The 71,268-nt window shown below is 46.0% G+C and overlaps 1 protein-coding gene across 2 annotated transcripts; it reads left to right on the top strand.

Moving 5' to 3' along the window:
* Positions 1-18,301: 18,301 nt before the first annotated feature.
* EDARADD (EDAR associated via death domain) lies at positions 18,302-71,025 on the top strand. Of its 2 annotated transcripts, XM_081299906.1 has the most exons (6): positions 18,317-18,948; positions 30,780-30,838; positions 34,258-34,297; positions 39,069-39,127; positions 58,149-58,194; positions 68,333-71,023. In XM_081299906.1, the coding sequence occupies exons 1-6, from the start codon at positions 18,918-18,920 to the stop codon at positions 68,713-68,715; spliced, it is 618 nt and encodes a 205-aa protein (XP_081156032.1). In that variant the 5' UTR covers positions 18,317-18,917; the 3' UTR covers positions 68,716-71,023. The 2 variants fall into 2 exon arrangements, with proteins under 2 accessions (XP_081156033.1, XP_081156032.1); XM_081299907.1 differs by lacking the exons at positions 34,258-34,297; positions 39,069-39,127 and having other exon boundaries at positions 18,302-18,948; positions 68,333-71,025.
* Positions 71,026-71,268: the final 243 nt, after the last annotated feature.

The raw sequence follows: 71,268 nt of genomic DNA, 5'->3' as shown, positions 1-71,268 counted from the left end.
TTCTGTGGGGGCTGGAAGTATGTTGAAGGTTGCTTCAGGGAGAAGCAAGAGGACCTGAGGGAGCACAACACCCTGCAAGAGGCCCAGGGCACAGCTGCCATTCCCATGCAGCAAGGCCATTGGGCTGAACTGGTGAGACTCACTCTGGGGGAAAAGACAGGAGCCATGTTTAGCAGGGCCAGGATCTCACCAGCTGAACCATGCAGCACGACCTGTGCTTCCCTCTCCAGGGAGCCCAGCTCCTTGGATCTCCCACTGCAGTTCTCTGAACCCAGGCCTGCAGCCCAGCATCCGCAGACCCTTTACAATCATATTGAATTTCTAAAAATCACAGAAAAATCTCATCAGAAAAAAGGTAAATACTGTCTATTTCTTTTATTCAAAAATCGAGTGTGTTCTCTTTCTGTCTCAGTCACAAAATCAAAGACTGTGACAAAACAACCTCTGCTCCACGGGGTTGCTCTCCACTGTATCCAGTCACCTGCTGTGATGGGAACAGAACCAGAGGAGGCACCTGCTCCCCAGCCCCAGTCTCCTATCAGCAACCCCCACACTCCTGCCTCCAGGCGCAGGGACTTGCAGGGGTCCCCGTACTGGGAAGTGTTCCACCCTCCTCAAGAGGAAATGAAAAGCATTCACTCCTCACCATTGGTTCTCCTGTGCCTCACGTTTTTATGATGGTCCGCCCAGCTAACAGACTGGAAGCCCAAAGGACTTGGTTCTCATTATGGTCAAATAAATGTGGGGCTTGGAACACATGCCACCATCACCAGGTGGCAGAACTTAGGTGGCTTAGGAACTGCCCAAGGTCTCACATCTGGTTAGCAACAGCAAAAAGAAGAGACTCCAGATCTCCCAACTCCCAGGACAGCACTCTCATTCACGTCACAGCGCCAGACATCGCAGGCTTTGGGAGCTGCCCCTTTGCAACCCCAATTCTGGATTCTGTGTAATACTTGAGGCCCTGATAGATCTTCATTTCAGAATCTCCACTGACTGGAAGTAATGATGTGGAAATAACGACAGCCATATAGTTTTGGCAGAAGACTCCCAAATATCTTTCCTTTGGGGTAGTCCCATTCTCAAACTTGAAGCTAAGGAGATGTAGGATCTTCCCTCTCTAGCACTGATGTCCTACGTGCACTCCAGAGGTAACTTTTTTATACCCACATCACTACATGGCACCTCTAGAGTTTACACCATGGTTTCTCCCACACAGATTATTAGGGACTATATTGTATCCCCCAATGTGACTGTATTTGGAATTAGGGTCTATAGGTAGGTAATAAAGGTTAAATGAAGTCTTAGGATGGGTCTCTAATCCATTGGGACTAGTGTTCTTAAAGAGGAAGAGATGCTAGAGGGCTGCCCCCCTTCCTCCCTCACCCCTCAGAATATTCACACGGAAGAGGCCATGTGAAGACTTAGAAAGAAGGCAGACCGCTACAAGACTGGAAGAGACGTCTCACAGGAAACCATCCAAGCTAGCCCCTTGATTCTAGACCTCTAGACTCTGGAACTGTGATGGAGTACATTTCTGTTGTTGCAGCCACTCAGTCCCTGGTACTTTGTTACAGCAGCCCGAGTAAACTAATACACTGATAAAGCCTTCTCCGAAGACTTATTGGAATCTCCTGTTTTCTACTCACTGTGCTCCCTGCTTTGGGGATGTACCCTCAATAGAAGTCACAGATACAAGAATGCTGGGCTTGGATAATATGTCACTAAGCGCCCAACTGGGGATCCTCAACTATGAAGAACTTATAAGAAGTCAGCCCCAGAGAAAACACTCCCACATGTGCACACTCAGAGCTACAAGCGTGATCATTCAGCTGGGGTTACACTGATGGTTTCTTAATTCCAGACCCAAATGCCAGCTTCTTCTTGGAGTTGTCACTTGACACCTCCCAACAGCCTACCTCAACTGCCAAACCTGCGACAAAACCCATGGTCCCATTCATTACGTCCTAACTCGGAATCCCACACTCATCTTCTTTCTAAACAAAGGAGAAAGAAAGAGAAAAAGAGAGAGAAAGGAAGGAAGAAAGAAAGAAAGGGGGGAGAGGAAAGAAGGAAGAAAAGAAAAACCACCACTTCCTGGGGACCTTCCAGATGTTTCTCATCCATAATCCATCAGTGCAGACTTGTCTCCCTACAGTCTCTGCTCCCTATTTTAAAGGATCAGGGCCATTCTCTCAATGGCCTCTGAAGTCCACTACCTGCAACCATCTGCAGAGGGTTGGAGGCAGGTTTGATCAGTCCATTATGCAAATGTTTGAGACAGCCAGCCACCTGCCTAGTGAGGTGTGCACCACCCCCTGGCTGTGATGTTCCTTCTGTACACACGGTCCTTCTGAACAGTCACTCCGTCCCAAGGGAGAGGATGCCCACCCTGAATCAATGCATAGCCCTGAAAGTTGGGCTGGCTTGTGCAGCAGCTGTAGGTCTCCTGGTCTTGCCTGTCCAGGGACAAAGCCTCCTACTTTAGAAACACAGCCACTTCCTCTCTGAAGTCTAGCTGATCAATGCAGGCAAATGAGTAACATTGCACCCAGAAGTCCAAGTTTTGGCTAGTGTCCAAAACAGGTCCCAGAAGCTTCTCCTGTGGCAGTCCAGGAAATGTTTGGTTTTCATCAGATATTAATAAAGGGTGGGCAAGTCCTGTGGAAGAAGGGCAACAAGGAAGGGGTCGCAGTGATGGTAGTAAAAAGAGTGAATTTGTGAGGTCTTTGTCACAATGCTCTTCACACACCCCTGTGATATTCTGGGCTTTGTATCTCTGTTACCAAATGTTAAAGTGGGCCTTACTACCCACCATGGTGGCCCCACACCTGTAAGCCCATCAACTCAGGAGGCTGAGGGAGGCGGATGGCAAGTTTGAGGCCAGCCTCAGCAACTTTGTGAGACCCCTTATTTAATAATAATAATAATAATAATGATAATAATAATAATAATAGTGCTGGGGATATAGCTCAGTGGTAAAAGCACTCCTGGGTTCAATCTCCAGTTTAAAAAAAAAAAAAAAGCCTGGAAAGGAGGCAGTCCAGTCAGAACCTGGGTTATCTCTGCCCCCCCCCCCCAGACCTGGTATTCAGCTCTGCAGAGCCACACTGTGTCCTTGGGCAAGCTCTTCCCCTCCTGGCCTCCCTTATCCCATCTCAATCTGCACGGCTGTGCCAATGGCAGTAAGAACCACTCTAGTTCTGAGCTTGTGGATGACTGAGCCATCTGTGGGCATGGGGACACTCGCTGACACAAAGAGACGTTGGATTTGGGGCGTGGGATTCGGTGGGTGTTAAAACGTGAAGTGACTTAATCTGTGGCGGTATTTCAGGCTTGTTAAAGGAAGAGGTGCCTCTTCACCCCTTGGCTTTTCTGCCTTTTACCTGAAGCAGGCACCCAGTGGTTGCTCTTGCGTTGCCCAGCACAACCACAGGCTCATGAAGCTCTCCTGCAGCTGGGGACATTTTCTCTTTTGTGCTCTCTGGGTTGCGAGGTTTAGAGATTCTAAGATACTAAATTCTGCCTTTGTAATCCTGTTTTATAAGCCTGTCATTCTCTTCTTTGAAGACTCGCCTTCAGTCACCTAGGTACTTCAAAGCCTAAACACCGCCCAATTTATTCATAAAGCACTGACCTCAGATGCCAAGTAGGTATCTCAGCACCTATCCAGGAAATGAATCCTGGATGGGGTACAAATGACGCACATGTATTAAAGGACCAGGATTAACTCAGGGGTTTTTAAGAGAAAAATATCAGAATGAGAGAAAAGACTAGACTTTAGGAGGTCAGAAACACTTGGGCTCCAATCCCAGCACACTCACTTTTGGGCTGTATGACCTTTGACAAATTAATTAATCTCTCTGAGCTTCGGTTTCCCCTTCTGTAAAATTAAAACAACACTTTCCGGAATTGTTATAAGGACTAAGTGAAAAATAATACAAGATGGCATACATTTAGTGTATCTGAACTTAGTGAAACAGCCCATGATGACTGCTGGCAGCTGTTACAGAGGTGGGTTAAGGTCTGGGCACACTTGGGTATAAATTTCTTACATAATAAAGCACTTAAGTTGTTTTCCAGGAAAAGCTTCCAAAACCCAGTCAAGGACAGTTTGAAACTGGCTTTCCGTGAGTGGACATGCCCGGGAAGAGCTTGTCCTGGCAGTAACCTCTGTTGTCACAAGCTCAAAGTCCCCCAAGCAGAACGCAACTTCTCAAAAAGAAACCCGCCACCACAAGGGGCATGAGGAGCACAAGGACCCTCTGTGCCTGTGCAGGACAACCCCAAACCACCCTTCTCACGCCAATCCCCTTCCTAGAAGTCCCAGCTGCTTACTGACCTGGGAGGTGGATTTGAACCAGATCTCATTTCCCCCCAGCCTGGCTGTGTGATCAAGCTCCTCCTTTTTGCAAAGCCCAGTGCCACAGTGGCTTCCACGAGCATGGGCAGCAAGACCCTGCTGGGTACCATCACTACTATTAATGTTATCAACTTGTGTGTTTTTCAAACCACTGTCACTTATTCTATCACTTCTTCTCCTCTCTACCACTCTCTTATTCTAGATTAAGACATGCTCACACCATGGCTAGCCTCAAGCATGTAGACATGCATGTATTAGACTGTAAGCGCTCTCCAGTCCCTAAAGCATCCAGCACGTCCCCTGCGCCTGCTCTACACCTCCCATTCACTTAGCCTCTGGCCTTCATGTGGCTTCGGCCTTCATCACAGAAAACCCACAGCAGAGTTCTAAGGCTCCCCTGATCTGTGCTAGGCTGACTCTTACACACAGCGGGTTTCTTTTATGCTGATTAAAAACTCATCCATGCCAGGTGCAGTGGTGCACACCTGTAATCCCAGTGGCTCAGGAGGCTGAGGCAGGAGGATCACAAGTTCAAAACCAGCCTCAGCAATTTAGCAAGGCCCTAAGCAACTTATAGAGACTATTTCTCTAAATAAAATGTAAAAAGGGCTGGGGATGTGGCTCAGTGGTTAAGTGCTCCTGGGTTTAATCCCCAGCACCAAACAAACAAACAAACAAACAAACAAAAAACCCTCATCCATGCCCACAGAGCATCACTGGACTCCTGAGCCCTGCTTCCAGATTCTCCACAATTTGAGTAATTCTGGAAATAGTACAGGTTCTGTATGGCAACCAAAGGCTCCTCAGAGAGGATGTGCTGGTTCAAGAGCAGGACAGCCATTTATTTATCTATCTATCTATTTATCTATTTATTTATTTATTTATTTTAAAGGGGGGGGGAGAGAGAATTTTTAAATATTTTTAATATTTATTTTTTAGTTTTCGGTGGACACAACATCTTTATTTTATTTTTATGTGGTGCTGAGGATCGCTCACGCATGCCAGGCGATCGTGCTACCGCTTGAGCCACATCCCCAGCCCCAGAACAACCATTTATGCCCCAGCCTGGAGACCCTGTTTACTAAGTATTTCGGCCTCATCCTGAAACCTACAATAGCGACTCTCAAAGTGTGCTCTCTGGACCCCTGGGGTGGGGCCCAGGCCTGTGAGGTCAAAACCTTTTTCATAATATACCAAGATATTATTTATCATTTGTCTTTTTAACTGTGTTGACATTTGTACTATGGTGCAAAAGCAAGAATGGGGGTGGAAAAAATTTCTCCTTTGCTTTCAGAAGGTTTGCTGATATTAACTGAGAATAGACAGATTAATGGGAGAAAAAGATATGTAGATTTATTAATTAGGCACACATCATGAGAGCCACATGAAATATGAAACTCAAAGAAAGGGAGAGGTGGTTGAGACTTAAGTACCCTTTCTTTAGGAGAGACTGAAATGTGGGGACTGTAGCAGTTTTAGAGGAGTAGTAAATAATTTTTAGTTTCTACTAAGTGCAAGGCACTAACGCATCAGAGAATGTGAGCTGAGGGGGAAAGTAATGTTTTCCATCTTCAATAACCATATGTGTTTCTTTATTACTCAGGAAAAAAACATATTATATGAACTTTTAAAGACCATAAAGGTGAATTCAATATCAGCTTGTCAATATCCACAAAATAAATGGCTGGAAGTCTGATTGAGGTTGCATTGAATCTACAAATCAACTTGGAATAAATGTAATCTTGACAATATTGAGTCTTCCTGTTCATGAGCACAGAACACTTCTCTACTTATTTAGTTATTTGATCCTTTTCCTCTTTTATAGTTCTTGCACATATTTTGTTAGAATGCACCTAAGTATTTCATTTTGGGATGCCTGGATAAATAGCACCATGCTTTTAATTTGAAACTCCACTGGTTCATTGCCGGTGCACGGGAAGGTGGTTGATTTCACACATTAACATTACATCCTGCAACCTTGCCAGTATCATTTTATTCCATTTTTTTGTTTTTGTTATTTGGTCTTTCAGATTTTCTACATAGAAATCATATTATCTGCAAAGACAGTTTTATTTATTTCTTCTCAGTAAAAATACTTTTATTTCCAATTGTCTTATTGCTTGGCTAGGACTTCCAGTATGAAGTTGAAAAGGACAGGTGAGAGAGGATACCCTTGACCTCCTCCTGATCTTGTCAGGAAGGCTTCGGATTTCTCACTGTTAATCATGATATTAGTCAAAAGATTTTGTAGATGCTCTTTATCAAGTTGAGGAAAGTTCTCATTTATTCCTACTTTGCTGGGAGTTTTTATGATGAATGAATGTGAATTTTGTGAAAGCTTTTTCTGCAACTATTGATATTATTAGGGATGTTTCTTCTTTAACTTGTTAGTGTGATCAAATTCATTACTGATTTTTGAAAACTGAATCAGCCTAGTATACCTTAATTAACTCCCATTTGGTTGTGGTGTGTAATTCTTTTTATACATCATCAAATTTGATTTGCTAGTATTTTATTATTTTTGAATCTGTGTTCATGACAGAGAAACTGTCCTGTAGTTTTCTTGCGATATCTTTGGTTTTGATAATAGGCTAATGCTGACCTCATAGACTGAGTTAGGAAGGATTCCCTCTGCTTCTATCTTCTCTAAGATTGTAGAGATGTGGTATGATTTCCTTCCTTAAATATTTGGTAGAAAAAAACCCGTCTGGGCCTGCTGCTATCTGTTTTGGAAGGTTATTAATTATTGATTCAATTTCTTTGGTAGGTTCAGTCTTATTCAAATTGTCTATTTTTTCTGTCTTTAAAGAAATTGGTCCATTTAATCTAGATTACCAAGTTTGTTGATGTAGATAATATTCCTCTTTTATCCTTTTACTGTCCAGGGAATTGGCAGTGATGTCCCCTTTTTCATTTCTGACATTAGTGATTCATGTCTTCTTTTTATTTCTTGGTTAGCCTGGCTAGATACTTACTGATTTTATTGATCTCTTCAATGAACCAGCTTTTGGTTTTATTCATTTTTTTCTATGGATTTCTTATTTCCAGTTTCATTGATGTTGGCTTTAATTTTTATTATTTCTTTTCTTTTGTTTTCTTGGAATTTAATTTTCTCTTTTCCCTAGTGTCCTAAGTTAGACATTGAATGATTGACTTTAAACTTTTCTCTTTTCATAATATATGCATTCTATATATAATATATCTATTATATATAAGTATATTACATATTTATATACTATAAATTTCTCTCTATTGCTTTTTCTGCATCCTACAAGTTTTGATAAATTGTATCTTCATTTAGTTCAAAATATGTTTTAAATTTCTCCTGATATTTTTTCTTGACTCATATGTTGCTTAACCTCCAAGCATTTTGGAATTTTCCAGATATGTTTTTCTTATTGCCTTCAAGTTTATTTCCACTGTGGTCTGACAGCAGACACTCAATGATTTATATTCTTTTTACATGTGCTGTGGGGTGTTTTATGACCTAGAATGTTGTCTATTTTGGTGAATGTCCCATGTGATCTTGGGAAGAATGTATATGCTGCTGTTGATGGACGTCAGTGGATGTCAATACATCAGGCTCATTGGTGACATTTTATTTTATCTTTTAGTTTTCACAATATAGTGCTTCTGGACTTTTGTAAATGTTCTTGATTTACTGATTTTCAGAGTAATGACAACACTTAGCCTTCTTCTTGGGATGGAAAACTTGCTTGGAAATCACTTCCCCTCTTTCTTCATAGGGAATGCTTTTTTTTTTTTTTTTTTTTTTTGAGTGGACATTCTGGCAATACCAGGTGATGCTGTTGAATTCAACTCGTAACTCATGTTATGCCTGCTAGGCCACTTCTGAGAGGGGCATTGAAGTCTCCAACGATAGTAGGGAATTGATCTATGTTTCTTCCCGGTTCTGACAGATCGATCAATTGATCTATCTATCTAACGGTACTGGGGACAGAACTCAGGGGTACTCAACCATTAAGCCCCATCCCCCGCCGTATTTTGTATTTTATTTAGAGACAGGGCTTAGCATCTCTTTGTTGCTGAGGCTGGCTTTGAACTTGTGATCCTCCTGCCTCAGCCTCCTAAGCCGCTGGGATTACAGGCATACACCACATTGCACCTGGCTGATTCTGTCAGTTTTGCCTCCCATCTTGATGCTCTGTTGTTGGACTGTGCTTTCTTGGAGAGCTAACCACTTTTTCATTGTGCAATGCCCACCTTTAGCTATGATCACTCTCCTTGCTAAGAAGCCTCCTCTTTCAGAAGTCAGTATAGCTATTCTCACTCTTTCAATTAGTGCTAGCATGGTATGTATCTCTCCATGCTTTTGCACTTAATGAGTATGTCTTTTTATTTCTTGTGGGTTTCTTGTAGATGATATGTATGTGAATTTTGACTTGTGATCTACTCAATGTCTTTCTTTTTTAAAAACAAGGATAGTTTTTATTTAAAATTATTTTTGTAAGAGCATTATAGAGTAATCTCTATATTTTCTTTGTATATTTAGACCAATGAAGTTTAAAGTGATTATTGATAAACTGGATTTCTATCTACCATATTTGTTACTATTTTCTGGTCAGTGCCTGTACTCTTTGTTCCTATTTTTGTCTTCCACTATGCTTTTTGTGACTCAAATACTATATGATTCCATCTGCTCTCCTTTCCTAGAAATCAATTTTTAAAGTTTTTAAACTTTTCAAAACATTTTTAGTGATTGTTTTAGAACTTGCAATATACATTTATAGCTGATACAAGTCCACTTTCTAAAAGCTCATACCACACATGGTTAGTGCTGTTACTTATATTAACACATGATCCTAATTTTCCCCTCCTATTCCTTCTCTTTATTTTTTTTAAATTTACCATCTTGACCATTTTTTAAAATATCTTTATTTTTGTTTTTATATGGTGCTGAGAATCGAACCCAGTGCCTCATGCATGCCAGGCAAGCGTGCCACCACTTGAGCCACATCCCCAGCCCCTATTCCTTCTCTTTAGAAGGAAGATTTTGCAGGGTATAAAATTCTAGGTTAGTAGCCCCCCGCCCCACCCCCCGCATTTAAAAAATTTCACTGCACTCTTTTATTGTTTACATGGCTTCTAAGAGAAGCTGGATATAATTCTTACCTTTCCCCTCTGTAGGCAATGTGTTTTTCCTGTCTTCTTTCAAGATTTTTTTCTTTGTCTTTCCTTCCCTGCAGTTTGAGTATGATATGCTCAGGTGTCACTTTTTGTCATCTTCTCTGCTTGGTGATCTTTGAGTTTCCTGGATCTGTGGTTTGGTATCTGACGTTAATTTGGAGAAACTCTCAGTCATGATTTCTTCAAATATTCCTTCTATTCATTTATTTCTTTCACTTCTGTCTTTCTTTTTTCTTCTCCTATTTTTTAAATTTTTTTTTTAATTTATGTATGGCAGCAGAATGCATTACAATCCTTATTACACATATAGAGCACAATTTTTCATATTTCTGGTTGTATACAAAGAATATTCACACCAATTCGTGTCTTCATATGTATACTTTGGATAATAATGTCCATCACATTCCACCATTTGTAAATGCTAAACTTTTTATAGTTGTTCCCACAGTTTTTGGAACTCATGCCAGGTTTCTAAGTCACTTTTCCCTTGTGATTCTGATTTGGTTATTTCTAGTGAAAGCCTCAAACTCAGGGATTGTCCTCAGCCATGTCTCTCCAGCTGTTGAGCTGATGAAAGTCAGTCTCCATTTCTTTTTAAAAAAAATTTTTTTAGTTGTTAATGGACCTTTATTTATTTATATTGGTGCTGAAACTCGAACCCAGTGCCTCACACATACTAGGCAAGTGCTCTACCACTGAGCCCCAGCCCCAGCCCTCAGTCTCCACTTCTGCTATAGTATTTTTCCTGTTGTTTTTACTCACCACTACACAAAGGAGGATGTTACATTATTTTTGTTTCTATCACTTTCTTTGGTTCTTTCTTAGAATTTCCTTCTCTCTGCTTACGTTATCCATCCACTGTTGCGTGCTGTCCATCCATGAGAGCCCGTAGCGTAGTTACCATAGTTGGCTAATCTCCCATCTGATGACTCCATCATCTCTCCCATATTTGAATCTGGTTCATATCTTGATTCTGTCTCTTCAAACTGTGTGTGCATTGTGTTTTGTTTTCCTTTCTGTGTGTCTTGTCACTTCTTAAATAGCTGGACAAGACACCTGGGTACAGAAAATAAGGTCAACGGGCTGTCACTAATGTGGTGTTAAGGTGTGGGGCAGGGGAGCCTTACTGTGCTGGGTCAGGTCTCAGTCTTTCTGTGAGCCTGAGCCTCTCAACTGTGAACTGCACATGTGTTCTCAGTTTTTCCTCCCTTGGGTGAGTCAGGATGGCCGGGTTTGGAGTTGGGTATTTCCCTTCCCCATGTGGAAGGTCAGAGCTGGGTATTCCCCTTCTTCCCAGTCAGTCAGGCACTAATAAAACCACAAGTTTAGGCTGTGGTAGAACAGATTCTACCACAGATTCAACGGCAAGGCTGACCTTGTTAAGAGCAGAGTACTCCGGTGTATTTCACAGTGGTTCTTTCCCCTTCCCTCCTGCAGAAACACAAGGGGACTTTTCTCCAATGTTCATTGGGTGAACCTGATCAAGCTCCTGGAGGTCAGACTCACAGAGTGTAGGGGATTTTTATCTCTCACTGAGCCTCTGGCAACTGAGCAGCTTAACTACAGGTCAGGTGTTCCTGACCCCGAGATGGTTCCCAGGAGGTTTGTACTTTTTGTTAGAACAAACATGACTTCCAAGCTCCCTACATGCTCACCATTATAAAGTTTTAAGTATTTGAGAAGAAAATAATTCAAAAGAAAAATAATTTTAAAGACATAAAGATGATCATTTGGCTGAGGTATAAATAAGAAATAGATAAGGAAAAAGTGGTATGTCTCTAATTTATAATGGTGAGCATGCAGGGAGCTTGAAAAGCATGACTGTCCTAACAAGTACAATTTCATCAAACTGATAAAGCAACAGTTCCTAGATTCATCCTGTGAGCCAGGTCACAGGGCCAGCTGCTGCCCTCAAAGTGGAAACACAGACAGGTGAATACACAGAACCACCATTGTGGGAGCACAAACCTCCTGGGAACCAACTCGGGGTCAGGAACACCTGACCTGTAGTTAAGCTGGGGAAGAGATGGGGCTTCTTCCCACTGCAAGGCTTTGCACTGATTGAAACTTTCTGAGAACAACTCAGCAACTGGAAGATGCCTGTTTAAACAACTGAAATCACAATCTCTTTCCTCTACAAATAAACAAGTCATCCTTCGACTGATAGAGCTTCTGCTGAAACACTGCTATCGTGCATTTCTAAAATGTAAGTTCTTAAAGGTCACGAAGCAAAGGCCAATTCATATCTGTTAACCTTTGAGAAATTATATTCAACAACATGCAACCTAAACTTTCCTTCCGTTTGAACGTAACTCTCGGCCAAAAGCACCAGAATAACATGCTAATGAACTGTGAATCCCCATCCCCCCCCCCCAAAAAAAAAAAAAAAAACCCAAACAAAACAAAACTACTCTACAGACCTTGGCAACTGCGCGGCCTGGCAGGGCGAGGCCCTCCTCTCTGCTGCTTGCCTCTGGCGCCCCCTACCTTCCCTCTCGGCACTTCCACCTCCTCCTTCCCTTCCCTCATTATGCTCCCCTGTTTCCTAAGGAAAACCAGGTTAGATCCAAATTATGAATATTAGCATAAGATTATTTGCATTTTAAGAAGAATCAAAGTGGGGCTACACAAAGGATTGAAATTCTAAAAGTGTAAGCTCAACTCACTCCAAATATGCTACCCATTGCTTTTTCTGTAAAATGGATAAAAAGTCAATTATTACTTTGTCATTTCCATTTGGAAAAACACTGGCTGGAAAATGAGAGGAACAAAGGAAAAACCTTCAGGTGATTACTCTTGGCAAACAGATCACTGTGAAACTTCGTGTGTAGTGGGGAGCAGGGCAGGTCAAGTCTGATTTTTTAAAAAATATTTTTAGTTGTAGATAGAGATAATAACTTTACGTATTTTTTGCTGATGATCCAACCCAGTACCTCACACTGCTATTCAGGCGCTCTCCCACTGAGCCAAAACCCCAGCCCTAGTTTGTATTTTATTTAGAGACAGGGACTCATTGAGTTGCTTAGCACCTTGCCATTGCTGAGGCTGGCTTTGAACTTGTGATCCTCCTGGCTCAGTCTCCAGAGATGCTGGGATTACAGGTGTGTGCTACCATGCCTGGGGCAGTTAACTTTTTAATTAAATAAAATATACATAAATAAATAACCAGGGGCTGGGGTTATGGCTCAGCGGTGGGGCACTCACCTCGCACGTGCAAGGCCCTGGGTTCCATCCTCAGCACCACTAAAAACAAATAAATAAAGTTATACAAAAAATTTTTAAAAATAAAAAATAAACTTAAATAAAATTAGAACATTAGAGGCAAAATTTAAAATTTTAATAACAAAGTTATAAACGATTTCCACATAGGTTTCTGGTAAGGCAAGTCTGCTGGAGACAACTCTCAACTTCTGTGTGGCTGAAAAAGTACCTGATTTTTATTTCTAAAAGATATTTCCAGTGGGTGTACAACTCTGGATCGGCAGACTTTTCTTTCCATTTTCTAGAGATACTGCTCCATAGTTTCCCGCCTTGCAGGATTTCTGAAGGAGGCTCCGCCATCACCTTGCTTCTGTCCCTCTGTAAGATGCCTCTCTTGCTGTTCTCAATTTTTATCTTCAACCATGGCTTTGAGCAATGTGATTATGTTGTGCTTTGGTGGTTTCGTTGGTTGCTCTGTTTTCCCTGTGTTTCTTATGCTTGGGGTTCATTGAGCTTTCTTGATCTGTGGGCTTAAATTTTCATCAAACTTGGGGAAAACTTTTGCCTGTCATTTCTTCAAACCCATGCTTTCCTTTTCTAGGACTCAAATTACAGGAATAATAGGATTTCTCACAGTCCTTTCATTTTCTAAAATTAGCTCTTCTGAGTTTCATTTTTAATACCTTGAATTGCCATGTTTTCAAGTCATTATTCTTTTCTTCTGTGATTTTTTTTTCTGTCATTAATTCCCTCCAGTATATTTTCCTTTCGGGTATTGTGGAACCACGATGCAAAGAAAAGACCACCAACTCCAATTTTAAATAAAATTAAAGCAAGCTTATATTGTGTACACACAGAAAGCTGATCAGCGACTGTCTCTCCCAAAACTGGGCTAGAGATCAGCCCAGCTCTCAGGGAAGAAAAGGTTTATATAGCACAAAAAGTTACAAAGGGGGGTGTCTTGGGAACTTACAGCTAACAGTGTTCTGACAAATGTAATACAAGAGCAGATGGCATATTAATGATCTACCTGGCATGATATTTCAAGGTAGGGAATAAATTCAGATCCCAACATTAGAATTTATGAGGCGCCACTAAAGTTTTAGGGAGGGATGTTATCTGGTCAGGGGGAGCCAGGCACGGGTGAGTTCAGAGCACAAGCAGGAATTCCAAACAAGTTTAGAAATCTCAGTATTTTATAGTAAAACAGAAATTAACTTTACATGACTTTGTGACGAGATGGCTCCCAATCTTAAAATGGAATTAGGCTAGGTTCATCAGTCTATTGTTTTAATATCTAAAAGTTCTATTGTCTAATGACTGATGACGTCACTCCTGAATCACCCACCTGAGTTCTGTGTTCTGCATCCTGTGGGTACAAAGCACAGGAAACGAAGCCCTCCTGCAAGACCACAGTCACTGACAACACTGGATTTTCTTTCTGGTTGCCTTTTCCTCTAACCATATAACAAAAGCAAATGCAAAATAAAAACTCCCCTAGCTGACTTGGGTTGATTGGTTTTCAGTGGTTTTGTTGTTGTTTTGTGGTGGTGCTGGGGATCCAACTCAAGGCCTCACACATTAGATAAATGCTCTGCCACTAAGCTGCACCCCCAGCCCCTTGGGCTTTAATATATAAAGTTTACTTCTTTGAACATGTTTTTCCTCTCAAAATCTGGACCAAAACTATAATACCATGTCCAGAGGCAATTCACTAAGAAGCACGTGGAAATCATTCAAGGATAGGATTACCTGCCAGGTGGTGTTGGGGCTTCTGGGCAGCCAGAAGGACAGATAGCATAGAGGTGTCCCCCTTACCCCCACTGAGCCACTGCCCATTTTCTCCCCATCCCTGCTCTTCTCTCCCCTCTCCACCCCAGGGCATTCTAGAGTGTTCAGCAAGACTGTATTGGGAATCACCCTCACTCAGTCATTCTCTTTGTGGGAAATCAAATAGTTCATACCTCTGATGGGTAAGCAATTCAAGGTGGGCAAGAGAGTAGGCAAGAGAGATTTAATCTCATATATGTGTGTGGGGAATGCATAAGCAAGGACAGGGGCCTTTACTAATTATTCATGCTTAAATGCATGCATGGAATATTGTGCCTCTGAAATCAAACCAGTGAAACAGGCAATATTTTACTTATTTAAGATTCAGTTCTTCTGTTAACATTTTGGAATACACCTCTCCACATCACTTAATGCCTACATGCAAATCAACAAGGCAGTGGACTGGAGTGTAACCATGAACTTTAAAAGGCAACAAAACATTTACATTTTTCCAATGTGAGTTTCATGCACATTTGGACAAAAATGTCAATTCACTCTAACAAAGCACAGTGTATAGTAAAGTCTCCCATCCTGCATTCTCTCCTTGTTTTGTTCCTTCCTACACACAGCTGCCAGACTAATCTTCCCAAAACACCAATTTTCTCCTGCCAATTTTCAAAACCTACTTCCTGTTGTCTAAAAACTAGTTTCCAATGCTCTTGCCTGGCATTCAAGGCTTCTGTAGCCAAGGCTCTCCCCTTTTACTTCTCCTCTCTCCCACACCGATGGTGTGCTCTTGTGCTAGTTATTTAAGGACCCACCCTACATGTCCCTGCAAAGGTCCCTTGCATCTCCCTGGCTCATCATTCACTGTGGCAACACTCTGAAAGGCCATGACTGAGTAATATGTCACCTCCTAGAGTCAGGGGTTGGGGGATGTGGCCCACCACCTACTCTCCTAGGCTGAGTGGAACCCTGATTCTCCAGAAGAAAACTTGGCCACTGCTTTGAGACATAATAAGATGGCACCCTGGATAAGATTTAACAAACATCTGTTCCAAAAATGAGGAGGCACGTGAGCTTGGTAACTATCCTTGGGGGATCCTCCATTGTACCACATGGCTGCCTATCCTGTGGCTTAGGGAATCATCTATGTTCCTGGACTCAAAGATTACCATTTGCAATTCTAGCCTCTTTCTTTCGAACCAGACCCCGTGGGACAGCCAAGCTCAGTATGCTGGACTCATCTACACACAATGTACAAAATCCTTTGAAATAAGGAGATATGTGATTCTATAATGAGAGTTTTTATTTTAGAGAGCAGAAATTTGACAATTATCCAAAATGGTGTGAAATGAATAAAGTAACATTCTACAGTGAATTAAATAGAACGTATTTTAAGTCGCCCTTCTCTAGGCTGAGAGATAACTTTTCTGATAGTTGTCAGTATTTATGAAAAAACACAAGATACGGGGCTGGGTTGTGGCTCAGCGGTAGAGCACTCATCTAACACAGGTGAGGCCCTGGGTTCAATCCCCAACACCACATAAAAATAAATAAATAAAGATATTATGTCCAACTACAACTAAAAAATAAATATTTAAAAAAAAAAAACACACAAGACGGATTTCCTACCCCTCAGGCTATAGCCATATAGCCATGAATGACCGCCTCAGAACTTGCCTGAGATGCCGCTGCTCAGGGCGGGTCTGAGGTGGTCACCACCCAGCCACATGGCCTCCACAGTTCTCCCAGGCCTTCCCACAACACATTCCCTTCTGGTTTGAATGTTTCTTTCTCAATTCTATCACCAAGCAATATTTGCAAATCCCTCTGGATCACAAGCCTAAGAGAAGGGACTTCCCATTTTGGTTTCACCAGGGCTTGGAGTTTTGTTATGGGGATGGGGTGGGGTTAAAAACATTGTAGTAACAATGTCACCAGTCAATGCCCTGGTTCATGCTCTATGTGAGCACAGTAGTAAATACTGTAACATTTCTTGTAACAAAGGTAATAAGAGTTTCTCCCAGTAGACTGAACTCCAAGGAAATAATGAAACTGGTTTGTCTGTACCTACTATGTGACAGGCACTGGTTTAGATCTTTTAAAAGATACATTATTTCAGCCGGTTTTCACAATCTTGCAAGTCTCTTCAGACTCAGAGTTTGGATTTCTTACTAAAGCTAACACAGATGTGAAGTGACAGGTCTGAGTCAAATCTGGCAGTATGACACCAGGACTACCAGGTCTGATTGTCCCATTTGCTAGAAAAGGAAAATTGGAAGTTCCTCAAATATCAAGGAAGCAATGGAAATATGAAACTTAACACAGGACTCCAAGATTTGTGAGTTTAGGGATGCTATTAGGAAATGTCAAAAATGTCTATTTTCAAGATGGTGTTTAAAAACACTTTTTGGGCAGTGACAGAAGTAGAAGCCAAAGGCCATAATGTGACAGCAAATGGATTATAAGGGAACTCTTTGGGAAGTTTAGCGAAGGACAGTTATTTTTAAGTTACTTTTTTGGTAAACTGCAAAAAATAATAGTTCTCATTTGCATTGCACTTCATTGTTTACAAAGCACATGGTAAAACCTGGGGCTAAGAAGCACAAAAGGTGGCACACACCTGTAATTCCAGCAGCTCCAAGGCTGAGGCAGGGGATCGTGAATTCAAAGCCAGCCTCAGTAACTCAGTGAGACCCTGTCTCAAAATTTAAAAAATAAAATAAAATAAAGAGGGCTGGGGATGTGGTTGAGTAGTTAAGCACCCCTTCCTGTAATTCCCACTACCAAAAAAAAAAAAAAAGGGAAGGTGGCACAAGGGAATGATAAGTGACATACCCAATTAATCCTCCTCTAAAACATTAGCATGTAGATGCATTTCTATACCATCTTCTATCTGCTGTGATGAAAAATGGTGTGATAAAAAGATAATTTCTAGTGCAGAGTTTTGAAAAGCAAGACAGCATTAGAGTCACACTTGAAGTCGGGCCAACAAGACTGCCTAACTTGATATGTGGTTCCTGACTATCAAACCACAAAAATAATTCCGACTTCATGTGAAGTACAGAAAGAACCACAAACCAAACCTCAAAGTGGATTCCCAGAGAAAATGCCCTTTTAAAAAATTTCCCTTCCTGTCAGAAGGCAAAGCAAGAGGAAGTTTATCATCCCACCAGCAAATTTCCCCGAAAGGTTTCATTAACTCGGGTGGACACACAGCCAGCAATCCTCTTCTCCGAAGCTCTTCCATGGCGTACTCCGGAGAATAAGGAGCCATGGGCCTCAGGACGACGAAACAAATGGGGAGAGGCACAAAGCAACCTCCTGGTCACAAGGGTAGGTATGTTCACCTGCAGTTCTGCAGTTTTCAGAGCTAAGGTTTTAGACAGAGTCGCTTATCTGTGTTAATTTGCCTATGACATTGTAAACTAAAAAACTCTTATCGCTTTTAAACCATTTTTTGTGCTTCTGATCTTATTTATGAAGGCAGACCTAGATTATTTAATACCTTTCAGCGATTCCTATTAAATTTAAATTGCCTGTAACCTTGCTGGAATGGACTTGATAAGTGTGGTTAAAATAGAGTAATTTTAAACGCTCCCAATTTGGGATCACTTAATGATACAATCATTTAAAGTAAACCCTAATTTTTAAAGAGATCGATTAATTTAGCGTTTCTAAGAGAACCGGAAGCGCTTTTACTTTATTTTATTTTTTACCAGAGAGGCCAGGGGAGCGCGTGTCTGGCGTTTTCCTCCAGCTCCTTTGTGCAGCACTAACCCAGGAGGTCAGGCAAAAACTAATGCCAAAGAAAAACATCAGGACAGAAAGCGCTGGCAAGTGCCATCTTGCAGCGGCAGAGTCGGCCTGAAGATTAGGAAACTGTTTAAATATCTGATCGCCAGCAGGCGTCTCAGTACGGGCCTGTGAGCGGAGCGTTCTGCTGTCCCAGCTGAGGGCGCGATAAGAGGGCCAAGAAAGCCACCCGCGCGCCACTGCCGCCGACTTTCAAGACCAGCGGTTCCCTCGCAGTCCGTCCGGTGCTGCGATCGCTCGAGCCCGGCAGCGGGACCGTCCGGGAGTCGTCAACGCAGCACCGAGCGCACCCCTCGCGCCGAGGCCCCTCCCCGCGCCTCAGCCGGCGGCCCGGCTCCCGCCCCGCGCCTCTGCTGGAGGGCGGGAGACGCGCGGGAAAGGGGCTTTGCTAATTGCCAGAGCAGGAAGTGAGCACGAGGAAGAAGCCGCGGAGACCCGGGAGGAGAAGCAGTGGAGGAGGAGCAGGAGGAGCGGGAGCGGGGCGCGCACAGCTGTGGAGGTCCTCTCCCGGCGCGTCGGAACCGCAGGACGTCCAGTCCCCACAGCGTCGCTCTCCTCCGGGTCCCGGAGGCCACCCGACCCTGCTGGGGCGCTTGTCTGCCCTCTCGCTGCTCCCATGTCTTCTCCGAACGACCCTCTGCGCGCAGGTAAACTGACACCGCGCCGCCGCGCCCTCACCTGGAGCAGGGACTGCGGGCCGGGAAATGAGGAGGCGACCCTCAGGGCGCCTCGGTACCTTGGGACCCAGGCCGCGCGAGGCTGGCGGGGACCGCGGCGGTGCCCCTGGCCACCCTTGAGAGCCGCTGCTGCCTGGGTGCAGAGCGCTCGCCTCCCGCGCACCCCGCGCACCGAGGACTCGCGTCCCTCCCCACGCTGTGGCCCCGGCCGCTTTTGTTCTGGGCCGGGACGCCAGGTTGAACCAAGCCCCGCAAACCTCGGGCAAAAGAGAGGGGAAGAGGTGGATCTCTCATGTACTCCTCCCGACTCCCTTTCAACCCACTCATGCCGTCTTGCTCCTCTTCCTCGCTCCTCATTACGCTTTTATGAAACGGTTTTGCTTTTTCTACTTATTGGCCCCGCAGCTACTTCATCAACCAGTACCGGCAGAATCTAAGAGGGATCCCATCCCCATCCGGGCAGGACTTTGATTAGAATGGCCTCAGTCCTGTCCTGTTTTAAAACATTGCACATTTGTACCTAGGGCCCGCATCTAGATTTTTCTTTAATGTCTCACCTGGGTTTAATTCCCCTTCCAGAAATTCCCTCTCCCTGGTCCACTACAACCTAGGCGGCAAACGCCACGGTGTTTGCAATCACACGGACCAGATCACAGGGACCACTGCATGCCTCGGGTGCGGGTTCGTGGGGCCTTGTCTGGTTTCTGTAAGCTGGAAGCGCTGGGGAGAGCCACACAGAACCGGATGCGACTGCTCGGATAGATTGAATTTTTTGAGCTTGGGCAGGGACAAAGCTGGACTTTTCCAGCAGTGCTGATTTGTGGCTTCCGCAGTCAGGAGGATACAGAATGTGTCTAGAGGTGTTCAGAAGATTGCACCCAACAGTTAAAGTTGAGATTGTAAGGTGCTAGTTTAGAGGGATTTTCCCCGTGAGACTTCAAAGAAAGGTTTGGATTCTTCAGGTGGGGAGTGGCAAACATTTCATTGATTGGAGATGGAAAATAAATAGTCCCGCTATCCTTCCCCTCTCCCCAAACCCCTTGTTTGGAAAACTGAAGGGGAAATAAAGGAGGAAAAATCTTCCCACTCCCACCCACATCCACCTAATTGACAAGGTGCCACTGGATGTTTCTGGCTACTTTTCAGTAATAATGGCCTTGGATGTCACTAAATGATGCAGGTGGAGAATTTAAAAAGATCTTGAGAAGGATTCACTAAATGGGGATTACATATAAAATCTGCTTGGGCCCCCCAAAATCAACAGCAGTTAAGAAGATGGGGGGCTGGGGATGTGGCTCAAGCGGTAGCGCCGCTCGCCTGGTATGCGTGCGACCCGGTTCGATCCTCAGCACCACATACCAACAAAGTTGTGTCCGCTGAGAACTAAAAAAAATATATTAAAAATTCTCTCTCTCTCTCTCTCTCTCTCTCTCTCTCTCTCTCTCTCTCTCCTCTCTCACTCTCTCTCTCTCCTCTCTTTTAAAAAAATATAAATAAATAAAGTCTTTCTTATCCAGGAATATCCCCCCTTTTTAAAAAAAAAAAAAAAAGAAGATGGGGCTAGGAACCAGCTCTGAAGTGACATAGGTGATATAAAGGCTCAGTGTGACAGTAGTATGGTGAGACCAGTGTGATGTTAGGGCCAGCAATAGTATGCAGGATGTGGAATTCCACGGGTGGTACCTGGACTCAGCTTGGCCCAGCCAAAACGGGGTGCACACAGCCTGGAACAAAGGGACTTGGGAACCCCGGCATCTGTGGGGTATTGAGAGAACATGGCATATGGGGATCTGTCTTCAACTCCAAGAGGTAGAACCTGAACCTGCAGTTGAAATATGTAAGGAGAGATGGACATGGGTTCCCTGCAAAGTGGAGGCAGGCCTCTGGAGGTTGATATCTCTCTGCCACCTGGCAGAGAATGTTGAAGAAAGTCATTGGGCCTCTGAAAGATGATCCGGATGCCCCTTCCCACGTGGGATTCTTTCCATCAAATCAAATCACGGTTCCTCGGTTTAGACACACACACCCTTTCCCCTTTTGAACATTTCATTCAGTTTTGCAACCCACAGGACACACCCACCTTTCCCTTCCTTTTCTGTAATGAAACCACAAGTGGTGCCAACATGTGGAACTAGATACAGAATTTTAACCTCACCTCCCACAACTATGTTACCAGACTTCACCGAGTTTCCTACACTCATCTCCCAACTGGCATTCACACTCACTCTTACCCTCTGCCCACCCATTCTCCAAAAGGTGATCACAGTGATCTCCTAAAAGCAAGTCAGTTCCTGCTGCCCTTCCTCTCCTTAGAGCCACTTCCCAACAAATCCCCAGTCTTCCAGTGTTTTTTTTTTTTTTTAAATTTCTGTACTGTTGATTCCTGCCTCTCTTAACCACCTTACATATAACCTTGTGTGGGCCCTGCTGCCACACTGCCTGCCTTCATTGCCTCTAAAGGCATCACACTCTTGTGGCCCAGGACCTTTGCAGAGGTTATTTCTGCTGCCTAGACACTCCACCTCCCTTCTGCACTTTACCTCCTAGATCTCCAGACTTTAGCTCAAAGTTGACTCAGCCTGGGCCCCATGTGGTACACACTCAGCACTCCCCATGCTTTCCATCCTGGAACTGCCTGCTGTATGTTGTTTGGCCAATGTCACTTTCTCCCATTGTAGTGTAAACTCCTGGATAAAGTCCATGTTTCACGGAGCTTGTCTCTAATACCTGGAACAGTATGTAGCACATAGTTACTCTGTACAAAATCTTATTTCAGTGAGGGTCAGTTTAATTAAATATGCTTCAAACCATGGGCAAAGAGTGCTCTTCCCAGCTCGGCACAGTGGGTGGTGCACACCTGTAATCCCAGCAGCTCAGAAGGCTGAAACAGAAGGATGGCAAGTTTAAAGCCAGCCTCAGCAACTTAGTGAGGCCCTAAGCAACTCAGTGAGACCCTGTCTGTAAATAAAATATGAAAAAAGGGATGAGGATGTGGCTCAGTGGTTAAGTGCCCCTGGTACCAATCCCTGGTACCAAAAGAAAAAAAGGAAGTGCTTTTTCCATATTGATATATTAGGAACTTATTCATCAGTTTAGTGTAACTAAATTTACCTTGTAAAGCTTAAAAAGAAAATAGATGTGTGTATTTCTACATGTATATAATAAAGGCATATATATATATATATATATATATATATATATATAAACTTATAATGAAGTTAGCTTAAAAAGCAACTTTTACACACAAAAAATTACAAGACTATTGAAGTCACAGGGAAGGGAAATGGTTAGCTATTTACAGAGCAGTGGTCACTCTCTCTCTCTACCACTATTAACAATCCAGCACTGGCTGAACCAGAACTGTCAGTCAAGGATGTTAAATGCAGAACAGAGGAGGAGGCTTGAGGTCTGGCTGAGGATGTGCAGACTTTGGTGCTCTGTTGTGGTGAGCTGAGCACCCATTTCACAAAGCATGGCAGCAGCTCTCCCTTTGTTCTGGGGTCCTGTGTGTACCACACAGCATGGCTGCTCCCTGGAGCCCAGCCCCCAGCTCAGGACAACCTTTTGAAGGTACCTCACCTGCCATTGGCCCTTCCCAGCCCTCCTGTGGGTGCATGTGGGTCCAAGATGGCACAGAGGGCAGTACCCACGATTGATAGGTGAACCCCTCAGAAGCACCCACATTCACAATGCTGGACCAGCCTGTTCTTCTAAAGCCAGGAGGAGAGGGGCTCCTCTCTTCTCTCCTTCCTTCCTCCTTGCTTCGCCTCTCCTGTTCCCTGCCCTGTGGGTTTGCCCAATTTTTCTTCATTTCCTACCCTTGCTTTCCTGTGGCACCTTGGCTTCCTAAGTTTTCTTCACTAGCAGGAACCTCCTTACGCCCCTTTGCTTCATCTCTTCCCCCTCCTCCCCTGCCCTGCCCTTCCACAGTCTGGTCCTAGTCACTGGGCAAGGCCACTCTAGTTGTCCCTGTAGAAATGTGTTTGCTTGGCCCCCGCTCCTTCCACACCTGTCCAGCCCTGTGGCCAGGGAAGAGGCCATCAGCAGTACCGCAGCCTTCCCTGGCTCCAAGAGCTTGTGTGGCACAGGACTCCAGGCTTCTTGAGAGCCATTCACGAAAACAGTCCTGGGTTGGAAGAAAGCTATGGCACTAAAAAAAAAAAAAAAAAAAAAAAAAAAAAAGTCTCTGGTTCAAAGAGCTGCATTTAATTCTAGAAAGCACAAAGGGCCTCACTCTTGTGGCTCAGAAAGCCGGAACCTTTGACAAGCTTCCCTCTTTGTTTTCTTAAAGGACATTTTTGGAGAAGATGTTTGAGCTTCCTGTGAGTAGCTGCTTCTAGCAGCTGGCCCCTCTTTAGTGTGTGGCAAACAAAGGGAGACTTCTCCTGGGGGCAGGTAGCCCCTCTCACTCACCCACCCTACCACCCTCCCTCCCAGGCTGCTGGTTTGGGTCTTGAGGTGGAGGAGGTGTTGGATTTAGAGCTAATGCTGGAATGACTGAGGCTTTGGGGGAGGTCCTGATGGTGCATGCAATCTGCCTGTGGTGAGTATGTGACTTTGAGGACACAGGGTAGACTGTTACAGGTTTGGATTGTGTTCCCCTGAAATGCTTTGCAGGGCCCTGGATGTACCTCAGAATAAAGTGTCACTGAGGTAATTGAGTTAAAGTAGGGTCATCAGAGTGGGTTCTAAGCCAGCATGGCTGCGTCCCTATGGGAACGGTCAGTGTGAATGGTGGTACACCAGTGCCTGAGCTGCTCTAGGCACTGTCACACTGCAGCAGTCCACTCAGAAGGCTTCTGTGACCTCAGAAGTGTTGAGTTTGTTACCATCATCAAGCAAGCAAGCCCCAGCTGGGTGTCCTCTCACCCTGCCTTTAGACAGCATTAGGTCCCACAGGTTGAGATGTGGACTCTGTCCCTGGACGGCACCTTCAGAACACCAGTTGCAAACCCCAGATCGCTTTACCCCTGCTTATGACTGAGCAGCTGGAAGAGATGCAGGGGTCCAAGGGGCTCAAAGCTTCTGTGCCCTCTCTGGGCACTGCTCTCCGGGAACCTGCATTTGGTGTGGTCAACCATCCAGAAGCTCCTTGAACCCCGTCCTTTGGGTTGTTGTGGCAACTTCACTGTTGTAGGCATAACTGTGCCTACTGTCTCTAAGTGTGGTCAAACAAGGAGGGTTTGAGTTATGGTTTAGAGATGAGGTGTCCCCCAGAAGCTCATGTGTGAGACAATGCAAGAAAGTTCAGAGGCGAAATGATCAAGTGAAATGAGAGCTTTAACCTAATCGATGGATTAATCCACTAACATGGATTAACTTGGTGATAACTATAGGTAGGGAGGATGTGACTGGAAGAAGTAGATCACTGGGGTGTGATTTGGGGGGTTTATGTTTTGCCTCTGGTGAGCAGAGTGCTCTGCTTCCTGATTGTCATGTCCTGAGCCCTTTCCACTGCCAAGCCCTTCCACCATGATGTTCTGCCTGACGTAGGATCAGAGCAAAAGTCCACCTTTGGACTGAGACCTCTGAAACAGCCAAATAAACTTCCCCCCCCTCTACATTATTCTCATCAGGTCTTTTGGTCCCAGCAACAAAAAACCTCACTAAAACAGTATGTTAGTTTTTCCTCACCATGTCAAAATACATGAGTGAATCAACTTAAAGAAAGAAATGTTGGCTGGGCATGGTGGTGGACACCTGTAATTCCAGCAGCTCCAGAGGCTGAGGCAGGAGGATTGCTAGTTCAAAGCCAGCCTCAAAAACTTAGTGAGGTGTTAAGCAACGTAGCAAGACCCTGTTTCAAAATAAAATATTTTTTAAAAGGGCCAGAGATGTGCAAGAAGGAAGAGGAAGAGGAGGAGGAGGAGGAGGAGGAGGAGGAGGAGGAGGAGGTTGTTTCAATCCAGGGTCACTTGGCCCTGTGGCCACCCACATGGTAAAAGAAACCTGTTCACCTCATGCAGCTGGGAAGCAGAGAAGAAGGCTGGGATCCCAATATCCCCTTCAAGGGCATGCCCTAGTGACCCAGCATCCTTCCACTGGGTCCCACCACCTTCCAGTAGCCCTGCAAGCTGGTGACTAAGACTTTAGTACCTGGCCTTTAGGGGACATTTAACATCCAAACCATTAGGGCCTGCTCTGCCACTTATAGACTGGATGGGAAACCCAGCAAGGCCTCTGCACAGACTCCTGGCCTCTGTGCAGCTTGTCCCCTCCCAGGTGTGGGGCAGGACCCTTTTCAAATGAAGTCTCCCATTCCACTGTCAGGCAAGGCAGGTCAGAGGAGTTCCTCGTGGCCATGCAAGGCAGCCAGGTGGGGAGGCTGAGGTTGCTGCGTCCTGTCTTGCCTTGGGGAGGGAGTAAAGAGCCAGGAAAGGTGGGAAAAGACCTAGTCAAGGATATCCTGACACCAGATAAAAGGGAGGAGCGCGCCGCAGCCCTTTGCTCATGTGCAGTGCTGTGGGCCCTTACCAAGGGATGCCCTTCACCTGTATAGTCCTGCTAGACACCACTCACAGACTCACACCTGGGGCTGACAGAGGTTCTCACACCCTGACATCACAGGCTAGGCACATGCAGTCCACAGAAACCAAATGGCTGTACAGCCCTCCTGTCCCCAGGTACTGCTGTCCCCTGGGCTGAGAGCAGTTTGGCACCGCACCCCACCCCCCATGCCCACTGCTCTCCTGACTATGCTCCTGGAAGTGCACACCAATCTCATCCCAAGTGTCCCACCTGTCCATTGTCAGTCAAGGATGGTGACCCTGAAACAAGCATTTCAGGATCAAACTGTATTCACTGCTTCTCCTGGAGGGTGGGACTGCACCAGCTACAGACCTTGGCCCAGAGCTGATGGTAGCTCCCCGTGGCAGGCCATGCCCACCAGTGTGGGAGCAGCCCAGCAACTCATCTTCAATTTCTCCTCTCCAGGTTCTTGTCTTAGGAGTTAAAGAACTGAAAGCCACAGACCAGGATAGGTTAGTGTGGCCACAGGATATCTTGAGGAACAGGGCTCTGGCTCTGGAAGGGAACTGCATTCGGCGCTCTTTCCCATGGAGCACGCTGGCCTCTAAACTTACCGATGGTGTTGGTCAGCTCTGAATGCCATTCGAGTTTGCCTTGCTTCCCTTTTCCCCCGCTTGAAGCTGGAGGTTGAAATAATTGATTGCACGTGCTCAGTGGGTTATCTGGAGTTGCCCGCTGCGTAAAGTGCACTTCTGCATCTGCAGAGGCATCCCCACTGTGTGCAGGCCAGATTGCTGCAGGGTGATGGATAGGCTTGCCCTGGCCACCTTGGTGCTGGCCCGAGTTGCCTCAGGCCTGCTCTGCCTGCTCCAAGTGGCCTTGGGCCGCGCTTGCCACCCGAGTTCCAACCCACCCAAGCTGCTGCTCCCCCACTCCACTGCCGCTTTTCAGCAGGGACCAACCAGTAGGCCAGCTGTGCGTCTTGGCAGCCTGGGAGCCCTGTCGACCTGAGCTTGGTCAGGCCATGATCCTGGGGAGTCTGGGCAGCTTTGGGAGGGAGGCTTGGCCAGGCACTGAATGACAGGAGCAGGGGAGCCCCACCAGCTTGGGCAGGGTGGCCGGTTTTGCCTCTCCGTGCCCTATGTCCCATGTACTACCAGAGCTTGCCTGGCAGACTCCACCTACTGCTCCCTGGGAATTGTGGAAACAAACACTTTAAAGCTTTAAATAAACAATTTGATTTCATACTTAATAGTATTGCAAATATGCAATTCCAAGGTCTGTAGGTAAGACCTTAGGAAAACTTTCTCTTCTAGATCAGTCTCAAACAACTGGGAGCAGCTTTCCCACCTGGCTCAGTAATTTCCTTGGCACAGAAAAATCTGAGCTTGTGAGAATAGAAGTACTTCAGCCTGACCTACAACAACTGTCCAGAGAAGGTGCTAGAGCAGATTCAGAGTATGGGATACTGCATGGGCCTGGGTCTGCAGGCAGTTGGGACCCTGGAATTCTTCCACAGCCCTGTGTGGCAAAGGGGGACATGGTCAGAGTATTTTGAGTGAAGGGAGACCTGAAATGCCTTTGGTGTGAGTCCTCAACACCCCCCACCAATTGCTGCACTTAGAACAGGAAACCCTGAACTCCACCTGTCTTCCCTTCTCGGCCTCTGTGAGTTCCCAGAGGTGTCAGACCAATGCAAGAGGCCCTGTCTTCCACCTGTATCTCAGCCAACCTCATCGCCCTCCCAGATGTGCCCCAGTAGGCCCTGAAGTTGCTCAGGGCCTGAACAGCAGCAGAGTGCCAGACCTGGCCTGACCAGAATAACTGTCACTATCCATACATGGCAATGAGAGACCTGGGCTTGTCCTGTGCAGAGGAAAAGCCTGGGGCTGGAAAGCCAACAGCTCATCTAGGGCCACAGCACTGGGTTGGTCCAAGGCTGCAGGCCTGACTGAGGTCAAGCACCAGTCTATACCAGGCTAGTCAAAGTCACACCCAGGCCTGTCTGAGGGCACAGCACTAGGATGGTCAAGGTCACATCTCCAGGCCTCTCTGAGGTCACAGCACCAGGCTAGTCAAGTTCACAGCACTAGGGTGGTCAAGGTCACATCAGGCCTGTCTGAGGTCAAAGCACCAGGATGGTCAAGGTCATACCTCCAAGCTTATCTGAGGTCACAGCACTAGGATGGTCAAGGTCATATCCAGGCCTGTCTGAGGTCAAGCACCAGGCTGGTCAAGGTCAGCCCTGGTTCCCGGTGGAGTGCTGGTGTGGGCCCAGACCTCCACACCTAACCCAGTACTCCTCCCTTTAGCTATCCTGTTTGCTTTTCTCTGCTGCCTTTCCCAGTGGTCTCCTCCATCTTCCTCCAAGTCTTTTTCTTTTTCCTTCCTCTTATACTAATTCTTCTGTGAGAAACAAGACTAACCTAGTGTCTTTACAGGAAGCGGTTGAGGCAATTAAGCCCCTGCCCCCCAAGTTCTGCATAGCTGCACACCTGAGAGCCCATTGTGTTGACACCTGCTAGAATCCCATGCTGCTGGTGTGTGGCATTTTAAAGTACTGGCATCCAGGATCCCTTCAGTGAAGATGACATATTTGAGGAGATGCTATGATAGGAGAAGCAGAAAAGGGACTTGAAGCTGCTTAATGGTGGCTTCTCCTGCCCCTGCCCCAGCCAGGATCGAGATTGTGAGAAACATGGAATAAAAAAACTAGGAAATGAGATCTGGGCTGTCTGGCTGGAAGGACCCACCAAAGCACATTCTCTTTCCTCTCCTGGCCTTGGCATACCTAGTCCCTCTGTCTAGGATGCTCTTCTTATCAGCTCCTTCTCCTGGTCAGCTGGCCCTCGAGGACTCAGGTGTCAGCTCCACTGCCCTGTCCCCAGGACATGCACAGGCCACCAATCTCTCTGTCTAGAACATTCTTCCTGTCAGCTCCTCCTGGTCAGCTGGCTCTTGAGGACTCAGGCATCAGCTCCACTGCCCTGTGGAGCTTTCTCTTCCACTGTCAGGCACTTGGTGCCCTATGCTGGTTCCTGATTACTTGGGCAGCAGGAGTTCTACAAACTCAGGGTGGAATTATAACACAATTTGTCTTCTATTGTCTTTATGTCATTTTAATTTCAAATCTGAGTCTGTGTTACATTAGGCCAGCAGGAAATCCCATTTCAGACAGAACTGGCACTCTGCTCCTCCTTAGGGTCATGAGGGACCTAAGGCTAATATGGTGCTTGGACTCTAGGAGGGACCTTGGCTTTACTTTGCTCCAGGTAGGCATTGATCCATGCTATCCACACTGAAAGGTCCTGTGAGGTCAGAGGACATCTTGTCTTCTGGACACCATGCATAGTCATCCACATTGTTGGGTGGATCCTGAGCTAGGGCCTAATCTGCTCCATGCCTTCTCCAATGTGGTCTTACTGCTATCTGCTCTGCTGGAACCAGGGAATGGTCCCTTGTCACAGGAGGACCCTGGCCAAAGCTCTCTCCATTTGTCCCCACTTCTCTCCAATGACTGTTGGTATCATAAAACAAATAGAGATGTTGCCTCCATGAGCATCTCCTTTGGACATTGTCAACATTTGGAGCAAAAAAAAAAAAAAGGAAAGTCCAGACCTTCTCTCAGCAGGGAAACATCCAGGAAGAACAGACAGATGATTGTCTCAAGAAATGGTTCCATTGAACAGTGGAGTGAAGGAAAGGGAATGAGAGAGAAGAAGAAGGGATGGAGAAGGGAAGGAACAACAGAATGATATTAACAAAGCTATATCATGTGCATGTATGAATGTATCACAACAAATTCCACTTTTATTCATAAAACTATAATGCAGCAAATCAATAAAACAAAATTGTCCTATGAGGCTCACCTGGATCCCTAGAGGTATTCCTGGACCTAGAGCCTAATGTACAGTATGTACTTAATGAGAATTTGGATAAAAAGTGAATGTTTTGACTGTTGAGATTTGCCAGTAGATAGATACAGGTTGTATACTGCACAAATCTAGAAGACCTTGCATAAGCAGATTTGATTATTGTTAGGGTTTTCTGGCAGGTGTCTCTTAAAGCATCTTAGAAAAGGGGAGCTATTTCTTATGTGTACAAATTCATATGATCTGGCAGTAGTCTGATTGAGGCCCGTACCTTTTTCTATATTTCCACATTTGATTTTTTTCTGTCCTTCCTCATTAGATTTCTTAATTGCCAAAAAAAAAAAGCATTGACAAAGCATAAGAAGAAAAATATTAAGAAATCAAGATCATGGGCTGGGGATGTGGCTCAAGCGGTAGCGCGCTCGCCTGGCATGCGTGCGGCCCAGGTTCGATCCTCAGCACCACATACCAACAAAGATGTGTCTGCCGAGAACTAAAAATAAATATTAAAAATTCTCTCTCTCTCTCCTCTCTCACTGTCTCTTTAAAAAAAAAAAAAAAAAGAAAGAAATCAAGATCAATTTTTGATAAAAATATTGTGAGGTATATTTCCTTTATTAAAGTTCCCATGGACTGCATCAAAAAGCTTCATGCATGTACATGTTAGCTGTTCATTGCTGTGACAAAATACCTTTCCTTGTTTCCAACTGAAACGAGGAAAGATTTATTTTGGCTCATAATTTCAGAGGATTCAGCCCATGGTCACTTGGTTCCATTGCTTTGGGCCTGGGAGGGGGTATGGGAGAGCAGAGCTGCTCACTTCACAGTGGCCAGGAGGCAGAAGGAGATGGGAAGGGGCCAGTGACAAGATACACCCTTTAAGAACATGTCCTCGGCAACATATTTCCTCAGCTAGGACCCAACTCCTAATACCTCCCAAGGCTCATCTGGGGATTAGCTTTGGGGGATATATAAGATTCAAATAATAACAGCATATAATTTTATTTTTTCTGGTACAGGGATTAAACCTTCAGTCTTACTCGTGCTAGGTTATGTGTTCTAAGGAAGGCTAGTATCTCAAATGATATAAAAAAATTAAAAAGTTACCAAGAATAGAAAGAAGCTGAATCCAGAGTTAAATCTTTCCTGCCCAAAGTTATGTCCAATCCAACATGTAAAAAGTTGTCAATATCACATCTGCATAATTTGATTATTTGGTGATATTTTTAGGTGACTTGTTCCAAAATAGCATAGGTTTTTGTGTTTGTGTTTTGCAAGATTTCTTTTTCTTGTTCTCAGCACAGTCTGATTCCGCCCCTCACTTGGCCTGCAGAGAATGGAGAGGGAGCAGTTCTCCAGCCCCTGCTGCCCCCCACAGCTCACACTGGTAGGAGGATAACCCCGAGGTACCACGAGTGCTTCTCCATGAGGGAAAATGCTTTCTTTTTGTTTTCTCTGCAGATCACATGGCAAAGGAGCCAGTGGAAGACACGGACCCCAGCACTTTATCTTTTCATGTGGTAGGTCACACATTTTACCTTCATAGCCACACCCCTTGTTTTGCATTTCTCTTCCATTTTCATTAAAGTATTTGTGTGAGGTCTAGAAACCCAACAGCAAGATTCTCCCAAGAGAAACTTCTTTATTTATATGTCATAATGAACTTTGGATTTCTCCAGGCTAAAATGGTGTTGTTTTGTGCATACCAGAAGTGACCTTCTTAGATTTTGTGAGGTTTTTATCTACTTTAATAATACTGGTTGAGTGTGTGTGTGTGTGTGTGTGTGTGTGTGTGTGTGTGTGTGTGTTGCTAAAGAGTAAACCCAGGGCCTCGAAAATGCCAGGTAAGTGTTCTGCCACTGGTATACCCTCAGCCCATATTGGTCCTACTTTTTACTAACCCATCTTCAAAACTCAAAATATTTAATGTGAGATTGAAGAAAAAAATAGGACTCTTTTGCAGCAGCTGAGCAGAGATTGGCAAGTGCTATTTGATTTGCCTTTGGTGTCACCTCTAATTCCAGAGCTGGCTCCTGGCCTGCCTTCCCGACCCTCCTGCACTCTCTACTGCTTTGGGTTGCCAGAGATTCTCCATGCATTGTTTCTCACCCTCCAAATAGACTGTGAGATACTGGGGCAAGTATTTGTCCCCATTCCACAGGTGAGAAGTAGCAGTTAGCTGATGTGTACAGCAGGGGCCCTGCTATCCTGTGCCTCTTGTTCGGAACCCAGTCATGGCCCTGGACACCAGCACAGTTGTCTCTGTGGGTACAGTGTACGACATGTTCCTTCTCTTCCACGCTTCTGAATACAGGGCCGCTGAGACCTGGAAAGTGCCGATGACCTAAGATACACTTAGTGTCATCAGATTAAGTGGCTTTCCTTCTTTGGTGTGCCAAGGACCTGCTGTCTGGTTTTGGTCATCATTGCAGTTTGGTAAGCATGGGTGGCATGGGGATCAGGTTTGACACACAGTGGTAATAAGGAAAAGTAATAAGGAAAACTCTCAGCCTCACAAGTGCAATGCAGAACAACCTGGGTTGTGACTGGGATCCTCTCAGATATGGTCTATCACCCTGTAAAGTATCCCTTAGTCCACGGGGAGTGTCAAGGCCTCCTATTCACATCCTGGTGACATGTTTGCCCTTCCTCGGAGCCCCTTTCCCCACCACTTATGTGAGCCCTCTGGTCACCTCTCCACCCTGGAGGTGAGTGATCTCTCCAAAGCGTCTCTGTTACTAGTCTCCCAGAGCTATGGAAACAACACTCCTCATACTAGGCAGCTTGGAACGACAGCTTGTGTTCTGTCACAGGCCTGGAGGTTAATGTCAAAGGTCAGGGTGTGGGCAGTGCCAGAGGTCGCAAGCCACCTGGGCCTCCTGGGCTTGTGGACATCTCCCCTGCATCTCACACTGTGAGCACGTGGCCTCTTCTCCTGTGTTCGCCACAGTCTCTTCTCTCTTTCTTCTTTTTCTCAGTGCTGGGGATGGAACCCAAGGCCTTGTACATGCTAGGCAACTCTCCACACTGACCACACCCCATCTGTCCTACTGGGCTAAGAGTACCCCCTACTTTAGTATGAACTCATCTTATTGAATTACATCATAACAACTGTTTCCAAATAAGACTACACTCTGAGATATGAGGGGCTGGGACTTCAACATGTCCTTTTATGGGAGACACAATCCAATCCGTGACATCCCTGCTGTGTGCGGGACGCCATGCATCCTCCCTGGCCTGGCAGGTGAGTCCTCGGTGGCTTCATCTGAGCGTCTCCAGCTCACCTGCTGAGCCAGATGTGTGTAGCTGTCTGCTGGGGCTTGGCCATGGCACATCCTCACACCTTCCCAGGACACCAATCATGCCGTTCCCTCTGGCAAGGATGTCCCCTGCCTCCTCCCGACTGACTCCTGTGCGTTCTCTCTTCTTGGGACCTCTAGTGCTCTCTCCTTTGTCACCTCACCCTTACGTTTTCTCTAGTAACTTGGCTGTCTGACTTCACAAACACCATGTTTTTCACCTTCCACGTGAAGAGCCGGGCACAGGACAGATGGCACCTGACATTCGATGAAGTAGCTTCCTGAGAACCTGTATCTAAATCCCTGGGCTTTGCGGTCATGGTCCTCTTGGAAGCTGTCTCTCACCTTCCTCTGTCCATCTGCAGCAGACAGCTCTGCTCAGGCTGACGGGTCCCCTTGCTCCTGCTGCATCTGCTGTTCACAGTGACCTTGCTCCTTCCTTTGGGTTCACCCATGTGCTGGGTCTGGGCTCGCCTCACTCAAGCATCGCTTCCTCTAGAGACCTGCACTCCTGCACCTGTGTGTTCATCCACACGGTCTTTCTGAGTCCACGTCTGGGGGTGCATCAATCATAGTCCCTTCTGTGGAAAAACTCACTGTCTCTCTGAGGAAACAAGGAGTTCTTTCCAACCAGACTGTGGAGTGCAGAGCACAGGGTGTTCCATGCTCTGGAATGGGGAGGAGAGGAGCTGATTTCCTGGGGGCAGGGTCTTGGTCTGCGGTGGATTCTGACCTATTTAGTTGTGTTGGGAGACAGTTGGATGCTTCTGCAGGTCCTGAAACTTAACTGCCCAGCTCAGAGGACCTCCATGGAGAGGCTCTGAAACAGGCCACTTGTGCTAATGTTCCCCTTGTCAAAGGGCCCGGTGGGACCTGCCGGACATGTGGAAGCAGTGACTGTTCAGGCTGGAGGACAGGGGACAATGGAGTGTGAGCCAAGCAGGGTTTGGGGCAGGACAGGGACTCCTCTCACGGAAGTCTTCAGAGAATGGCTGCGTTGTTTAATCTGAAACAAGTTACTGGAACATTAGATACCAACAGATAGGTACGAGGGAATTAAATAGTGTGATCGTAAGAGCATTTGCGATTTGAACTTCCTGTAGTGGGGCTACCCTGCACTAGTCCACTGAGGCTGGGCAGCTGTGCCGGTCAGGGGCTGAGCTTTAGTGCCATCTCATGCAGGTGATGGCAGGTCACCTTGGGATCTGTCCTACAATTCAAACCAGAGTGGAGCACTGCCCAGAACACATGCTTGTTGGCCCTAAAGACTGCCACAGAAATGGGGAGAAGAAATGAGTCTGCCGCCATAATGCCCGGAAATAAATGCTTTAAACTGCAGGAAGGAGATAGGGAGATTAGCACTGTTGAAAAGAGGAAGTGTGGTTTAGTGGTCAGAGCCAAGGAAATTAGAGCCTTTTTCTATTTCACGTTTCAACACTAGCTTCTTGTCAACCTTGATTTTCTTTCTACAAATTGAGAAGAAAAACAATCAATGGATCTGGACTAATAGATCTAAGACTAAGCATTTCCAAGATTTTAAATTGAAAGCATGTTTTAAATGGAAAAACAAAGCTTTCTTTTCACTTTGATCTTATAACCGACATTTAAAAATAACTCTTCTCTTTTGTTGGTTTCTACAGTCAGACAAATATCCCATTCAAGACACGGGACTCCCTAAAGGTACGTATGATTAATGTAACTCCTTGAATTTGTGACGCTTTAGTATCTCGAACAAAGCACTAGTCTAAGTCATTTTTCACTATTTAAAGTTGTCAAACAGAAACAATGACAATTTTTCTCACCTGTTACATGACTAAAAAAGTTCACAAAGGAGTGGACATCATTACCTTAGGTATATATATGATTGCACAAATGGTGTGACCCTAGTTCATAACCAGAGAAGTGAAAAATTGTGCTCAATTTTTGTACAAGGAATCGAAGAGCATTGTGCTATCATGTATGACTGATTAGAACAAGTTAATTAATTAACTAATTAAAATAACTAATTAAAAATATATATGTCAGCCTGAAAAAAAGTTCACAAATGAATTTTCATTAAAATGTGTAAATTATTTTATACCAGATTTTATAAAATAAATTCCAATGGGGTTTTTACTAAGCATAAAATGAAGATAGCCAGATCTCTATCCTGAGTGACAGAAATCTAATACAAGTTGGTTTTAAAAGTAGGGGAGGGGCCTACTGGCTCAGGGTCCCCTGCATCCTGCTGGGTCCAAATGCTTAAGGAGGCTCCTGGACTCAGTCTCTCTGCCTTAGGGCTCTGCCTTCTGTGATGGTTTGGTTTGGGCAGGAGATCCCCACCTGGAGGGAAGGATGGTCCCCTTCGCTGCCAGCTTCAGGCTGTGCTATTCCAGAGGGCAGAGGGGGCGGGGGGGAGCCTCCCCAGAACCCATAGCACCACTGTAGGGATGACTGTGAGGGTTCAGGTTGGGTCTTGTGTCCATCCCGAGTCACTTACTGCCATCAGGAAGATAGGGGAGGTTGGTCAGGTCTGGTTCTTATGGTCAGATGGGGATGGGCATGAGGTAGATTCTACCCAAACCTCAGGAAAGAGTGTTCTGTGGCCATCAAGGGAGAGAGGAAGCTGACCAGGCACAAAATCCAACCAGTGAAGCTCTTTTATAACCCGTAGTCTCAGGTTTAGGCCCTTTGGGGGCCAGACCCTAGTTTTTCATTCTTTTTTATTTGGAGATGAGAAACTATGCACTCAATATTTTCACACTGAATGAGGAGAAAGGGAAAGTCTACAGTATGACTTTACAAGTCACATGTTATAGAGCATAAGTTGCTGGTTGTCACATGGGAGCACTTACCTTGTACTCTGCTGACCACCCAGAGATGATGTGGGGTAAGGACCATTAGTTGTGTCCAGCTTCAGGGGCACCTGCCTCCTGATCCCCATGGAGGTGTGCCTGCCCAGCCCCTGCTCTCATGGGCTTCCCCGGCAGTTCTTGCAGTTGTGGGGACCACAGGGATCTTCCTACCTGGGCCAGTCTGTGGTAAGTCCACGTTTGGCCAAGGTTCTCCTCCCCCTACCCCCAGTTTTTCTTGCTGGCCCTTGAAGTGACACCGTTAGAGTGTCATTATTCTCTTGTACATGCCTCTGGAGTGGCAGTGGTGTACAGAAAAAACTATCAGGACCCAGGCTGTGCTGGGGGGGGGGGGCACATTCCCTTCCCCTTTGCCCTCTCCATGAATGACCTCAGAATCTCTGGGTCCCAGACGTGGGACTCTATCTCAGCAGAAGTGGAAAGTGCTTGGTTTGCAGACTTAAGTTGCAGTCAGTCCGGAGTCATCAGGGGAGCTTGTTTGAAGTGCAGATCCTGGGCCCTGCTGTCCTGGGATCATGGCTTTTTTTCAGGGGTGGGGGGTGGGGGGATTGGACCCAGGACTGCCCTGTGAGCTCACAGCTGTGGGATGGGGACAGAGCTTTTTGAGAGCCTACCAAAGAGGAGAGGACTTGATGGGGCTGCTCAGAGTACCCAATGACTCCAGGTCTCAGGGTCTTCAGTGCCTCACCTGTGGAGCCGAAAGGACAAGGTGAGCACCCACCTCTGAGGGTGCTGATGAGAATTCAGTGACAGGAGTGCAGAAGGGTGCCTGGCACATGTGACCAGGAGTGGTGGAAAAGATGGCCAAAGAATGGTGGGAATTCAGGACAGAAGACTCTCAAAAGCTCCCTCCAAGCAGAGTAGCCAGGGTGGGACTGTCTTGGTGCAGTGTCAAGCTGCATCTACTTCAAGATCTTCTTTTATCAGTCTTTGTTTGCGATTTCCTGTTTTGAAAGGAATAGGCTGTTACTTAGCAACCCGGTCCCATGCTTGTAGTACTGCTGGGTTTCTCCTGGAATTTGAATTTCACAAAACCTCAACTGAAAGCCATTATGAGTGCCCAGGAAATGTGACTTTGATAACCATACCTTAGACCTTTCCTTTATCCTTATTCACAATGAAAAATATTAAATGCCTAATTGCTCATCTCCAGATAAATACATCATTGTGTAGGTAAATGATCCATGGTTAGAAGTTGAAATCATACTCCAACATTGGTATTTAGTAATCTAACAATTTAATGTCTGTTCATATTTTTCTTTTAATTCCACAAATGGGGACAATATCATCATTAGACATTTCTGGTATTTAAAGTTGTTTTTGGAGAAAGTAAATCCATACGGATTTGTAAAGAGACTAATTTATAGACCTGCAAGTTAAATGTAATCAAATTAAGTACCCACTAGGATTCCAACATTTGAATGATTTGGGGGGACTCTTGATTTCATAGAGGAGTTATGTATGATTAGCTTTAATAAATAATCTCCATATGGCTTAAAAGTCCTCAAAGTTCATTTTCCAAAGCTGGTTGAGCATGTTTCACAGTCTTTATTATCCTATTGTCATATCCCTGCTCTATTCACAAACAGCATGAAGGGGTTCTCAAACACAGGCCAAAGTAGAGTTTTTTACTGTAAGTCAACCGAGGAACCTAGTGTAATTTGAGCCATCTGCATCTGAGTTATTACTAAGCCCCTCCCATCACTAGGGTCAAATGCAGACCTTCCTTTTCATCCCAGGTCTTGAGGGTTTATTCTGCAGAGCCTCTTTTCCGGTGGCTCTGCTGGGTATGTACAGGCACAGGACTCAGGACTCAAGTGAGACCGGGCCTCACTTTACTCCTACAGATCCTGCTTGTTCATAGAAACTGTTGGCTTGAGTGCTCTGGAGCAAGTGTGACCCGCCTTACAAAGAATTTTGATACCTCAGCCACCACTGACAGGGGAGAGGACTTGTGCGTAGATGGGTGTTCCAGAAATCAATCAAGATCTGGCCATTTCCTTTTCTGTGGTGGGCCAGTTCTAATCTTCCCTGTATTTCTCAAAAAAAAATCATATAGTGAGTTGAAAAGGTAGAAAGAAGTAGAGTGACTTTATTGTTAATAGCTTTGTGGAATTTGAATTTGATGCTATTTTAGGGGCCCAGAATCTGTGTGTTAAACAAATTCCCCTCATGATTCTTCCACCAGGGAGTGCCAATACATCTCTTTGGGGTGGGGTCCACATCCGATCCCAGGGGTTTGTCTGTGGTCTGGATTGGGCCATGAGTCCCCAAAGGCAAACTTCACCCTTCAGAGAGGGTGGCTCTAAGCCCAGGTTCTCGGCCAGGGTTCTGTGCCCCTGGAGAAGAGTGGTGTGCCCAATACCCCGTGCCCTCTGTCATCAGCACCCAAGCGCAGCTGGCCTTGGCACCCTGATGCCCTTAGGGGTCAGGAGAACACACAGCAGGAAGGGGAACAGCAGCCAGGGACAGACAGGGTCACTGCGTTTGCCTGGACAGCATCAACCCAGTGCCATTTGGAATTCTGCCTTCTGTAAATCTCACCAAGGGACACCCCACATTGGTGCTGCGGATATTGGTACTGGAGTACATGATTGCAATGTCTGAAACCATGCATGGCACAGGTAGCCAGTGTGGTCACCAAGCTAATGTAACACCCAGGAAGCTCCCACCTTGAGCAGTAGAACCTAAGCAGCAGTCAGATAGGGTGCTCTTCTCCCACTGCCTGAGCAGGTGGGTGCTCAGAGATCACCTGCCAGATGCAGGCTGGTGCTGACAGTGCTCCACACCCAGCTCTTGTTCATAGCAGTTTTCATCTGGGATGAGGGGGCACTTTAGATGAGAAAACCCCCAAGATAAAAACAATGCAGCACCCCAGGCCAGAGTTCAAGTCCATCAGCATTGGTGTCTGTCCCAGGCAGCCTTCAGTGTATTGGGAAAGTTAGTTATCAGAGAAGTCAGTCAAATCTGACCAAATGTCTTCAAGGGTCGTCAAACATGGGCCATCCTGTTCATTTTGACAGGGTCGTCAGAGACGGGCCATCCTGTTCATTATGACATTTGGCCTGATGGCCTCTTCTTTGTCCCATGGTCAGGGAGGGATCCCATCCTAAGATTCTGGTGATGGCCAAACACGTGACATTTGGCCCTGGACAGATGACACAGAGAGTGGCTTGCAAGCCACACATAGTCAAAATGGGGAGAAGGACCCTGCATCATGCATACCAGGTTGCTCTTGGGAACAAGGGACAGCCAGGGCTTTGTAAAATCCACAGGATGGGGTGCCTCTGGTTCCCGTGAGAGGACATGGTGGGTTGGTTTAATAATTCCATGAGCTGGCCGGGAACTGAAACCTGCTGCTCAGCGTGGGCAGAAGTGTGCCTCATCCCTGGATGAGGCGTGTGGGACCAACCTTAGGAAGAGCTGGGAAGAGAAGTGTAGGCCACCACTCAAGGCCTCACTGCTTTATGAGACATCAGGGCCCCACGTGACACATGTGACGTCAAGGTGGCACATGATGTCAGGCCTTCATCCTGGGTCTTACACACAGTGGGTGCTTTCTTCAAGCTTTGAGTCTTTTTTTTTCCCCTCCCCTCCAGTTGAAGAGTGTGACACGGTTACTTTGAACAGCCCACCAAATCCTGATGAGCAAGACCAGGTAAGAATAATTTCAACTGTTTGTTATCACCTCCAGCTACATGGTAATTCACCCAGAAGGATTATAAGAATGACCAAATAGTCTTAAACATAAAGAATGAATAACATGGGGGGGTGCTGGGTGTGTGTGTGTGTGTGTGCTGGGGTTGTAGCTCAGAGGTAGAGCGCTTGCCTAGCACATGTGAGGTGCTGGGTTCGATTCCAGCACCACATAAAAATAAATAAATAAAATAAAGGTATTGTGTCCAACTACACCTTAAAAAAAATGATAAAAAAGAATGAATAACGGGATTTCTACATAAGGAAGTAAGATGGAAAATGGTCTCTAAGTGTCCAGTTAGGCAGTATAATCAGGAACCTCTGTTACTTCTAATAACCATATAGTTTGCAAAGAACAGAAAATTAATGTTAGTGAGTTAGAAAATGGAGTAGTGTCAGACCCACTGACAATCTGTAATTCCTGGTACAGCAGAGATGTTTAAGAAAGACACATGCACACACACACACATTCAGTAGAAAATGAGCACCGTCTTTACTTTTTTCTCTCCTTCTTTTATACAGCATTGTTAATAAAAACAAGGGGAAAGGAAAAACATCCTTACAAGCATGGATAAATATTCTCAGGAAAACTTTGTTTATGGTCACAGTGCTCCGTATTTCTTATCAATTAACTTGTGGCTAGTTATTCCCAGGCAAACACACACATATATATATGTATAAATTTTACACTTGGCAGATCATTCTTTTATCTTCTTAAGACCGCAACAAGGACACAGTTCAAAGAGTTCATACTTTCTCACAGAACTCCTTGTTTTCCTAAGCGCAGCAAAACTTAACACTTTGTGTGCGTGAGCACACAGAGTAGCTTTCCTTCATGTGGTTGGTTGGTTGTTGTTAGGTGTGAAATTTTTTTAAGATACCACAAAACTAGATAGCATAATGCAACATTTTTATAATGGTTTGTAAAATTTTACTTTTTTCAGATTTTAGAAGTCAAAAAATTTTGTTTTTATGTTTATCCTTTGTTAAAAATTACTTCATCCAGGCATTATAATCATACACTACAGTGGGACTGGCTGTGCTGTTTTCACACATGGGCGTGACTTCATTTGGAAAATCCCATTCCTCCTACCTCCCTGTCCCTGCCCACTACCCTCCCGGGATCTGCTTGTTCTACCCTACTGATCTCTCTTCAGATGTCAGACTTTCACATGATATCTGTTTCCCAAAAACAAGTGTTCATTATGTTCCGATCACGAGAAAAGATTTATTATTTTAAAGTTTAGATTGTGCAAAAATTAATAATAACCAAAAAAAAAATAGCCATAGCAACAGAACCCAGGGAGGATTGCTTGTGATCCCGCTGCTGCCCTTTGGCTACACATCCTTCCAGTGGCTTCCTTCTTGCCCGACCCGGCCCACCTCTGTTCAGGCTCTCCCTCGAGCACACCAGCAAAGTTGCACAATCCCTGAAATCTGCTAAGTTCTGGTTGAAGCATTAAATGTCTCCGAAGCATGTCTTGCCCCAAGACAGGCTGGTTCATACCTGTTCCTTTCATAAACCAAGTTGATTTTTAACAAGTTTTGTTTGGTCTTGCTCTAAAAACATCAGTCTGTAATAAATCTTCAGTAATGATATTCTTGGGCAAGCAGATCACCTCTGTGGTAAAGCAAAGTTACATAGTATTTGGTAGAATAAGTAATTTTAATTGCAAAGCATAGGCAATAGTGCTTTTAATGGGGGGAGCAGGGGCTCAGCCGCAGAATGTGGGACTCGGCCACATAATGTGAATGTGGGACTCTTCCTTCCAGTCCTCACAGTCAGCACCTTCCTCGAAATGTCAACCTAGTGACTTGCTGAATTTGTACTTTTCAATAAACCCAAAGTAAACATTTTCCCTTCCTAGTAGCCTTCAATATCTTTAACAGTTTTTGTCCTTACCTTTTTTTGTGACACGACATAGGTTTCCTTGAAACTGAAAAGAATGATGTGTTTTTAGTTTACTTTTAGGGGTTTTCCAAAATCGCTTCAGATTAGGTGTAGAATATATGTTACAATGCTGAACAGTGTTTTCCCTAACATTAGTATTACAGTTCTGGCTGTATCACTAAGGACTGCCCTCAAAGATGAAAATGTATGTATCAACTAAAGAAAAGGAGGAAAGATCTATTTGAGACTTCTGAAGTTCTATTTTAAAATCAAATGTCTTTTCTTCTGGTAAAAGTGGGAATATAAAGCTACCTACTTCAGTTGGCTATTTCTTTTATAATCTATAGGATTTGTTCTAACTGCTAGAGACAGAAAGATTCTTTGAAACCAACTTGGCACTTAGAACAAAGAAAACTCACTAGGGAAGAAACATTTAAAAGGGAGAGAGAGGAAAAAAATGAAAAAAGGCAACCTACTCTCCATTTTTTATAGTTGAGACATTAAAACAAGCTGGAAACAATTCTTGATTTGAACACTAATATCCTATCCCAGTAAGGCTTAATTTCAACCGCCTTTCTCTGACTCCTGTCACATCTGATGTCTAAGACAAAGCTGTGGGAATTATCCTCCTCTTTGAGTCATTCACTCAAAGCCCTGAGTACTGGAGCTACCCTGCCCTGCAATTATTGATTATTGACTATGTAATCCGAGACCATCTGAACTCAGGTTTTCTGTTTTTGATGTGTGTGGTGCTGGGGAGGGGACTCCAGGCCTCCTGTATGCCAGGCAAGCTCTCTACCACCTAGCCATGTCCCAAGCTGTGGACTGAGCGCTCTTGGACATAAAGCGGTAGGAGGGGGTGAAGGGAGGCAGGAGCCCCGGCAGAACTTACAGATTTGCTGGGGAGGACTGCAAAGAAGATGGGATCCCAGGAGGTGGGCTCTCTGTTGAAAGGATCCAGAGGACATTTCCTGTAACCTTCATCACCAGACAGTGACATTCTTAACTCTTCTACACACACAAGCACATGGCTAATGAGGAAGCACAGAATTGGATCCAGTTTGTAGTCAGGAACCCGCACCAAGCGGGGTCTGAAGTAACACTGAAAATGAGGAAAATAGTCGATATTTAAATTGGAGTTGAGAGGTCATGGAAGGACCAACACTTTCCCCTATGTTGTTTTCTTGGCTTTACAAAACTAAGGGTTTTATTTTTAAGTTTTAGAAACCATATTAATGATTGGCCCCTATAGTTATCCTAATGTGAGATGTTATAATAAGAAAAAGTGAATGTAACATACACAGGAGCTCTTCCAACTATCTTCGCAAACTTTCCATAAATCTAAAACTATTCTAAAATAAAAAGTTTATTTTAAAAAGAATGATAAATAAAATTCAGATTCTAGGAAAGTGGAAGAACTCACCCACGATTCTACCATTCAGTACAAACTATTTGTCACTTTGATAAATTTCCACCTACATTTTTATGTGCAGTTATAAAGAAAACTGCAAATAATTGCACATTGTTCTGTTCCTGGGTTTTGTTGTTTGATACCTCGTGTGCACTTCACTCAGCATACCATCCACCCTGTGGCTCCTTGTGGCTCACTGTCCTGGTCAGTGGCAGCAAGATAGGATCACGTGTGACATGGAAACCATGCTGGGGGCTGTGAGCCAGGGCCAGAGTCCTCTGGTGGTGGGATGGGGTGAGTGACGCTGTGAGGGGACTCTGTGACAGTGAGTGTGGCCAGGAGCTGCAGCTGTCCTTGAAGACCTTAGAAGTGGGCTGGAAGGATAGTGGAGGGCAGGGCCCTGGAGCCTTGAGTGCCAGAGAGGGGTGAATGGAAGGTGTTGGCCCCTTAGCCATATCTGGGACCCCAGGATCAGGCAAGATGAGACAGGCTGAAAGAAAGTTGCTATTAACAGTGTAAACAGAGAATTCAGGGAGGTCAGGTCTGTGTGCTGGGGAGGAGGAGTTGGCTCTGGGAAGCTTCAGAGAGTCCTGGGAATGTTCTCCTAGCAGAGGAGTTCAGGGCTGGGTAGGGAGAAACTCTGAGGCTGGAGACGCCAACCACCATTGTGGTCACTCAAGGAGGGCCTGGATTCGAGCTTGGCAGGGGAACCAGGAGGAAAGTGTGCAATTCAAAACCCTTCTGTCAGGGAGTGAGGGCTGCTGTGACAGCCCCTCGCATGGGCCCGCTGAGGAGACTCAGTTCTGGAGGCCACAGTCTGAAATCGGGGAGGCGGTGTGGGGAGGATCTTCTCCTGGCTCAGCTCCTTGGCTGGTCCGTGTGTCATCTCCTGCTGTCTCTGCACGACACCTTCCCTCTGATGTGCCTGTCTTGGTGTACCAATGCCCCTTTCCCTAGGACACCAATCAATTAAGATTAGGGCCCACCCCTGACCTAATTGTGAGTCTTTTCCGCTATATCTGTAAAGAAAGCACCTTCTGAGGTACAGAGGCTCGGGGCACCTCTTCAGGGACTTCAGTCAATCCACAACACGGGAAAGTAAAACAAAACGAGGACCAAACAGCAGCAACACATCCCAAAGGAAGATGAACAGGCCCAGCAGCCTGCAGAACTGAGGGAGAGAGATACTGCAGGTTGCCTGTGTCCCAGCCTGTGGCCAGGCCCATGGTGGGGCTGTTAGTGGGAAGGTGGCTTGTCTGGCCAGTGGAAAAGCAAAGGCATAGTCAGAAGCAACAGAAGCTGAAGCCTCTGTGTCCCCCCCACACCCTGGGGACCCATCATCTAGCCAGTGGATTGTTCTCTTTTTTTTTAGAATTCAATGCACTTGATTTTTTTAGAGCAGTTTTAGATTCACAGCAAAATGGAGTGGAAAGGACAGAGATTTCCCATTTGCCACCTGCCCCTACACACACAGCCTCCCCCTCTGTCGACATCCCCTTAACGCTAGGCCACACTTGTTATGGTGAGTGAGCCCGTGGAGACAGTTGTTTTATCTCCAAAGTCTGTAGTGTCCCATAGGGTCATGTGGTGTGTGCCTTCTGTGGCTTTGGCCTTTTGTGTCATGATTGTAGTATACAAAGTAGTTTCACTTGCCTGAAAATCACTCATTTCTGCCTCTTTGTCCCTCCCCCAGCCCCTGGCAACCTGGGATCTTTTCTCTGGCTCCATAGTCTTGCCTTTTCCAGAATGTCCTGGAGGTGGCGTCACACACATATGGCCTTTTCAAACTGGCTGCTTTCACTTAGAATGTGGCCCGAGGGTTCCTCTGGGTCTCTTCATGGCCTAGAGCACTGCTTCCCGGGGCTGAGTGACATCCATTGTGGCTTAGCCACTCACCTACTCAAGGACATCCTAGTTGCTTCAAACTTGGGTTATGAAGAAAGCTGCCGTCAACCTGCATGTGCAGTGTCTGTGTTAATTCCTCGGTGTGAACGCTGGCTCATTGGGTAAGAGGGAGCTGACTTTTGTAAGAAGCAGCTGGCTGTCTTCCCAAGAGCCTGTTCTGTTTTCGGTTCCTGCCGGGGATGAAAGAGCCCCTGCTGCTGCCCCTGTCCCCCAGCATCTGGAGTTCTGGGCCCTGGCCATTCCAGCAGCTGCCTGCTGGTGTCCCTTGTCATTTTGTTCACATTTCCTTGATGACACAGGACTGGAGTATCTTTTCACACGCGCAGTTTCCACCTGTGTGTCTTCTTCCATGGGTGTCTGCTCAGGCCTTTCTCAATTTTAGTTGGTTTGTTCTTTTTGTTGATTTTGAGGTTTCTTTGAATATTTATCAAATATGTCTTTTACAGATATTTTTTCCCAGTCTGTGTCTTGCCTTCCTGTTCTTTTGACAGTGTCCTTTGCCAAGCCAAAAATTTTAATTTTATCGAAGTCGGTTTATCAGTTCTTTGCTTTGTGGGTGGTGCCTTTGCTGTTGAACCTCAGAAGTCACTGCTGAGGTCATCTAGATTTTCTCCTGTGTGTTATACCTTTAGGTCTGTCATCCAGATGGAGCTGGTTTTGTGAAGAGCGAGAGGTCTCTCTCTCTCTCTCTCTCTCTTTCTCTCTGCATGGATGTCCAGTTGTTTCAGCACCTGGTTTTTTCTTTTTCTTTTTTTTTTTTTTTTAATACTAGCCTTGCCACGCTTTTTTGTCAAAGACCACTTGACATACTTGTATGAACCGACTTCTGGACTCTCCCTTCTGTTCCACTGACGAATCTGTGCGTTCTTCCCAGCACCATTCTGTTGGGACGACTGCGACTTTGTAGGTCTGAAAGTCGATGGTGTGAGTCCCCGCACTGCAGTCCTTCAGGTGGCTCTCTGGGTCTTTCATCTCTCCATGTGAATTTTAGAATCAGTTTCTCCATACCCAAAGCATAACTTGCTGGGATTTTAGTTGGGATTGTGTTGATTCAGAGCATCGGCTGGGAGACCTGGCATCTGGACAGCACTGCCCTGCCATTACTGCCCCCACTGTTTACACACCTCCTTGTCATGGAGGCTGCGTGCCCATCCTGTTTGCACAGTAGGTACTCACTGTGGTGTGTGAATGACAGTATTCTCAGGTTGTGCCAGTTCCTGCTCACAGCACTGGGATCATGGTGGTAAAAAGGACTGGACCTGACATTCTAGTGCATGAGAAGAGGACTCTCTGTCCACTGGCCCTGAGACCTATACAGCCCCCCCCCCCAACCCTCTTAGTGCCTTCATTTTCCTATCTGTAAAGCAGTGGGGCACATCAGAAGTATCTACTCAGAGCTTTGTGGTAATGAAATGAACTAATACTTTTTAAGCTCTTGAAATATCAAGTATATCATCAATGCCTGATGCAACGAATAGATGAGCTTAATCAGGAGCAGATTTGCACTGCACGGAGCATTTCCAATGGTAACAAGTGCTGTGAAGAAAAATAGAGCAGAGAGGGGCCTGGGGAGTGCTGTTTTTAATTGGGAATCTGAAACAAACAGCTGTGCTCAAGGGACTCTTAGAAAATCTTAAAGAAAGCAGAGGAAGCGGTAGGTGTGGCAAAATCACAGGCTGTGCCAACTCTGGTTCAGGCAGCTTGGCCTCTCCTGCTGCACCATGGTGGTGTGAGCAGAAGGTTTGCAGAAGATGCACAGAGCCTGCTTCCTCCCTCCAGAAACCCAGAGTGGAGCTGAGCTGGCGAGACCTGTGCATGGGGGACAGGCACAGCTCAAGGACTGGCTGCAGGGCTCCTCCAAACACAGGTACCCAAGGACTGGCCCACTGTAGGTATTCCGGGACTCTCTCCTACAGTGGGTCCATACCGTTACTGGGCAGTGGAGAAGAGGCAATAGCCTGAGCACACAGCTGGCCAGCTGGTGGCCATTGAGAACAGAGGCCAGCAAGGCAGAGGGAAGGAAGTAGGCCAGATGCAGAGGCTCTGAGCTTCCACCAGCAAGAGCAGGCGACCCAGCCTTCCTTCTCCCTGTCCCTGCCCACAGCTGTCCTTCTCAGGGAGGGAGTAATTTTGAAAAGCCTCGTAGGTGATTCTACCTCCAAATAAAATAATTGAACAGGAGGATAAATCTCTGTCCATGGGTTAAATTTCCCTGTTCCAGGGTCCTCTTGGCCAATGAAACATCCCACCAACAGGCAGCCGCAGCCAGGTTCTCACTCCCTTGCACACACAGTGGCTGAAGGGGTGGGCCTGTGGGTACCACAGGCGATGGTCACCCAGTGTGGAGGGAGACCTGGTCTTCTCTGCTGGCAAGCACCCCTCAAAGAGGCCCTTGGGTAGGGCTCATAGCAGCTGTCTGTAGAATGTAGACACTCCACTGTCCTCTGCTTGGGTCCATTGAACTCTTCAGACACTAGGAAAACATCTTCTGGCATATTCTGCTGCAGCCTATGCCACTGGACTATGACATATTTCCCTGATATGGGACTATGAGATGGTTTCAGTTTTTTATTTTACTGTTATGCATACTGCTTAGGTGAATACTGGAGTCTTGGTCCCTGCCAGTCAGCCCTGGTAAGGCTGTCTACTTCCTTAGGCCACATTGATGTTGGTATTTACAGAAGAGACCCAGGCCCAGACTGTCGGTTCCTTCTTCCATGAAGCAAGCCAAAGGGCCCTACATCCATTTCTCATTTAAAAAAAAAAAAGTTACCAAATAGGAAAACCACAGCAGTAAGTAATTAATTTCTTTGAAATTAAATGTCTTTTAAATATTAAAAATCTTACAATTATATTCTAAAAAATAAGTAAATAAGTCTTTTAAAAATAAAGTTCTGCTTTATGTTATTCAAAATAAGTGGAGGGCTAGGGACCATGGAAGCCCAAGCTTGCTTGTCTGGTATTACAATATGGTGGCCGACACAGAAGTTTTCAGTCCATCGTTTGCCAGAAAACTGTCTTAATTGATAAATGATGCTTAAATAGCTGCTCAAGAAATGGGAACTAATTTCATATCTTTTTTTTTCACCAAAGTCTTGTATTTACAAGGATACATATTTTGTTGTATCTTAGTAGGATTCCCCTGTGGCTTTGACCCCTCCCACCACCATACCTTCCTTTGGGAATCCAGGATTCCCCACTTCTTCCTAGCTCCCTGCACACCTTGACATAAAGAGGCATAGCCCTCTCTATTGAACCTTACCCTAAGCTGAGCACCGGCCAGAGGTAAATTGGAGGGTGGCTTAGCGTTGCTAACTGTACAGTTTAGAAAGTGGGTCTGGGCCCACATACCCAGTTTGACAAGTTGACCTCTTTAGAATTTGCCTTGGTTTGAATGGGTACTTGGATTTGTGTTTTGGAAAATTTGTCCCCAGTGTGGCAGTATTAAGAGGTAGGGGGACTGGTGCGATGGCATAGTTGTAATCCCAAAGGCTTGAGAGGCTGAGGCAAGAGAATTGCAAATTCAAAGCCAGCCTTGGCAACTTAGAGAGGCCCTAAGCAACTTAGCAAGACCTGTCTCAAAATAAAAAAAATAAATAAAAATAGGTTGGTTATGTGGCTCAGTGGTTGAGCACCCCTGAGTTCAATCCCTGGTACCAAAACAAATTTTTAAATAAATAAATAAATATTTTAAAAAGAGGTGGGGGGTCTATAAAAGGTGATCAGTTCATGGAGGCAGTGCCCACATGAATAGATTATATCATTCTCTCAGAGTGAGTTGATGATTGCAAGAGCAAGTTCTTTTTTTTTAATATTTTATTTTAGGTATAGATGGACACAACACAATGCCTTTATTTTTATGTGGTGCTGAGGATCAAACCCGGGTCCCACCTGTGCTAGGTGAGCACTCTACCGTTGAGCCACAATCCCAGCCCTAAGAGCAAGTTCTTATAAAGCAAGGCTGCCCTATGTTTCTCTCTCTCCTCCCACCTACTCAGTCCCTTTCTGTGGTGCAGAAAGGGCCCTCCACCTTGAACTTCCCAGCCTCCAGAACTATAAGCCAAACTTCTTTTCTTTATGAATTTCCCAATCCTTGGTATTCAGTTATAGCAACAGAAAACAGACTAAGGCAGCCAATGAGGACCTAAGAAGTCATTCTCTTGACTTTCTTACTTACAGAGGAGGGAACCTGAGGCAGTTGATAATGGGCAGAATTGGAGTCTATGACTTTGTTCAGCACCACCCCCCACTCCCAGAGTTGTTAACAGTCAGTGTTACCAAGGTCACCTTGCCTAAATCTAAGGAGATAGTAGGCTTTTCCACCATTCTGGTGATTGATATCAGACTGCAGAATAGCATGTGTGAATGGTTCTAGAGCAGAATCGGTAAATGGAGGGGTCATTCTGCCTTTCTTTACAGTGGGCAGAATTCCGTCCAACAGCTTCATTGCCTGGGCAGAGCAGTGGCCCACCAGACTCTGCAAACTGGAAGCAATTATGTGCGTGATAATAACAGGGCACGGGCCCAGCCAGCACTGCGTAGCTGGTGTCTGACATGAGTCACCTGGCAGGCCCCTACCTGCTCCTCTTGGTATTCAGCAATCCTGGCAAGCTCTAACAGGATCTGTTTAATTGATTGGTGAGTCCTTTAGCTTTTTTCTCTAAGGGAAAGATCAGATAGCTCTGGTTTGTTTTTAATTCCTTTCTTTACCTCTGATATGGAGTGCATACAATGAAGAGCCGGTGCTACCAGGTAACTATAAACTTGCCCTGGGACATACACTTGGTATCTTTAACTCTGATGAGAGGGACTCACTTAACCATTCAGCTAATCTGCCAGTCCAAACAGATGGCCCTTTCTTAAGCCAGGCCATGAAAGGGCCCTTGACATGGTGCTGTCTGGGTACCTAGGAGGAGAGCAAGACTCTCAAGGGGTTGGTTTCACAGAATGGAGATTACCTGCTCTGTGCTCTGAACTTGGCCTTGAACCCTGTTCCCTCTGTTCTTTGTGGAGCAGCCTTCCACATTAGCCTACAGAGCTGGCCATCCTGCCTCTAAGAAGGGGATCTAGGGTGCTACATTAGGATAGACACACTAACCACTAGCTATGAGTAACAACAGTGAAGATGGCTTGGGTCTTTAAAAGCCATGGAACTTCCACCTTTTGGGAACCCTGGAAGGTTTTGCCCAAAACAGATGAGAACCTGACCTCTGCTTGTTGGTGCTGCACTTCCTCAGGGTGTGGTGTCTTATCTTTCTAGACTAAGTTTTTTTGTCCCAGGCTGTGAGCTTGCTGTGATCCTTCTCTTCTTCATGCACACACCATCCACAGCCATGATCTCTTGGATCACACTGTCACTGGCAACAAGTCCTCCAGCCCAGACTCCAAGCTCCCCTCTCTGACCCTAGCCTTGCCTCCTGTGTCTTCCAGTCCCCTGCCTCCCTCTGCAGGTATGTTTAGCCTTCACACGTCCCGCGTTCAAGTGTCCGCCCTCCCGGCCTCACTCATACATAGCCTGTGGAGAGGCCCCTGCTGTTCCTGGCCTCTCGTCCCTGTCCCCAGCCCTCCTCTGACTTCAGTGGACCTGGCTTCATGCCCCGGACAGCGCTTGCTGGTTTCTTGCAAACCTGCCTTGCTGAGTCCTAGGCCTTGGGTGGACCAGGACCACCTGCTTCCTCTGTTGACTGGAGAAAATAATGGATATAAGTTGCTGTTCCCATCGGTCCTATGACGAGTCCCTACTACCCAACCTTAGTCACCATTCAGGGTCTAGAGGATATTTTTCTATAATGAAATTTCCCAGAATCAAAATTCTAGAAGGAAAATCACAGTATTCTTATTTGATGTGGCCTATTAATGTTAAAGGCTTTGACTTAGTTCTGCTTGTGGACACATCAAGATAAAATGTCAGAGGTAAGACATGGAGAAGCCCAGGGTGATGCTTCCTTCTCAGCACCTAGTTGCTTCCCAAGGACACACAGGGGCTTTCAGAGTTCCCAGTGAAGTCAGCGGCTCTCCTCTGACCAGCTCCACTGCCTCGACACAGGGGTTCTCCTCATTCTCCTTCAGGGCTGTGTTGATTAATGCCTTTGGAGCTCACGGTGGGTTAGAGTGTCCCTCAGACTTCAGTTGGCAGGTGTCAGGCATGGCCACCCTCACACTTCTCGGGATCTGAACTGGCACACTTTTTAGAAAATTATTTGGCAGCACCCACAGCTAATGGATCTAGCAGTCTCCCAGTGGGGACAAATTACAGAAATCAAAGAGAGGTCAAGACCGTTGCAACTCTCATGACAGGAGTGCTGTGGATCTCTTCCAGGCCCACTGGCAGGAACTGGTTGAGTGGACGCTGCAACGTTATTAAACATTAAGGAGAGAGATGGCTGCCTTTGGAAACTGTGTGTGATATATTGTTAAACAGATGAAACCTTTTGTAGACCAATATGGTTTAGGACTTAAAAATGTCTCTGCAGATGGTGACTTTGACCATATGTCACTAAGGTGACTCAGGGATTGGAAAGGATGTGTGTAGACTGTCACCAGTAACCTGTCAGGGCTAGGTGGAATTGCAGGATGGGATGAGAGATTGACTGAAAAGAATTTTTGTATCTCTTTTTGCTTTGTTTAAAAAAAAAAAAAAAAAAGCTAGGCACTATAGTGCATCCTATAATTCCAGCAGCTAGGGAGGCTGAGACCGGAGATTCTCAAGTTCAAAGCCAGCCTCAGCGATTCAGTGAGGCACCAAACAACTCAGTAAGACTCGTCTCTAAATAAAATACAAAAAAGGGCTGGGGATGTGGCTCAGTGGTCGAGTATCCCTGAGTTCAATCCCCAGTACCAAAAAAAAAAAAAGCATGATTTTGAGTAGTTTTTGCTTTTGTATGTTTTGGGGTTTTTTTTTTTTGTTTTGTTTCTTTCAAATTAAAAATAAAGTCTTAGAATAAACCACCCATGGTATTAAGGCTCAGAGCGCTTTTCATACAGTGACACATGGCACCACAGGAAGAGTGCAGAGCAGGGAGAGTGTTAACACCACCTTCCGTCACCCCTGCGCCTGGCATCACTTGCCTCCTGTCGCCGGGGATTGGGAAAGGAACAGATGCCTGCGAAAGCTCTGCCTCTGCAGTACCGCACCCTGCGTTCTACCTCCATTTTCGTGTACAGACCAGAGTCTCCTGCACAATCCTTTGTGACATTTCTAAACAGTGATCCAGTGTGCTTCACACACAAAGGGAAAGCCTGTTGATCTTTCATCTTTGAACCATAGCAGAGGCGTGCCCTGCTGGGTGGCAGAGGCACTGTGGTCCTTGACCCCCACTTCAACTCCTGCTGGAGGAAAGAGGTAAACATGCCCAGTGACCTGTCAGGGCTCTCAGATGTGCATTCTTCCCATTTAGTTCTTCATCCTCAGTGGAACACCCCAACCCCGAGGTCTCCCCTGACTCCCTGCCCACTTTTGTGCTGTCTATATTCTGCCTGTGCCTTTCGACACTTGGTTCCTGTGATATCAGTATTCACGCCTGTCTTTGTTCCATTCCTGGATTTCAATCTTGAGGCAGCAGGCCTCAGTCTCTACATTGCCAGGGCTGAGAATGGTTTTTACACTGAGTAGGTGCTCAGTAAATATATCTCAAATTAACTACATTTCTGAAAGCCAGTTTCCTGAATATACTTTAATAAGTGAACACACGTCCATTTTTCTATAGGTATATTTCAACAAAAAGTAAAAATGGATGCTGTTGTTGCAATTATAGCAATTAATTTGCAGAAAAATAACTGAGTATAAATTGGTTTTCTTAGAAGGAGGTTCACAGTGTAGTAGGAGTATTTAGAGGTAGAGGTTGGTAATTGTTCTGCAGAGTCACGCAGGTAATTGGTCTGCCTTGGGAATTCTCACCACTCAAAGCTACTTGGCTTTCAATGGCCAGGTGACACAAGAAGGTTTTGCATAGTCTAAACCCTTGTTAGAAAAGCTCTTCTTTTAGAATCTTTTCAGGTTCTTTTTTTAAAAATATTTTTAGTTTTAGACGGATACATACTTTTATTTATTTTTTATGTGGTGCTGAGGATCCAACCCAGTGCTTCCCACATTCAAGGCAAGCGCTCTGCCACTGAGCCACACCCAGCCCCTTTTCAGGTTCTTGAACTGCAGTGGAGGTTGCCATTGCCCAATGGACTGTGGCAGCTTGATTTTGGTGTCCATTGTGGCTCCAGCCAGGCTTTGGCTCTGTCAGTTTAAGCAACGTAAGGTGTGCTTTCACATTCAGTTCTTTTCCCCTCAGATTGCAGAATGATAAAGACAGGCTCTTTAGTGCTACTTTGGCCGTTCGTATATACTGGAATTGGACCGATACAGAGACGATGGGTGTGGCCCCTGCACAGGATGACACACGGGGTCATGAAGCATTCCTTATTCAAAGAGGTTAAGGGAAAAAATAGAGAACAAAAAATGAACTCTTTATTAATTAGCCTAAGCATACATATTTAAAGACCAAACTGGACTATCCTGAAAGATAGGTTTTGTAGAAAACTAGCTTCTGAGTACCCATGGGGACCAGCAAAGACCAAGATTTCAATGTGTTTTGTTTGAAAGATCTTTTTAGCATTTTAGTTTGGTCGTGCTGGGAGTCAAACCCAGGGCCTTCCTTGCCCCTCAACACATGCAAGGGAATTGTTCTGCCACTGAGCAATGCCCCCGACCCTAATCGGCTTTTATTGTTGGTTCATGAACTGGGCAGCATTCAGTCTGCAAAACAGAGGAGCTCCAGTGGGTGTGGCAGAGAATTTGGTTTTTTAAAAGCAGCTTGAGCAGGAAGAAAGGAACAGCACAGTGCAAAAGGTGGATGGGTTGTCATGAGGTTGTCTCAGATCACTTTCCTTGTTGGGGTTGGAGCAGAAGGGACTCCCTTATCTGCCAGCTCAGGTGGACTGGGCCCCTTTGGATCAGTTCTTGCAAATCTCGTGTCTTTTTTTTTTTTTTTTTTAACTGGCCTGTTTGGAGATCTCTCTCCTGGTTCTGGAGGAAGTCGGGTTTTAGGAGTAAGCAGCTTAGGTTTTACTTTGGTGATGTGGGTTCCTAGCATGAGTGACTCCATTTTGGGTTGGTTGGTTAGGGCCTAGTGCAGGAGTGCAGTTCAAATCGATGGCTTCCTGTGAATCTTATTTAACAGGACTTCCCTATTAATGTCAGTACCCAATCATGTCATTCCATCCCCAGGTGGGCTACATGCTGAGCTCCGAGTTGAGAGCCTTTCCCAGGCCATGCTCTGGGCCCCAGACTTTCTCTGCTTAGAGTCTGGTATGAAATCTTCGTGTAAATCTTTACAGGCAGCTGTTCTACAGCACACAGAGTTCTCAGCTCCCTGAGTGAAAACGGGACCTATCAGCTTATAAACCAAACAGAGGACAAAATTCCTGAAACCTTGCCAATTTTCTCTCTGTTGAAAGAATTCTTGGCAGTAGTTAACACATTTTGCCCAGTACTAAAATAATTCTGTTATATCCACAATGAGAAGGTTTTGTAAAATGGGGTTTTTCTTAGCCTATTTGAATAAATAAAATATTGGTGTTCACCCCTGCAGTACACTAAAACTTATTACGATTTTCAAAAAATAACTCTTACCTGGGTCCCACAATACACCAATTAAATGAGAATCTCTTCCCAGCTAGAGTTGAGAAAAGTTAACATGTTTCAGGGTGGTAGACAAACTTTCCAAATGCGTATGAATATTAGTCTGTTTCCAATTGCTATAATAAATACCTGAGACTGGGTACTTTATAAAGAAAAGAGGTATATGTTGCCAACAGTTTTGGAGGATGAAAGTCCAAGGTTGGATGATTCCCTTGTTCCAAGAAACTAGAAGGGCCTCATAGTATCCTGGCAGAATACATGAGAGAGGGAAGATCACATGGCAAGACAGGAAACCAGAGAGCTGGAGGGCTCTTTCATAACAACCCCCTCAAGAGATTGTAACCAGGGTCTCAGAGAATGAATTAATCCCTCTGAGCAGGGTCCTCGTACCCTAACGACTTTCACTGGTCCCATTACCTCTCAACACTGCCACACTGGGGACCCAAGCTTCTAGCACATGAATCCTTGGGGACAAACCATATTCGATCGATGCCAATGCCTATTCGGTTTAAATTAATTTATACACATTTAAAATCACAGATTTGGGGCTGGGGATGTGGCTCAAGCGGTAGCGCGCTCGCCTGGCATGCGTGCGGCCTGGGTTCAATCCTCAGCACCACATACAAACAAAGATGTTGTGTCCGCCAATAACTAAAAAGAAATAAATATTTTAAAAAAGAAAAAATAAATAAAATCACAGATTCCTGTAATTTGCAAATGCAGCTCTCCCCTCTTCTTTCCCATGTGTAAATGCCACTCACAGAGTCCCTCTGACATCCTGGACAGTGTTTGAGCATCTCACCAGGCCATGTGGCCCTGCAGAGCACCCCGCCTTCCCTTTAGATAACTTAGTAGCTTAGGACCTCGCTCAGTTACTGAGGCTGGCCTTGAACCTGAGATCCTCCTGTCTCAGCCTTCAGATCCATTCAGAGCAAGCCTGGGAGAGCTGAGGATCAGCCAGTGGCCCTCACTGGAAGACAGAACTAACCAGCAGGTGTGTGGACAGGAATACAATGGGACCATAGGAGACTTGTGGAGATGAGGCCCTGGGGCAGGGTGACAGGATGGGAGGGGCAGAGAGAGCACCATGCTGAACTGCAGCCCGTGCCCTGGCCTGGACAGTGCCAACAGCATCTGCTGGTGACCTTGGCCCTCCCTCCCTCCACAGATACAGGGTGTTAACTGGCTCAGACCTGTGCTATCCCCAAAGCACAGTCAGCATGAGGTACTTGCTGTGCTTGGGGGACACCCAGGGCACAAACCCAGACTGGGGGTGGGAGAAGGCACCTGAGGAAGTGCCATCTAAACCGAGGCCTGGGCAGGCTAAAGGGCTGGGTGGCTGTGGGCAGCTCTCCTAGCCTTCCTGATCCTCTGGGGAGCTGCCTTCCCTCTGCCCTCTGCTGGTACTGCTCTCTAGCGCACTGGGCACCACTCCCTGCCTCCAAGTCTTGTCTGCTCCTGACCTTCAGAGCCTGGTACCTTCCTGCACTGGGTGCTAGCACCTTCTGCTTCTTGTCCCTTCTCTAACCTTTCTCCTCTTGCTCCTCATTTCTGCCTCTGCCACCCAAACGTAGGCTTTTCAGTGCCCTCGGCTCATGCCCACCCACTTCCAGTCTTTTCTCCCACGACTACCTCAACACCTTATTTCCATCTTCTGTCTGGGGGCTTCTCCCAGAAACCCCACCAGCATCTCAGACGAGAGGGAGCCTGACTTCCTGCGTTGTCAACGACCTCTCCAAATCCTGTTCCTCTTTTTACCTCCTTGGCCCTGCCCTCAGTGACTGTCTCTGTGGCAGCTCTTGCTTTATCCGCAGCCCTCCCAGGTGAGGGCATCCATCCAAGCCTCATCTGTGCTTCCCCTCCCCTCCCCTGGCCTGTCCCTACGCCCCTGAGTCCTGCAGCCAGGTGGGCATTTCCTGCACTAATCCTAGACAGCTCTGAGGACACCCTGCCTCTGAGGAGAGCTTCCGTGACTCTCTGTGTCTGTGAAATGAAGTCCAGCCCCTGGAAGGGCTGCAGTCCACTTCCTGTCCCCTCACTCTTTCCCCCTCCTTGCCCTTGCTTGACCCACCGCGCCCCAGAGGTGCCCGTGTTTTCCATGGCCTCTCCGGCTCCCACCAGCCTCTGGTGTGCCCACCTCCAGGCCCCATCTCAGACACCTCTGCGCCCCAGAGACAGCCTCTGATACTTCAGCTGGCAGAAACCTCTTCCCTCTGGTGGCGCCTGTGCCTCCCTTGAGGGCAGGGCCCAGGTCCTTACTTTGGAGTACGGTTCCAACATGGGATTTGAACATCTCATGCTCCGTGACTGATGTGGGTTCACGTGAGCATTGAGAGCAGTGCTCGTGATTAACACGGGGTAGAGAATGAGGCACTGCTGTGGTTTTGGCCAAGATCCAGCTATCACTCTTGACAATTAACCTGTGAAGTGGCACAACCTAATAATCAGAGCCAAGAACAGGGTCCAGACGTCGATCTAAATCCTGTCCTCATCACCCTTCACAGCCCTCCTGGGCCATGTTCCTTGTTTACATCACAGGGATGGTGGTGGCCAAACACTGACTTCAGAAAAGTTCTCTCTGGATTACGAAAAATCAAGGCAAACATGCATTGTAATGTAGCTCTCACTTCTGGAAAACATGTGTTTTAGCAGGGACCTCATACCATTTAATCTGTCAAGTTCTAACATCTGTGTGTCTGCACGTGACCTGAAGTTCCCATTCCCACAGCCCAGGTTCCAGGGCAAGAGGCAGAGCTGCCAGTGCTGAAGAGAGCGTGAGCAGACCTGCCCGGCCTGCTGGAGCGCACACAGGAGAGCCAGGTCCCCGGGAACAAGCCCTGGCGTTGGGGCCTCCTGAGGTTGTGAATGTACACAATTGTTCAAAGAGACACTTCTGTTCCTGCAAAGGACTCCTGTGCTGCTTCCTCTCTCTCTATTTCTCTCTCACACACACATACCTCCCTGAGTGAAGGAAATGTGAGAACAAAGTACAACCTCAAGTGAATTTTTTTAAAATAATTTTTATGAATTGTGATAAGCATTGCTTTTGTTGTTGTTTCCACTGTGACAGTGAGTGCCAGGAAGAGGACTCACACCAGAGTGAGAACTGTGTAGACTCCCTGGGGGAAATTCTCAGCTAGTAAGACATGGAAATGCTTGGGGGGGAGGGGATTAGACAAATGTGACCACACTGCGGAGCAAGCAGGAGGTGGGGGGGGGAGGGCTTGGTGGGAGGCAGAGATGAAAAGAAAGAGTTCATGACACCATGGAGTTAGCACTTCCTTAAGAGCAAAGTTCTCAGAGACCTGAGGATTAGAGGCCCCATCAGGCTGTGCCAATACAGCAGCCCTGATCACAGGATGGGTGGAGGCCAGGTGGGGGGTGAGCAGCTGAAGCTGTAGAAGACGGCTGTGGAGGCCACTCCACTGCTGCCTCTGTGTAGCATGGATGGGGCCATACTGGCTGCCAGGGAGGCTTCAGGTGCATGAAGGTGCAGTCACAGAAAAGGAGGTGTGCTGGGATGGGCCTCGCCTTGGAAGACACACGCCACTCCAGGAAGATCCCAGCAGGTCCCTCCTGCCGGGTGCACATGGCATGGCCTTGGTTGTAAGCAGGAACCCCAGTTGGATGGGCAAAAGTGCTGTCACCCCTCCCAGGACCTAGACACTGCTTTTTCCCAGTTCATTTCAGCTGCTTTGCAATAGATACCTTACAAAATCGATATAATAGATAAAATAACTGTAATCTAGGCAAAACCCAGCCCATCACAAAGCAGAAAGAGAAATAAGCCATAATATGAAGTAAAAATTAAAAGGTAGCACATCATTACGCGCATCATCATTTGTTTTAAACAGGACCTTAATGCATCTAATGAACACTTACACAGCTTTACTCCGGCAGATCTGTTCTGGGCACTGGGACTCAGCCAGGGAGCAAATAAACAAAAGCTGCTCCCTTGAGAAGGTTAGATTTCAGAGAGAGCCGCACAGCTCAGCTCTCCACACCCCTACATCCCATTGAAGTGCCCTTCTAAACATTCGTCCCATTCACAAGTCTTGGTAGAAATTCAACTGAAGAAGAAAGTTGACGATAGCGCCGTTCACATGTGCTCGTGATTTTAATGACAGTCACTTTTTGGTTTTTAGGGAGAAGAAAATGGCCTTCCGGACAGCACTGGAGAACCCCTTTCAGGTACATGATCCACCATAAAGCCACCGGGGCTGCAGCAACAGCTAGCATGGCTCAGTTGAGAATGTGTCTGTCATGAACTGTTGTGTGTGTGGCTTGATAACTTTAACCATCACAACATTTTGAGAGCAGTAATGGGCACATGAGTAACCAAGGGCAGGGCTTGTTGGCCCTGCTCTGTCCTCACTGTCCTCTGGACAACTGCACACAGGTACAGTACAGGACGGCCTGGTTCCTCTGGGCCAAGCAGCTCTGTTGAGCCCAGTACCAGTGCAACCATCTGGAATCTCCGTCTCCTCCAAGGGAATTTTCCGGCCTCTGAGTGTTCAGAGGCTTGCTTCTTGAAGGCCACATCATGGACACGCTGTGAATGTTGCTGGTGAATTCTTGGTTCAACACCTTGTTAGTGGCAGAATGACCCATCTTCTCGGCCTCCCTTCTTTGCAGGAACCCTTCTGCAGGGCCCAGGTTGGAAAGGAAAAGGGCAAGGGTTTGGGGAGAGGGAAAGCCCGTCATAGACTTTTAAAATCTGCACTGCAGAGCAGAGCGACTCTCCATGCCATGGCAAACTGCAGGGAAAGGCATCCTAACGAAACCTCTCAAGTCTTCAAGAAGTGTTTTCTGCAAGCTAACCCTCCTTTGCTTTGGAAGGGGACAGCAGGTTCTGAATTGGGCAGGCTTAGGACTGGGCTGCTGTCAGCATTCCTGCAGACCCACCCTCTCCCACCCATGAGATGTCAGCATGGGAGGGACCCACTGGGCTACAGCCACCTCCATTCCCTCTCCTCCCCCAGCAGTAGCAGCCAAACAAGCATTACAGCATTAAGTCACGAGTTGTCCCCGTTCCTTCTCCTTTTCTGCTTTTGTGTCTCTAGCCTAAGACACTTTAAAGATTGTCCCCCCTTTTCTTTCTGTGCTAGGGATTGGACCCTGGGCCTCAGGTACACTAGGCAAATGCACTACCACTGAGCCCATCAATCCCCAGGACATATTATTCTTTTCTAATTAAAATATATATATTTAAACTTTTAAAGGACTAACATCCTCCACACCGACATGTTAGCTAAAATAAAAATGAATAAGCAAATTTGTTTAGGAATAGCTATCAAGTTCTTTTATGGGTCAGGGTCATTCTTAATTAATATATAAACTTTAATCAAGCTGTGGTCATCTCAGAATGAAACAGGAGCCTTTCAGGGAGGCTGAACTTCTCACCACAATGAGTAACACAATGGTGTGTGGTGGGCTTGCCTGTGCTGCTCTTGGGAGCAGGAACTGTGTGATTCAAGTTGAGGTCTCAGCCCCTCCCATGGTGTCTGGCCTGCTTGTTTTCTTGTTAATCTTGTTTTCCAAAAACAAATAAGTGAGAAATGTGGATTTAGTGGCTTTGTTCTTCATGCAAACTGGCAAAAACAGATCTGCAAATTTTGTATTTGAATGAGGGTTGTGCCTTAAGAGAGATTTATTTTATTCTGTGGTACGTATAAGCACTAATTGGGCACCTTCCAGGTACCAGGCACTAATGTGAATGACAGCCCTGCACATAAGGCCCTGTTATTTTCTTATTATACATAAGTGGTTGGGAGCATCACCGGATCACCCAGGAGTAAATGGGATTCAAGGTCTGGGCAGCAGGCTGCCTCTGGGGCCTGCAAAATGCATCCCTGTGTAGTGCAGCCATTGAGTGCTGAGCATCCTGCGAGAGGGTGAGGTTGAGACTTCTGCTCTCTCACAGTCTTCAGCTGGAACAGAGCCTAAGTCTACCCCAACCCCCAGAAGTCAGTATCTGAGTCACTTTTCACAAAAGCTTGCTACTTTCCATGGACAAGGCCCCTGGCATTAACCCAGGTCTGGTTTTTGTTTAATTCTTGCTCTTTGAAGCCCTGTGCAGTCTACAGGGATTAAAATAAGGGACATGGGCAGGGTGGAGGGCACTTGGGTGAACAAGGGACTAGACAGGAGTGACGAATGATAGCAACAGATGGTCATCAAGGAAAGAGAGAAGATGCAGCATAGAACCAGATACCACTGGAAAAGCAAGTGAAGACAGAAGCCAGCACCCAGCGGGCCCCCAAGTAAGGCATTGCTACCGATGCCCTGGCTAAAGCAGCAGCAGTGACCATTCAGCTGACCCTGCTAATGGAGGCCCGAGAGTTTTACAATGCTATCACACAAATATGCTAAAGGAAAACATCTGGGCATGAAAGCAGTAAGCCTTCATTATATAATATGCAAAATGGTCCCCAAATTGGAAGACTTCATTTCCCCAGTGTGCCCAGTAAACTGAAGCATCATTCCTGGGTTTAAAATATGAAGCAACAATTGACAAAAACCCTGGTTGTTCATGCCCTTTGAGGAGCAGTGATAGGACACATGCCCTGAAGCTTTGGTACTCATTGCCGGTTTTTCAAGGATGACTTTCTGGTGATCTCAATTAATTTGGCACTTGCCACCCTAAAACTAACCTCCCCATAGAACTGAATTCAGAGTAGGATGGTGATTTTTTTTCAAATTAGGTCCGTGAAGTGACACTTGTATATTTGCTGTGTCTCATCTCTTCAGAATCACAATTCAAATTCATGTAAAAATCTACACTAAATTTTAACTCAGGTCCTTTAATATAGAAGAGCTTATTTTTTTTCACACAGCTTGAAGACAGAATTGAGGCCCAGTGTGATTTATTTGCTAGTATCCACCCAATTTGTCCATGAGACCCTCCCATGTTGCCACCAACTTGATGTCTCCTTAAGGAGAGAAGAATGAAATCATGTTAATCTCTCCTTTGGTGCAGAGATCAAACACCCACCAAAAGCCCTTGGGTCCATTTCTTGGTAGATAAAAATAATTATTCATCAGTTCCAGCTCATACCATAAAACTAACCTAACAAATACTGTGGTGTGTGCTTGCCCCAATCCAATGATCATCAAAGCCAGAACTGGCATTTTAATAGTAACCACATGTGAAACCACATGCAAAAAAAGGCATGACTTTTCATCCTTACTAAGCATCATGACAGAAGTGGGAGACTACTTGGACACCTCTTGGTATTTCACACTCCAACACTGATAATTTATAGACACCTAGGATAGGGTTATTTTATTTCAGAACCACAATATATAAAGTGGCAAATATAAAATTTTTACTGTTTGTTGAGCCAACTCAATGACTAGTTGTCCTTGGGAGCATCATTACGATGCAGCCAGGAGCTAACGGGGTCCTGGAGAATGGGAGGGAAACGCCAACGCAGTAAGAGCTCCCGAGACGCCAGGGTGTGCGAGATAAAAGGGCACCTCCCCTGCAGGGAAACCATTAAGTCCACTGTGATCCACTGCCAACATCCTGACTAGAGCTACTTCTAGGCTCAACGAATTATGACCTTTGTGAATTTTGAACCTTGTTCCAATCCAGTTAAATGTTAATTGACTGGCATTTACAGCCTGCCAGCCCCAAAGGTAAAGAGTTCCACTACTGGACACTAACTGTTTCTTACTATTCTAAATAACCTTGACCTCCCTGTGGATGAACATGCTTGGCTCTTAAACTCTTCTTCAAAGTATGAGGTATGAGAAAGGGTGAAGGGGAGGGGAGGGGAGGGGAGGGGATGCTCCCAGGGAAGGCTGTCCCTGTTATCTGTCACTGAGTGCAGAACCTGAGGTATCAGTGTCCCCCCTCCGCTCCCTCCCCCACCCCGCCCTCCTTCCCAAGGGACACTATGTTGTTCAGGTTTCTCCCTCCCCCAGGGGCCACTCTCAGGACATCGTGCATGGTAGGCAGAGCTCCATCCCTGAGCTCCATCCCCAACCTGTTCAGACCGGTCTTGAACCCCTGGATCAAGTGGTCCTCCTTTCTCAGCCCCCCAAGTAGCTGGGACCACTGGTGCACACCCCTCACCCTGCATGTCTCCAAGGACTTTTAATCTCCTCCAGGCATGGGATCTCTCAAAGAGAAGTGGCTATAATCCCAGGGTCGAATTCTGGCAGGCCCTCCTGATCAAGCACGTAATTTGGAGGATCTTTGAGACAAGGGTTTTCAACCCTGGCGGCACTTTAGAAGCTCCCATGCCTGCACCCCAGACTAATTAACTGAGGATCTTGGCAGGTGGGGGCAGACATCAGGATTTTGTAAATTTCCCCCAGGGGGTTGAGGGGGTTGGTGGGTTTCATCCCCCAACCAGAGTTGAGAACTAACTGCTTTTCAAAAGCTGTGGGTTATTATCCCTCACCCATGGCTCTCTGGCTCTCTTGCCATGTGCTGGGCCAGGGCTTTAATGGATTATCTCCTTTAATCCCACAACCAGTGCATGAGAAGGTGTTATTCTCCCTGGTCAGAGAGTGAGATGCAGGTTCAGCATGCTCAGGACCGTCCAAGTTGTGCGCCTATGTGTGCCTGTGCCCAGGAGGCTCGTGCAGGTAATCTGCAGGTACACAGTGGTTCCCTTCTCTTCCGTGTGTATGCTAAGTTAACACTAAAATAAATAGGTGTCTGTCGGTTTGAAAATTTCTAAATAGTGCTTCATGACTGCACAAAGTTTCTGATTGGATTTTTTCTTTATGTCACACTTTAAATTCATTTAATTATGTCACTCTTTTTAATATTTATTTTTCAGTATTTGGCGGACACAGCATCTTTGTCTGTATGTGGTGCTGAGGATCGAACCCGGGCCACACGCATGCCAGGCAAGCGCGCTACCACTTGAGCCACATCCCCAGCCCATTATGTCACATTTTTTATTCAATAGCTATTTATTGAGCATCTGCTGTGTGCCCAGCAAGCAACAGGGACATTAGAAATCAAAGTCCTTTTCCTCTTGGAGCTCATGTTCTAGCTGAGACAGATAGTAAACATGGAACCAGTGGTAATGTCAGATGGTGGTAGGGGCCCCACCGAAGGTGAACAAGGTAACAGGGTTGTGCCTGGCAGTGAGTGCTGCTACTATGCCAAACAGTGCAATGGAGCCGCCATGTGAGATGAGAGGGAGAAGGACCATGCAAAAGGAACTTGCAGTACAAAGGCCCTGAAGCAGGACCAGGCTTCCTGCTCTGGGACAGGAGTGGGCGAAGAGCAGTAGAAGAGAGAGCTGAGGGACGCTGTGAGGACTCCTTCTGCTGTCTACTTAAGAAATGAAAACTTAGGGGCTGAGATTGTGGCTCAGTGGTAGAGCGCTTACCTAACATGTGTGAGGCACTGGTTTGATCCTTAGCACCACATAAAAATAAATAAATGAAGGTATTATGTCCAAGTACAAGTAAAAAAGAAATTTTTAATTAAAACTTAGCATCATTAAATGACAAAAATGTTTTCTCATTATTGATCTCACCATTGATCTTGTGAGCTACAGGAATCACTCTATCTCCATTTCATAGAGGACAAATCTAAAACCTACTGCCGCATGCTCCGAGAAGCCAAGCCTCTGAGCAGTTAGATTGCAGGAATTTGAGGACCCCCACCCTTCAGAGACCCAGGCTCCAGGATTGTTCAGGACGAGTTCTCTGCACAGAGCTGGTGCACAGCAGGCCCTGGTAAAGGGTGGTTACCTCAGTGGTGGGGACCTGGCCCTTCCTGCCCTGATAGTCTTCCTTAGCATGAGCCAACCAGCTGAGAGACAGTGGGTCTCCAGGGTTTTGGCTTTTCACATAAGCACTTGTCACTAGTTAACAGTGTAACTCACCTTTGCTTTATGTCAGTGAAAACAGTTGTCAGGTGTCCACATGTGGCAAATGAGGACCCTAATGTTTAGAGAGTCTGTGTTTATTTTTTAATGTGGGGCTGAGGATTGAACCCAGTGCCTCACACCCTACCACTGAGCCCCAACCCCAGTTCCTAGATAATCTAAATGAGCTTTTATAGAAAACTTAAAAATTTCAACAACCTTCTCTTCTCCAAATCTAGAAGTGACCCATCTTTTTATATTTTAAGATGCATTCTATACTGTTTTCCCCCAGTCCTTATTAACTGTCAGTAGATACCAGCTGTATGCCCGTTCCTTTCCCTCATTAGTTTCTAAAATTCATATAGCACAATCTACCTTATCCCCCACGGAGAAACACAGTTCTCATTCATTCATATATTCATTTAGTAAATGAATTTTGAAAATTCGAGGAAGGGCCCATTTCTCATCATTCAGTGACCATCATTTACCACTCAGTGCTTATCATTGGAGAGGCATCAAGTGATCATTTAATCTTCCCCATTTCTGATAAAGATTTCTTTGATCCTGAATCTTTCTCTTTCTTCCCAAAGACCTCACCCCATTTGCCCTTTTACCTATAATAGTACATGCTATTAAAGTATAGCAGGACAAAGTGTATTTGAAAAAATACTTGTTTCCCTATTTAAGTCATCCAGAGAGCTAACTCCAGTTTGTGATTTTAAAGGACAGCATTAAATTCCCTCACATTGGCCAACTCAGTAAATACTCTGGCACCTGTGTTATTGAAAGCACAGAAACAAAACATGAGTAGATCTTTTAGCCTATGATACTGGGGAGATATTTAGAACTGGAGCCTGGTGCTAAAGGTGAGCAAAACGAACCTTAACTGTGCTTGGATTGGGATGTAAACTGGCCCAGCCTTTGCCTCTGGAGAGGGTCCTGAGCAGGTCCATCTGTAGCCTTCGGAGACCCATACTTCTGACCCCATGATCCTATTGCTGGTGAGATGATTGAAGCTGTGGTCAAATGTGCACATGGAAGGTCGGCATTGCACTACTGCTCAGGGTTGTGAAAATCTGGAAAAACCCGAGTGTTCCATAGTTTCTCAAAGTCCATAATAATACTATATTTTCCGATTTTTTCTACATTGTGATTATATTAGCTTTAATTTTTTAAAATTAAGCTTTAAAAAACAAAACATAGGGAACCGAGTGGTTTGGTTTGGACAGCCACAGGGATGAAATGGGAAGAGTAGTGCGGAGTGGAAGGCAGGGGCTTGGCAGTGGAGGATGTGATGGAAAGTCTGCCAGGACTCCGAGGACCTGGAGGTGTGCACAGAGCAGTCAAGCATTTGGGTGCTTGGGGGCAGATTTTAAGTACTGGTTTGGTGCATTGAGTTGTCATCCCCTGGAGGAGCTCTCAATGTTCAGCTCTGGAGCCGGGAGATTTCACGCGTTTGTTCCCCTCTGTGGTAAAAACAGTGATTAGGCATGTGCTGTATGCCAAGGGCTGCCTGCATGAGTCCCATGGATGCAAAAGGAAGGGCCTGAGGTCTGGTGGGAGAGTCTTGTAAGCAGCTGCTGGAGTGGAGATCACCAAATGGAGAGGGTGTGGAAGGGGAAGGCTGCGGGACAGGAATGGGACTTGAGAACCTCTTTGAAGCTCCTCAGGGTCCACAGAAACCAGCGGGGGTCTTGGCACATCAAGGAGAAGGAGAACACGGCTAGGACATGACAGGGCTTGACCATCTTTTAGAAGAGACCCACAGAAGAGAATGAGCCCTGCCGTGTGACATACTGCATCCACAGGGGCAGAGGAGTCTCAGGCCTGGCTCCAGAGCTGGCCTTCCCAGACCAGGCAGCATGGAGGCAGTAGCAGCAGGAGGCCCAGGGCATCTGCAGAGTCAATCACAGATCCAGATTTTTCTACCTGATCAGAACTGGTCTCTGGCCAGAAAGTGGGATGCAGGGAACTGGGTCCAGTCTTCACAAGGTTTGGCAGGAGCTAGGCTGGGTCAGATGGACTCAAAGCCAAAGAAGAGGACCATTAAGAACATGAGGCAGCCAGGAGGCCACAAGTTTTGCATATTTATTCTAACAGTTCAACAGTGAATAAAAGAAGAAAAAGATAAAGTGGCTTTAGAACATTATGAGACCAGAGGATGGTAGCTTGAGGTTCTTATTTTTTAGGGCAGAGGATTCCTGTACATATTTGTAGATGAAGGAGAGAGAACATGGCTAAAGATGAGGAGAAAGAAAGAATACTAGATGAAATGCGTCCTAGCCAAGGGGGGAAGTGTAGGCTCAGAGTTATGGCCACAGTGTGGCCAAGAGAGGGGATGCTCTACTGAGGAGTCCTCTCTATGTTGACACGTCCTTTAATCGTTACAGAAGCACAGAGTGTGCCAGAGAAAGTTTGAAACACAGAAACATCCTGTCAAGTTGAGGCAATGGCTATTATTTCTGCACATCTCCTTCCATAGTGATATCACCTTGTCTCTACCCTTTGTGCTGATCCTGGAGTACATGTTTTTTAGGTCTTACATTTCTTGCTTAACATGACAAGCACTTTCTAGGTTGCTGTGTAGTTTTCATGATTATTGAGGTCATACTCCATCAAGGAGTGCAGTCATGTATCACTAGTCCCCTAGTCTTATGCATTTAAGTTGTTTTTAAAAATTGAGCTGCCTATGATCACAGTGACAGGGGAGGCTGAGGCAGGAGGATCACAAGTTCAAAGCCAGCCTCAGCAATTTAGCAAGGCCCTATGCAACTTAGTGAGACCCTGTCTCAAAATAAAAAATAAAAAAGGCTGGGGATGTTGCTCAGTGGTTAAGCACTTCTGGGTTCAAGCCCTAGTTACACACACACACCCCCCAAAAAAAGAGAAAAAAACTTGATAATATGACTAACAGTGTCATGGAAATGTTCATATATGTACATATCTTTGGCAGTCTCCTTGAGCTGGACTCCCAGAGGTCACATCCCTTGGTCAAAGAATATGAGTATAATTGTCATGGCTCTTGTTTTTTAGCTTTTGAATTTGTACTTTGAATTTGTACAGAATTGCTGGCTTTCAACTTAATGACCAAAGAGATGCTGACTTCTTCGCTTTCCTAAATTGGGAAGGTCTCTGCCCAGTGTGATAGCATATGCAGTTCATGTTAGGGTTTGGGCCTGGAATGTTCCCCAGAGTCTCATGTTGAAATGCAGCAGTGTTCAGAGGTGGGGCTTTAGGAAGTGGTTGGATCATGAGGGCTCTGACCTCATCAGTGGATTTGATCCTTTGATGACTGAATGGACTACTGGGAGGTAGAACCTTCTTGGAGGAAGTAGGTCACTGGAAGGGGTTGTCTTTTCTCTTGCTCTTTCTTCTTTGCTTCCCAGCTTCTACAAATCAAGCAGCTTTCCTCCACCAACTCTTCTGCCATGATGTTCTGCCTCATCTCAGGCCCAGAGCAGTGGAGCCATCAGACCTGGGTTGAAACCTCTGAGTCATGAGCCAAAGTAACTCTTCCCTCCTCTAAGTTGTTCTTACCAGATATGTTGGTCATAGCAACAAAAAGCTGAGTAACACAAGGACATCATTACTTCCCCAGAATCTTCCCAGCCAGTTATCTCTAAATAGCCCTGAAAACCCAAATCCAAAGGACTCATGAGTCAGTGTGATAGAATTTAAGCTGCTTGGTGTGCCATGTTGTGTAGACACTGCTTAGTACTTTATCACAGATGACTTGGCAGCCGACTTCTTACCCACTGACTTACTCCCACTCACCAGCCTGGTGATGAGACGAGGTGGAGGACTGGATGTGAGAAGCTGCCCTCCCTCCCTCTGCTGGGGGCGTGCTCTCGTGGGGAGGCCCAGCTCTCCTCTGCCTGTTCAACTCACTGCACATGCCCCAGGCAGTTGGCTCCCCTTCAAAGGGAGCGCCTTGGTGAAGAAAAGATAGATAAAGGAAGGGATGATAAGGTGGCCATAAATTTGAAGTCTGTCTCTGGCACTCTCAGTTACCCTTGTTTTCAAATATGCATATGCAGTGGATATTCCAGTTTTCATTTTTTAAAGAACTGTTCAATCCATCACACCCTGACACTCTGTGTTTCTGTTAAGAAGCTTTGAGGGCAAGGGTGGAGGTGCTCACAGTGTGGGCGGGTTCCAGTGAGGACTGGACTAGTGCTCTGCCCTTGAGGGCCCCTACTCCTCCTCCTTGGGAGCCCTCGTTCTGACCGGTGGTCCTACAGTTGGGCGCTGGGTCAGAAAGGGAGACTGACTTTATAAAATCTTACAACTGCTTCCAGTAAAACAATCTGTCTTTGGCTGTGATGAAGAACACTGTTGTGTAAACACTGAGAAACAAATGTTCTGAACTATTTCTAAGAAAAAGCTGTGTGCTCTGATTGATGCTTTCAACAGGTCCGCAGAAAATGAAGGAAAAAAAAGAAACGAATGCGTAGGTCAGGCCTCCCGGGTAACTCTGTTTCTTCCTGCAGGTGTTACTAAGGACCAGTCCTGTAGGGAAGACTGCACTTGCTCCTCCTGCTCACTCCGGGCCCCCACCATCAGTGACTTGCTCAATGATCAGGACTTGCTAGATGTGATCAGGATAAAGCTGGATCCCTGTCACCCAACGGTGAAGAACTGGAGGAATTTTGCAAGCAAATGGGGCATGTCCTATGATGAACTGTGCTTCCTGGAGCAGAGGCCCCAGAGCCCCACCCTGGAGTTCCTGTTCCGCAACAGCCAGAGGACAGTGAGCCAGCTGATGGAGCTGTGCAGGCTCTATCACAGGGCTGACGTGGAGAAGGTGCTGCGCAGGTGGGTGGATGAGGAATGGCCCCGGCGTGGGCGTGCAGACCACCCTGCACACTTCTAGTGCTCCTCTGCATGCTGGGACATCCGCGGGTCACGAAGAATGTGAGCCTGTTCTTTAAGAGCTTGGATAAGGACACGGAACAGTGGACACTGGTTTTCCCCCAAGCTGGTGGTTCTGTGGAGGGATAGGCTCTGTTTTGGTGGCAGATCTTTCTTTCTTTTTGCACATCTATTTTAATTTAATATTTGAATCTGGACTTGGGAAAGAATATTTTGTAGGCTCACATAGGGGTCAGAATGGGTTCATGACATGATGAAAATAAAATGTTCCTCTCTGTGAATACTGCTGAAGATTTCAGTCCCAGACCCAGCAGTGGGTCATCACGCCTGCTCACTTGGAGCTGAGGCACTGGAAGCTCAGAGGAAGAAGCAATGGGACGGTACTGCATCTGTCCACTCGTTACTGTTTGGGTTATAAAGTGCTTAGGTAATGAACAGATGCGGTAGCATGTGGTCCTATGCTACTGTCATTTTTATCCAAGCATTTTTATGATATGTGGACTATCGATAATGTCATTTGCTTTGGGTATTTTTAAAAGAAGCACACAAACTGATGATTACTGGGAGGGCAGAGTGAGAAATTCATGGGTTTGTAAGTACCACAGGAATGGTGTTTGAAAATGAATTGTACTCAAAATGCCCTTTTGTTACCTATGACCTTTAAAAAATTAATATTGACTTCTTCTTCTTTTATATAAGTCTGAATACTTCATCCCTGAGATGAAACTTAATTAATCAATAAATAAAAATCATTGGGCTCACTGGCGATGCTCCCCACTGAGCCCCGCCGACACCTCACAGGATAACCAAAAGGGGTACCCTGAGGCCTACCAGGAGGGAGGGCAGGCTGGAAACCCAACCTTAAACCAGAAGAAAATTTGGCTCAAAGGATAGTCAGTGACCTTATTTGATCATCTGGGGAAAGGGCAAATGTGGGGACAAAAAGGGTTGTAATGGGAGAGGTCAGATTTTCTAGATTTGGGAGGAAAGAGAGAACAAGGCAAAGACTTGGTTTGGTTGGCAGGCTCAAGGCAGTGCTGTTTGGTTTTTAGGAAGTTAAGTTCTCTGTTCAGTTTAGTCCCTGATAAAATAAATGAAAATGGTAAATAAGACTGATAAAGTACCACAGAAAGATTGGGATTAACTCAGCAGAAAGTTCTGAACCACTATTTATTTTCACTAATAATTATGGTGGTTTTTGTTAGGTTGCTAATATGCAGAGTCAGCTGCCCCCTAAATGTAAACTCTAAGTAGCAAAATCTACTAGAGACTGACTCATCCCTTCTGATTCAGTGCTGATTACACCATGCTCATTTCCCTGGTAAGATTTACAGATAAATGTCACTTATCACTAGATGTAGTTAATGTAACAGCCAGTAATAAAACAGATTTTAAAAAATAGATTCTCTGGTAAATTGGTGGTTGATGAGGTGCTTGTTAAATGGGTATTGTTAGCCAGGATCCTGGCTCTGTACAGAACTAGTTAGGGGGAGTTCTGGTCTTCCAGGAATCTGATTTGATGTATGAGTACGTTCTTGCTGAGCTACCTATGACAAGCTCTAACTTCGTAGCTCAGAATTGACTGTGGGAAAACATGTTATTCATTTTTGGCATTGGGGAAAAATGGAACTAAAGAGGTTGGGATTATTTCGCATTGTGTGGCACCAACTCTCCACATTCCAGTGGACGGTCATCTCTCCTTGTGTCCTGCCACATTAGATGTAAGGTGTAGCTCCCAGACCAGGAAATGCCCTGCCTGCACTGCCTGACGATGCCTCCAGGAAGCTCTTCCTCACCCCATCTCCCAGCACGGTCTGGCCACCACAGAGGCAGTGGTGAGGGGTGGCAGAGGAGGCCGGAAGGAGGAGCCTGCCCTGTTCCCTTTTCTCCTTCACTTCAGGGCCTCCCCCATGCAGACAGAACAGGAGGAGCAGATGAGACCTGCCCCTACCCAGCTACAATGTGCACAGGGCAGCGGGGTGGAAGGGTGACCAGGAAGGTTGGCCTTACTCAGAGACCCTTCCACCCGAGATGGACAAGGGCAGAGTGCAGCAGAGGGAGGGATGACACGGTGCCATCCACCCTGCCTCCTCCCTGCTGCTCCAGGCCTTCCTGGGCCTCACCCTGGTCCCTAGCTCCTCTGAGGCCCCAACCACTCAAAGCCACAGGGCCACACATGATGGTGTGGGACAGCAGCTAAAGAGGTGGGCTTCCCACCCCTCCCACAGGGCTTTGGCAACAAAAATAGTTAAAAACCAAGGTGTTCCTAATATCTCAGATGTAAAATCTGGAAATTTAGATGAAAGCTTCCTTAGAGACACCTGTGCTGCATGGTAATTAGGTTCTACCAAACTCAAGTTCTCTAGTCACAAAGTCCTGAAGGGCAAGTTCTCCATGGCTGGCTGGGGGAAACGGGTCCTGAGGACCACTGCTTCTACTGGACTTATTTCCAACATTCAGCCTTAAATCCAGTTCCCAATCTGATCTTAAACTGAATTTGCCATTTTACATCTCAAACACAGCTACTGTCTGTGGCTGAACTTGCCCTTCTTGT

Source organism: Spermophilus citellus, assembly GCF_964194105.1.
Source record: "Spermophilus citellus genome assembly, chromosome: 6".
Taxonomy (NCBI): Eukaryota; Metazoa; Chordata; class Mammalia; order Rodentia; family Sciuridae; genus Spermophilus; species Spermophilus citellus.
Note: the sequence above shows the minus strand (reverse complement) of the source record. Positions and strands in the feature narration are given on the sequence as shown.

What these genes read in the sequence shown, in the direction of transcription:
- EDARADD (XM_081299906.1), top strand. Translation starts at nt 18,918, where the DNA reads ATGTCTTCTCCGAACGACCCTCTGCGCGCAG. An exon ending in AGACACGGGACTCCCTAAAG is followed by an intron (nt 34,298 to 39,068) that starts GTACGTATGATT and finishes CCTCCCCTCCAG; the next exon opens with TTGAAGAGTGTGACACGGTT. An exon ending in ATCCTGATGAGCAAGACCAG is followed by an intron (nt 39,128 to 58,148) that starts GTAAGAATAATT and finishes TTTGGTTTTTAG; the next exon opens with GGAGAAGAAAATGGCCTTCC.